This window comes from Homarus americanus, unplaced genomic scaffold (genome assembly GCF_018991925.1).
Source record: "Homarus americanus isolate GMGI-L3 unplaced genomic scaffold, GMGI_Hamer_2.0 scaffold28, whole genome shotgun sequence".
NCBI classification, from domain to species: Eukaryota; Metazoa; Arthropoda; class Malacostraca; order Decapoda; family Nephropidae; genus Homarus; species Homarus americanus.
The window spans coordinates 7,793,229-7,858,980 of record NW_024742238.1 but is presented as its reverse complement, the minus strand read 5'-3'; the positions used below and the strand labels follow the sequence as shown (position 1 = coordinate 7,858,980).

Here is a 65,752-nt window from a genome sequence, read left to right as displayed (position 1 = left end):
CTCAGTAGCCATACCGTTCAGTTACGTATTAGCACCAATCACCTCCTTTCCTTCTTTACATTATCCTCCACCTTCCTCCTTTTTCCTTTTTCTCCCTCCCTCACCCCTCACCCTCACCCCCCTCACCCCTCACCCTCACCTTGACCCAAATAGAGATGCAGAATATTTTACACCATATTTGAACCTGTATTCCATCTTTGCTGTTCGAATGGTTTCCTATTGAATATCTTGTTTTAGTTCTGTTTATTGTCGTTATTATTCTGTTTTTATTATGTTGTGGTTTTATCTTCTTTATGTATATTCTCTTATTCTGTATTTCGTCATGCCATCTGTCTTCTTTTCTCTTCTCTTTCTATCTCTCCTATCTCCTCTCTTTCTCTCTCTCTCTCTCTCTCTCTCTAGATCAACAACACCACCACAGCCCACCACTACCACCATTATAACGTGTAACGATGGTCCGGCCCAGGGCCCACCTAGGCGTCGCTTTGTTTTGGGTGTAAAGCTGTCTGCCCACAACAAACAGCCACACCCTGAGTTAACGAGCTGCATGACCCAGTGTCAGGAATAGTCCGAGAGGATGGGACAACTCGCCAACTGCGTTGGCTAACCATTACCCGGAACACGATCTCATCGATTAACATTCAGGTTCCCAGTTACTGCTGGGTAGACAGAGGCAAATGGCGTAAACTTGCCCATGCCCATAGTTTCTACCCTGCCCGGGGATCGAACACGGGTCCCCTCTTGAGGCGAACATGCTGACCAATACACCACAGGTTGCCACTACACACCACCATCACCACTACCACCTCCACTAGCACCATTATCACCACCACCACTATCACCCCTACTAGCACCACCACCACCACCACTATCACCCCTACTAGCACCACCACCACCACCACTATCACCCTACTAGCACCACCACCACCACCACCACCACCACCCTACTACCACCACCACCACCACCACTATCACCCCTACTAGCACACCACCACCACCACCCCTACTACCACCATCACCACCACCACCCTATCACCCTACTACCACCATCACCACCACCACTATCACCCCTACTACCACCACTATCACTTTCACCATCTTACCCACACTATCACCCTACTAGCACCACCACCACCACCCTACTACCACCATCACCACCACCACTATCACCCCTACTAGCACCACCACCCCACCCTACTACCATCTCACCCACCACTATCACCCCTACTACCACCACTATATCACCCCCTACTACCACCACCACCACCACCACTATCCCCTACTAGCACCACCACCACCACCACCCTACCATCACCACCACCACCACTATCACCCTACTACCACCATCACCACCACCACTACTCCACCCTACTACCACCACTATCACCCTACTACCACCATCACCACCACCACTATCACCCTAGCACCACCACCACCACCACCCTACTACCACCATCACCACCACCACTATCACCCTACTAGCACCACCACCACCACCACCCTACTGCACCATCACCACCACCACTATCACCCCTACCATCACCACCACCACTATCACCCCTACTGCCACCACTATCACCCCTACTACCACCATCACCACCACCACTATCACCCCTACTAGCACCATCACCACCACCACCCACTGACAGGTAGTAATAAACATCAATACTTAATAACAACATCCCCCACCTGCTCCGTTTATAAAGATCACTATGGTAACGTTCACTATATCGGGGGAAAGACGAAGAGATACAGAGAGAGAGAGACAGAGAAAAAGATACATGATTAATAATAATATATGTAATAATAATAATAATAATAATAATAATAATAATAGGTGTACTGTACTGTGTATGGACCACCGCCTCTCAGATTACTGCCCGTCAGAAAGTGTGTAAGTTTGTTATATAATGTATGTGTGTATAGGTCATGTGTAATAGTTTATGTAAGTATTTCTTGTCCATAATAACGTAAGTGTGTGTTGGTGTGTGTGTGTGTGTGTGTGTGCTTTGACTGACACAATTAACGTGTTTTAAACATGTCAAGGTCCTTTGTGTAGCATATAATGTAAACACTCTCTCTCTCTCTCTCTCTCTCTCTCTCTCTCTCTCTCTCTCTCTCTCTCTCTCTACTATTTAAGGGGTTGTAAGTTCACTATTACCTCGAAGTTTGTTTACAATTATTGCTGTGTCATAACTGAGGGATCGTGAATGTAATATTTCCCTGCTTTTAAGAAATATTACATTATAAAAAATACAAAGAATAGATATAGTGTTATAAGCAACATAAGAGTAATATTTCCATAGTTTTTAGTTACGAAATATTAATGATAAATACACATAATGGCTGCAAGACTTCTCAAGGGATCAGAAATATAATACTTCTAATATTTACTATAAAAAAAATAGCCCCTAGTGAATTATTACTCTATAAATTACATACAAAAATAAATAAATAATAAACCAAGGGATCATACGTATAATATTTGTGGTTATAGGTAAGAATTATTACACCAGAGATGACAGGAAGATCTTCACTAAGGGGTCATGAATATACACGTCCAGCGAGGGTTAAGTCACACTACTTAATGATGATGACAGTAATAGCTGGTGGTGATGTGTGGTTTGGTTGTGGTGAGGGTGATTGTTATTGTGAACCTTGGTGTAATGTGTTCCTCTCTCTCTCTCTCTCTCTCTCTCTCTCTCGATCTCTCTCTCTCTCTCTCTCTCTCTCTCTCTCTCTATCTCTCTCTCTCTCTCTCTCTCTCTCTCTCTCTCCTCTCTATCAAAGTGAGAGAGAGAGAGATGTGTAGATAGTAAGACGAAGAGAGACTATGTTTTGAGACAGAGAGACAGACAAAAGACAGACATTGACAACATGGAACACTGTCACGCAAAAGGATGCATAAATAATAGTTCTTATCTGACAGTAAAGAACCACACACACACACACACGCACACACACACACACACACACACACACACACACACACACACACACACACACACACAACAACTATTTATGGTGAAATACTTACATAAACTATTCCATATAACATACACACGCTTTTCATGAATAAGAAATACGCACATACACTATACAACACTACACATTATACAACACTACACACTATACAACACTAGGTACACAGTATAACACAACGCGTATACACACTTTTGTTGTATCAGATAAACATAAAAGTTTATTTTCGGACCCACGAGATTATATCCTACAAGACCCCACACGAAGATCTGGGTGTGTGATGATCCACTGTAAGGACGGGGCGCTGCCATCGTGTGGATACTGCACTCGCCTCCTGTCCCAAGGGTCACTGGTTCAATCCCAGGCACTTAGTACACCCAACTATAAAATGGTACCAAAGTTTACCGGCCATGCTGCTGCCTTGTGTATAAGGGCTTAGTATACGTGTACTGTATCCACACTGTCCCTAATGGGCAGGCGTGCCTATAGGACCCTCACCCTCACCCCCACCCCTCACCCCCCTCCCCCCACCCATCACCCCTCACCCCTCACCCCCCCACCCCTCACCCCTCACCCCTACCCCTCACCCCCACCCCCTCCCCCTACCCTCACCCCTCACCCCTCGCCCTCACCCCTACCCCTCACCCCCACCCCCTCCCCTCACCCCTCACCCCCCACCCCTCACCCCCAGCACACCTTGGTATCCTATTATTAGCTGTTGGATTTTTCTCTCTAATTATGTCTCCTTTGTTTTAGTCTATGTTATATAAGAAGGTTTTTTAAATAGGTTAATTGTAGGTGAGTATCTGTTCCCTCTTCCCCTGCCTTACCCTCCACCAACCCTGTCTCCTTACCCCTGCCCGCCGCCCACCGCCCACCCGCCCGCCCTCCCCGCCGCCCCACCCGTCCTGTCTCGCCTTACCTAAACTAGCCTTCCCCCTCCTAGTTAATGAAGACTAGGTTCGCCAGATTAATAAATAGTGAGAAATTAAACGTTGTTATTTATCGTTATTTTAGGAATTAATTTTAATCTGTGCTGTATAATAAGGTTTTAAAAGTTGGAGGTATTGGGAGAATTTGACCCCGCACTGCCGTCCCAACCCCGCCCTACCCCATCCCCTGCCTCCTTCCTCATCCCCGCCCACCCATCCCGCCTCCCTCATCCGCCCACCCCCATCCGCCTCGCCCCATCCCCTCCTCGCCCCATCCCCCTGTCCCACCCACCCATCCCCCTCGCTCCATCCCCCCACCCCATCCCCGCCCCCAACCATCCGCCCCACCCCATCCCCGCCTCGCTCCATCCCCGCCCCATCCTATCCGCCCACCATCCCGCCCCGCCCATGACGCCACACTGAAGAAACTAATGTGTGGTGTGGCCACGCTAATGTGGCCTTCCCCTCCTCCGATCCTCCTCCCCTCTCCCACACCCCTACCTCCCCTCTTTTCATCCCCTATCCCCCAGTAACCTACCTACGTGTTCCCCAGCCTCCTCACCACCGCCTCCCTACCTACGTGTCCTCCTTACCTGTTAAAACAACCCACACACACACACACAAATGTTTAATCAATGTAAACTTCTATGATAATTTGGTGAGTATCCATCCATCCATCCATCCATCCATCCATCCATCCATCCATCCATCCATCCATCCATCCATATATCCATATGTCTGGCTCTCTGTCTGTCTGTCTGTCTGTCTGTCCATGGATTAATTCCCGCAAAAATTCTTGCCACCTCACAAGTGCTTTTAGCTAGGAAATAATACACCAGAAAGAGAGAGAGAGAGAGAGAGAGAGAGAGAGAGAGAGAGAGAGAGTCATAAGTTTCACCCCCTGTTGGTAAGCTGGTCTGCTGTGTGCCATAATCCCTGTTATATATAGTAGCTTCGTGTTGGTAGGTCCTCAGTCATCCTTATAGCACTGCAGGAGAGCTGTCGGAGTCTGTGTTGACGATACGTGGGAAAAAATAGTGTTTATATATATCTATGTGTGTGTGTGTGTGTGTGTGAAATATGTTTATGTATATGTGAGAAGCAACATACACAAGCAATACCAGTCTACCATAAACATAGCCAAACACACACACACACACACACACACACACACCTCCCAATCTGACCTGACCGTACCCCCAAATTGACCTTGTTCCACATCACGCCTCTACTGATCCAGGGCAATTATCCAGCTAAATTTTGTCGTCGTCTTAAAAGTATTGACCGAACCGGGAAAAAAAAAGTCTATTTACTCGCTGGCAACTGCGTGCGTGATGTACGTTCACAAGTGCGGGAACTTAATCCTATCTTTGGAATCTTGGTGGATTTAGTGATTATCAGAGTGGATTTGTAGTTAGTGGTATATTATTGGTGTATAGAGTAGTTATCATTAGTAATTAAGGAGATTTTTATTTTTTAGAGGAGTTTCAGATTCACTTGTGTTTTGATGCATCTGAGTATTGGGATTTAAATAGTGTTTCATTTATAGTATTTACAGTATATTTGATTCATATACAGTGGAAACACATACGTACCTAAACACTCCCTTGTACATCTTGCCTGCACACACACACACACACACACACACACACACACACACACACACACACACACACACACACACACACACACACACACACACACACACACACACGCTCAACAATAACATTTTAGGTTCATTTGGGTATGACGTGTAGATGACGTCAAGGCACTTATTACGAAGACACAAACATATATACAAAATTACAAACACAAACAATAACATACATCCATACATACACATGCAAACACCCATACATAATATAGATACACATTCAAATACCTTCACATACACACACACTGTACATACATATTGACGCAATACACACATACATACACATTGATACACATTCACACATACCTACACATTAGCACACATACACACAAACACACTCATAAAAGTAGATGTATTCTCGTCACATTCGTAAAACAAAAAGTTTAATAATATTTGTTGTCTACCTCGTCACCATGACAACGTAGGCCGCCATATTACCAGTATATTAAAGATCTCTTATTTTAATAGGTCATTGACATCTAACAGCATTATAATTGGTCCAACAGGAAGGATGACGTCACTTTGTGTGGCTTACATGATTGGGTAAGACCGTGTTTATTACGTCACAACTGATTATATAATTGACGCAATTGATTTATTAATAGTAAAACGGTTTAATGTCCCCTTTAAGATTATGTCACCTCAGTTGACTGCGTTAAGTGACCGACGTTAGTTTTAGCAATGTCACAGTGATCTCCCTCCGTTGTATTGGCCAATGATGCCTACCCGAGCTACCTCATTGACGTCACAACCTTTGACTGTGCTGACTGGTCGACACTATAACAGTGACGACAGCGCGTTAGTCGACGTTGATTGGATGTCTGGGGGCTGTAAGGTAGTAACCGCTGACGTCAAGCGTGGCCAGGGCCAACAATCGACCCTGAACGAAATAGAACGTGGGAGTATATTTTTTTTATCGTGTCTAAAGAATTATAAGGTCAACCATGTCAAAACGATGACTCTTGTGTTCTGTACGACGTAGAAAATTATCCTTCTCTTTATGGTCACTTTTTGTGCTTGGTATTTATAATTTGAATATTTTCAGCTTGGAAAAAACTGAGGTTCTAATTAACGTAGAATTATGATACTTATGACTTTAGAAATATATTTTTGGCATGGTGAGTTTAAAAGTCTAGGTGAAAGGTTGCCGAGGATATGTTAAGCCATTGAGAGAGAGAGAGAGAGAGAGAGAGAGAGAGAGAGAGAGAGAGAGAGAGAGAGAGAGAGAGAGAGGAACATCTCAAAAATACTAACAAATTAAAACTCACAGCAACTGTTTATGACAATTAATCAACCATAAACTATAATTCCAATAAAATCTATAACGTGGAAGTATGCAGGAACTAATTCTCAAATACCCGTACCTTAATTACCATTACCCTACAGCCGAGTAAGGAAAGACGCATTAACTAAAACTAATTCCCAATGATAGATCTTGTCATATATCAAGTTACAAATTCTCAGATCATAAGTTAAAATTATCACTTAACAGAAGATATGAGAACGTATCCAAGTGATTTAATTAAGTTACAACATAAATAATAATTCTCAGAGGTTCATGTATTAAAAGTAGATACCCTTATTTTCCGTTCAAGTGATGACACCCGAAAGATCTTACGAGCGCTGTATCGAGCCGCCGCGAGGTAGTGAAACGCGGCGGGTGATTACCGTAGAGTTTATGAGCCGCCGCGAGGTGGTGAAACGCGGCGGGTGATTACCGTAGAGTTTATGAGCCGCCGCGAGGTAGTGAAACGTGGCGGGTGATTACCGTAGAGTTTATGAGCCGCCGCGAGGTAGTGAAACGCGGCGGGTGATTACCGTAGAGTTTATGAGCCGCCGCGAGGTAGTGAAACGCGGCGGGTGATTACCGTAGAGTTTATGAGCCGCCGCGAGGTAGTGAAACGTGGAGGGTGATTACCGTAGAGTTTATGAGCCGCCGCGAGGTAGTGAAACGCGGCGGGTGATTACCGTAGAGTTTATGAGCCGCAGCGAGGTAGTGAAACGCGGCGGGTGATTACCGTAGAGTTTATTAACCTGCGTATCTTGTATTGTCTCTCTCTCATTCCTCCGTTTATTCTTTCTTTGTTTTATTCCATTTTCTCAGTGTTTAAGTCGGGTTTTTATTATTTTTCTGTACTTTATATTCTTTGTAATTTTGTTTTGTAATGTTTTATCTGTTTTGTTGACTATATAACCGTTTGTTTTCAATATTCTCCTATTTTCTGCAATTAATTTATTTATATTTCTCTCTTATTTGTGTATTTACCTCCATTCCTCTTTTATTTCAACGCTTTAATATATTTTTAATCTTTGTTTTCTCTCAATTTCACTGTATTTTTCTGTGATTTTTCTCTATTTTATTTTCGTCTTGTCTTCGTTAGTTTTCTTTCTATTTTACTATTCGTTTCTCTTTCTTCTTTCGTTCGCTTAATTATTCCCGTGTCTTTATATACAGTGTATCGTTCTATCGCATTGGATCATATTACACAAGTGGTTAAGTCATCGTATTCAAAGGGTTAAGTCATCATACTCAAAGGGTTAAGTCATCGTACTCAACGGGTTAAGTCATCGTACTCAAGGGGTTAAGTCATCGTACTCAAGGGGTTAAGTCATCATACTCAACGGGTTAAGTCATCATACTCAACGGGTTAAGTCATCATACTCAAAGGGTTAAGTCAATGTACTAAAGTGGTTATGTCATCGTACTCAAGGGGTTAAGTCATCGTACTCAAGGGGTTAAGTCATCATACTCAAAGGGTTAAGTCACTGTACTAAAGTGGTTATGTCATCGTACTCAAAGGGTTAAGTCAATGTACTAAAGTGGTTATGTCATCGTACTCAAGGGGTTAAGTCATCGTACTCAAGGGGTTAAGTCATCATACTCAACGGGTTAAGTCGTCGTACTCAAGGGGTTAAGTCAATGTACTAAAGTGGTTATGTCATCGTACTCAAGGGGTTAAGTCATCATACTCAACGGGTTAAGTCATCATACTCAACGGGTTAAGTCATCATACTCAAAGGGTTAAGTCAATGTACTAAAGTGGTTATGTCATCGTACTCAAGGGGTTAAGTCATCGTACTCAAGGGGTTAAGTCATCATACTCAAAGGGTTAAGTCACTGTACTAAAGTGGTTATGTCATCGTACTCAAAGGGTTAAGTCAATGTACTAAAGTGGTTATGTCATCGTACTCAAGGGGTTAAGTCATCATACTCAACGGGTTAAGTCGTCGTACTCAAGGGGTTAAGTCATCATACTCAAAGGGTTAAGTCATCATACTCAAAGGGTTAAGTCACTGTACTAAAGTGGTTATGTCATCGCACTCAAGGGGTTAAATAATCATACTCAAGGGATTGATTAACCATACTCAAGCTATAACAAGACTTTAATCGATAGAGCAATTCATTATACTCAAGTTAACATTGTACTGAAGAGGATAGGAATGGCAGTCTATTCGCCGTATTGCAGTATCATGCAGCCATATTTCAGCACTTAATGACCAAAGTGATGGATGCTTGTCGTATTTGAGGGCTGTTTATTTCATTTTATCAAGCGAATATTAACGTAGGCAATAAACTAGTTCTCCGTCGCCTTTGTAGTATCTGAACCTGAGATACTTATAGAAAAAACAAAATAGCATCGACATTTGCCCCTGATGCTCACTGCGATAAACACTGACTGACTATTTTTAGACTGACTGATTGACTTACTGCCCAACTTACGTGACCCTCGTTAGTGTAAGTTAAAAACAACGACTAAAATAACATCAAATTGCTCTGAAGTTGACGTAATTACAAGCTATAAATATTTAAGGAGTTGGGGTGGGAGTGTGTGGAGGGGTCAGTTACCTGCTTCAACACTCGCCCTTCCAACTCCATTTAGTTATCGTGTTCTTCGTGTTCATGCCTCTTGTATATGAATATTTATCTCCTTATCTATTTAGGGCGATAATTGGTGTTAATTGTTCACTGTTTCAGGACTTTTCTCTCTGTATTACAAGATGAGCGGAGTCAAGATTTATTACACACACACTTTATCCTTCCACCCGCTGTCCTACTGCTGTGACAGATGAGTATTGCTGTCACACACCTGCCTAAACACCCCCCACCCCCCCAGCATGGTCAACACTTGTACTAGACGCTAGCTAGCAGCTGATGTGACAGCTGCCTGGTGTGACATCTGACTGGTGTGACCATTACCTGATATGACAGCTACCTGTGGTGACAACTACCTAGTATGACAGCTACCTAGAATGACCGCTACCTGGTATGACAGCTACCTGTGGTGACAGCTACCTAGTATGACAGCTACCTAGAATGACCGTTACATGGTATGACAGCTACCTGTGGTGACAGCTACCTAGTATGACAGCGAACTAGTATGACAGTTGCATGGTATGCTTGCTACCTTGTGTGACCGTTAACTGGTATGACAGCTACCTGGTATGACAGCTACCTAGTATGACAGTTGCCTGGTATGACAGCTACCTGGTATGCCAGTTACCTAGTGTGACCGTTACCTGGTATAACAGCTACCTGTGGTAACAGCTACCTGGTATGACAGCTACCTAGTGTGACAGTTGCCTGGTATGGCAGCTACCTGGTATGCCAGTTACCTAGTGTGACCGTTACCTGGTATAACAGCTACCTGTGGTAACAGCTACCTGGTATGACAGCTACCTGGTATGCCAGTTACCTAGTGTGACCGTTACCTGGTATAACAGCTACCTGTGGTAACAGCTACCTGGTATGACAGCTACCTAGTGTGACAGTTGCCTGGTATGGCAGCTACCTGTGGTGACAGCTACCTGATGTGACAGCTGCCTGGTATGACAGCTGCCTGTAGTGTCAGTTACCTGGTGTGACAGCTGCCTGGTATGACAGCTACCTGTTGTGACTGGCTACCTAGTATGACAGCTAACTAGGATGACAGCTACCTAGTATGACAGCTACCTAGAATGACCGTTACCTGATAACAGCTACCTGTAGTGACAGCCTGGTATGCGGCTGCCTAATTATGACAGCTGTCTGGTATGACATCACCACATAGTATGACGGTTGCGCAGTATGACAACTTCTCTGGTAACAGCTACCTGATGTAACAGCTGCCTGGTATGACAGTTACCTGGTGTGACGCTACCTGCCTGTAACAGCTACCTGGTGTATAACACCTTCGTGGTGTGACAGCTGCCTGGTATGACAGCTGCCTGTAGTGTCTGGTATGACAGCTCCCTAGTGTGACACTTGCCTGGTATGACAACTACTCTGGTAACAGCTACCTGATGTGACAGCTGCCTGGTATGACAGCTGCCTGTAGTGTCAGCTACCTGGTGTGACAGCTGCCTGGTATGACAGCTACCTGATGTAACAGCTGCCTGGTATGACAGTTACCTGGTGTGACAGCTACCTGGTGTAACACCTTCGTGGTGTAACAGCTACCTAGTGTGAAAGTTGCCTGGTATGACAACTACTCCGGTGACAGCTACCTAGTGTGACAGCTGCCTGGTATGACAGTTACCTGGTGTAAGAGCTACCTGGTGTAACACCTTCCTGGTGTAACAGCTACCTAGTGTAACAGTTGCCTGGTATGACAACTACTCTGGTGACAGCTACCTGATGTGACAGCTGTCTGGTATGACAGTTACCTAGTGTGACAGCTACCTGGTGTAACAGCTACCTGGTGTAACAGCTACCTGGTATGACACCTACCTGGTGTAACACCTTCCTGGTGTAACAGCTACCTGGTGTAACAGCTACCTGGTGTAACAGCTACCTGGTGTAACAGCTACCTGGTATGACACCTACCTGGTGTAACACCTTCCTGGTGTAACAGCTACCTGGTGCAACAGACCTCCTGGTGTAACAGCTACCTGGTGCGACACACCCACTGGTGTAACAGCTACCTGGTGTGACAGCTACCTGCGTAACAGCTACATGGTGCAACACCTCTGGTGTAACAGCTACCTGGTGTGACACCTACCTGGTGTAACAAGTACCTGGTGTAACACCTTCTGGTGTAAAAGCTACCTGGTGACAGTTTATTCAGTGTGACAGCTGCCTGGTATGACAGCTACCTGTTGTGACAACTACCTGGTGTGACAGCTGCCTGGTATGACAGCTCCCTAGTGTGACACTTGCCTGGTATGACAACTACTCTGGTAACAGCTGATGTGTAACAGCTACCTGGTGTGACACCTTCCTGGTGTAACAGCTACCTGGTGTGACAGCTACCTGGTGTAACAGCTACCTGGTGTAACACCTTCCTGGTGTAACAGCTACCTGGTGTGACAGCTACCTGGTTTAACAGCTACCTGGTGTGACAGCTACCTGGTGTAACAGCTACCTGGTGTAACAGCTACCTGGTGTAACAGCTACCTGGTGTAACACCTTCCTGGTGTAACAGCTACATGGTGTAACAACTACCTGGTGTATCACCATCCTGGTGTAAAGGCTACCTGGTGTGACGCCTACCTGGTGTAACAGTTACCGGGTGTGATAACATCAAGTCTTGTGTGGTAAAGTAAGTTATCATCAAATCTTGTTTGGTTATCATGACGTGATCACTTGTAGTCATCACGTCAGCCACTCCGGTCATCTGTTATTAAACGCTGGACGAACTCAAGGCGTGTGTATGAGAGAGAGAGAGAGAGTACTTCCATAGTCCACTAACATGAGTTCTCGCCCGTCTAATAAGTACCATCTCACCATGACTAATTGGTACAGGGTGTGTGTGTGTGTGTGTCAATCAATATTCAATATAATTAAGTGATCACCGTTTCTTATTAGATATTATTGTTCGGAATTAGTTAGACTCTCTCTCTCTCTCTCTCTCTCTCTCTCTCTCTCTCTCTCTCAAGACTATCATAATTTCAACTCAAAATAATATGTAAATGTTGTTAAAAAATGTGTATGAAAATCATTCCTCGTTTAATAAAGTCCTGTAATAGAGTATAACATATGGCTACTGTTTTGGGGGTTATAATGCTGTTTTGGGGGCTATAATGCTGTTTGGGGGCTATATCACTGCTTTGGGGAGGGCTATATCACTGTTTTGGGGGCTATATCACTGTTTTGGCGGCTATATCACTGTTTTGGGGGCTATATCACTGTTTTTCGGGATATAACACTGTTTTGGCGGCTATATCACTGTTTTGGGGGCTATAATATTGTTTTTCAGGCTATAACACTGTTTTGGCGGCTATATCACTGTTTTGGGGGCTATAATATTGTTTTTCAGGCTATAACACTGTTTTGGGGTCTATATCACTGCTTTGGGGGCTATTTCACTGTTTTGGGAGGGCTATATCGCTGTTTTGGGGCTATAATACTGTTTTGGCGGCTATATCACTGTTTTGGGAGGGCTAAAATACTATTTTGGGGGCTATATCACTGTTTTGGGGGCTATATCACTTTTTTCGGGTCTATTTCACTATTTGGGGGGCTATGTTACTGTTTTCGGCGCTCTTATACTGTTTTGCGAGCTATAATACTGTTTTTAGCGATATAACATGAACTAAAATATCCTTTCTGAGTAATATCATCTCTTTTGGCGACGGTCCATCCTATTTCACGAACCTTAACGTATTTGCGGCCTTTGAGAACATTTTCCACGTAGCTGAATTGTATGTCACAGAGGGTCACTTAATCTACAACATGTTCAGTAAAAATGGCGCCAATGTTACACTAAGACTGTAAACGGAAATATTAAAAGACTGGTTTAATTACTACTCAAAATGGTGTCCATAAAGGATTCGTATTCGTATTTCTCATAAATGAAGGTTAAATAATGTATCCCTCTCTTATTTTAATTACGACACAAAACACGATGATTAAAATGGAGGTCTAATTTACCCTGAGACTGTACTGTACCCAGATACATTGCCTTAGAGCCACAGTGAAGGCAAAACATGAACGTCAGATGATTTCACAGTTTGGGAAGATAGTTTTAAGGTCAATAAATATATTTTTTTTCTCGACGGTAACGCATCTAACTTTTTCGCTTAACTTATAACACAAAGATAACAGTCAAAATGGGAACGAAATCGCACTGTGACTGTACCGTATTAAGCCATGGCAGAGTGATTGTCAACCAAAATGGAAAAGAAAATCACCCTGAGACTGTACCAACACCAAATACACTGTGTTACTGATTTTAATTCAGTGGTAAATCTCGTGTAGTGAACTTTAAGAATTCTATCCCAGTTATTTTTCAACTGATTTGCTTGATATATTATCGTATGCGTTGTTAACAGTATGTGCTCCAGGATTTAGACGATCTCCCGGTGAAAGAATTATTATTTTCACGTTAAGCTAGCCAAGGGTGTCTTACCTCGTGGTGTAATGGGTGACGTGCGGGTTAAGGCAGCGCTGGCGGGTGACTGGTGGGTGAAACGATGGACTGTCAGGTTGCCAGGCGGCCACCAACTGTTGACTGTTTACCTGGTCGTCAAGGAAACGCGCCCCGGTCTGCCCTACTCCCCAACATCACCGCCACTCACCCATAACCCTTCCTGGCTATATATTAATTGTGATCATATCTCATAGTGATAATGGCCCTCGCTTATATAATACTGAACACGAAATATTTTCATCACTGCAAGTCTAAAAGCTCTTGATTACCTGATATGTAACTAAGGAAACGAAAAAATATTCATGTTATATACGACTATCATATATTTCTACTATAAAGACTGACTTATCGTCCATTATGAGAATTAAGAGAAAATAAATAATTTTATTAACAGTATTTTCACAGCACTTTACATGGATAACTGACTCTCGGGACGATACATCAATAAGTGTACTGCCTGTCATGCTCATGTGGTAGTGTCCCTCAGTCTTAAATTATATAAATAGTCTTAGTTTTATACATTATCTCATGACAGATAAACATTATTTATACTTATCCATTAAATTAATTTGTAGATTTATATCTTTTACTCATTGATATATGCAGTTAAAGGATATTGTCTGTCAACAAATTAACATTAAGAGGATTATTTTGTTTCATAATTTTTCTTCATACAAATTAATGTTTCGTTTGCCTAAAGTGATACACAACTCTTGTACTTGTTGCTAACGTCATTTTTTTTATAAAACTTCAGATAATAAGTGTATGATATATATATATATATATATATATATATATATATATATATATATATATATATATATATATATATATTCATGTAAATCCACAATGAAAACGTGGATAAGATAAATCTTGATAAAATCACACGGGAAAATGGAAACAACGGAGCACCTTAGCTTTCGTCTTTATTCAAGACATCTTCAGAGGCAACTGGATTACATGGACAGAGAGAGGCTTAAATATGTAACATATTATCATATTATTAAATTTATTTGTCAGTGGCCCAAGGTTAAAAATGCTTTGAAAACCTTTGATCTAGATGTATGATAGTTCTTTTGTGGGTCCCTTTTTCTGACCTGACCTGGCTAGTCACGTCACCACCCTTCTCTTAAGCTCCTCTACGTGTGTGTTGGTGTGGGGATTAGTGGATGTCATCATTTTGACCTGACCTCATGTTTTTAGGTCACCCTGTATATTTAAGCCTCTCTCTGTCCATGTAATCCAGTTGCCTCTGAAGATGTCTTGAATAAAGACGAAAGCTAAGGTACTCCGTTGTTTCCATTTTCCCGTGTGATTTTATATATATATATATATATATATATATATATATATATATATATATATATATATATATATATATATATACATATATATATATATATATATATTAGATTATTACTGCCTGTAGTTCCATATATCCAAAAAAATACTGATATGTTTTTGTTATGGAAATTATCAAGAGGAGGAGAGGTAGGTGGGTGGTGGTAACACTGGCGCTCCTCCACGGCGGCGGGTCAACCGAGTTTGTTGTGTTTTCTACGTGCAGTTATTGTCAGGCAGATTATATCATTAAACTCTCCACATACAACATAAAACTCCTAAATAAACAACATAATTATAATGGATAGATAGAGAGACAGGTGTTAAATGATACGTGGTATAATGAAGCCACGTAATTCACCAAACTACCACAGTAATTATTTAGTTTCGTCAAGGTAACTTGTTTATCTACCGTCAACTGTTGCCAGTTTTACTGTTTGAGTTATCGACAACGCTGAGTATACATAATGACGTCATGAACATCTTTTATTTGCCATTAATACTAAACAAAACAAAGTATGAAAACTGTTTTAATACATTGTGTATAAGTTATGATCCTTTAGTATTAAATTCCGTGACAAAAATAGACATTTGATTGTAGTCTATGATAACAACGGGTAATATTGATCTATATTAACTAATCAATAACTGGATGAATAAGTATTACTTTATAATACAAGATATAACAGTTAATACCAAGTTACAATGCCATAATTCACTACATAACTTAAAACAAAAGCGCAAGTAACAAGAAAAATACACAAAACACCTACTGCGAAAATTATGATTCAATTTCATTTTCTTTTTCATTTATTGTAATTAAAACTCATATTTAGCGTGTGTGCGAAGAAGTACACACGCTAAATCATTGTGACCTACACTTAAGTCATATACACAGAGAAATAAAATCACGCAAACTTAGACACACACACACACACACACACGAACATGCATATGAAAAGACACGCGCAGTTACTCTCTCTCTCTCTCTCTCTCTCTCTCTCTCTCTCTTATCGTCGCAGTAAGAAGGTCATTATTCCTGATAGTTTGGTCTAGGGCTATTTGAGGCTCAGTTCTCTTCCACTGCTTGAGCTGTTAGACTGTTCCATAGGTCTACCAGCCTCTGTGTGAAGGAGAATATATCCCTATTATTCATCCTGCATAACATCTCGGCGAGCTTGAAGTTGTGTCCCCTCGTGTTGGTGGAGCTTGACTTGACGAAAAGTTTCCTAGGTTCACATTTTCCATCTGTCTCAGGATTTTGAATGTTTCTATGAGATCCGCCCTAGTGTGTCATCTGAAGTGTTAATAGTCCTAAGGCCCCTCAGTCTAGCTAGATACTCGAGATTATGAGGTTCAGGAATTACTTAGTCACTATGTTTCGCCATTTCTAGGGATGTCAGCATAAATAACGGTGATTCTTAAGCGGTTTTTCTTATCAAATTGTTGACTAACGAATGAGACAAAGGAGCTGTGGTTCTTAGTCGTTTATATTATCTCTCTTCAGATCTCAGGTTTCTTTCTGGGTGGAATTTAAACCTCAAGAATTGGAGTAAATGGTTGTGGAGAGTGATGAAAGGTGTGTGTAGAGAATATAACAACAATTACAAACACTCCACACAACTTCCCAACATCTCTAACTAATATACACAATATACAAAGAGACTAGTAGGTTATAATCTTCCCCCTTAATAGACATACGAGAACTAACTCATTTAAGCTATGAAACGAAGGTAGATTCCTAAAGATTCCTGGCTGATAATGTGAGAGTGCATCTGTCTCACTCACGCTGATACATTAAGTTGTCTCATTAAAGTCATGAATGTTATAATTTTCAGCCTATTTTAATCTACAGTACAGAGGTGTATTCCTAAAAGCACGTGCGTTATAATCTTCTCCTTTATGAAATTGCGAAAACAGTAAATTGTCGAGAACGAGCCTAAGTTAGATTTTAGAGGAGAGGTTTGTTGATAAACTTGAAAGTTTATCTTTTTATGATAGGATAATTCTGTGTCTGTTGCTGCATTTGGACACTAACGCTTTTGGTGTAATTTAGATATTGCTCATTCTTCTGTTATGTGTCTATGTTCCTGTTCTTTGTGGTATACTCAGATTTTTTTCGTTCTTGTGTTAGTAATTATCATTACGATCTCTTATGCTGATGCTGTCGGACACAAAAAAATGTTCAATGGCTGCTGCACTAATAGACATTTTTCAAAATAGGTACACAACCACCTTACCAGCGGGTGGTTTAAAATTTAATACATGGTTGCCATCTCACAGGTCATTTCTCAACTAAATATACATCTCCAGGTGGTACTTATGCAGATTCTGACCAGGATAAAGCTAAGGCATTGAACAGCTTCTTTTCCTCGGTGTTCACAAGAGAGGGTGCAATTAACCTTCCTGCGTTTGGGGACAGACGGTTCGACACAGCACTGACCCACATTGTATTCACAGAAGAGGGTATTAGAAATAAACTGTCCAGGCTAAATGTCCATAAGAGTCCCGGCCCTGACATGGTGCATCCCAGAGTGCTAAGAGAGTTGTGCAACGAGCTTGCCGAGCCCCTGAAGATCCTGTTTTGTAAATGCCTGGATGAACAAATGGTCCTCAGTGAATGGAAAGTGGCTTATGTGAGTCCTATCTTCAAGAAGAGCGATCATCACTCCACGAACAACTATAGTCCAGTGAGCCTGACCAGCATAATATGTAAAGTACTTGAGAGTGTTATCAGAGATGCCGCAACGGAACATCTACTACGAAACAACCTTGTAAAGGATTGCCAACACGGTTTTATGCCGGGGCGCTCCTGCTTAACACAATTGCTCAAGGTATTGGATATTTGGACCCATATTCTGGAACGGGGTGGTAATATCGACAATATTGACCTAGATTTTGCCAAGGCTTTCGACAGTGTACCCCACGAAAGGCTGAAAATCAAACTGGAAGGGTACGGAATTCGGGGAAATGTCCTAGCGTGGATAGAAGACTTTCTACATGACCGCAAGCAGTGTGTGGTGATTCATGGCATGAAATCATCACTCGTACCTGTCACAAGAGGGGTACCACAGGGCAGTGTATGAGGGCTTGAGCTGCCACCATTTATGAGGGCTGCTACTGCCACCCTTCATGAGGGCCTGTGTGCCAGTAACAATTCCTTTTACTTTTATATATCACCATTGGTAGCGTGACGATAGGAGGCTCGTGGGTAGGTGTAATGATAGTATCAAGCAATAGGGAAGAAATAACGGTAAATACTGTAGGTAAATAATATACACAATTATACAAATACAAAGTTTATTTAAACATGAATATGAAATTAGAAGAAAGAATTGGTTTGTACTAACAGACGAAATCTATTACTAGGCCCTCAGGCTCAACATACTCACACCATTACTGGGTGGACATATTCAATACCCTTCCAACCCTACTGGGGTGGACATACTCAATAACACAACTATGATAGTCACTTAGCACCATAAATACTAGGGCAACTGCCACTACAACACTCAGTCGTCAGGAGTGATACTCAAGCAACAGCCATGGGGTCCAGCCACCATGGAGTACTATCCGACGAACTCTGGAGATCCCAGTGGGTTAATTCCACCACACAAATATAGCCCTACTGAGGTAGACATTCATCCACCAATGATGGGGGCTGGTAGTGGTGTGTGGCTTGGTGGTCCCGGGTCACCTCGTGGACCGAGCGTTAGGGCCAGACGAGCCAGCTATGGGGGCTATAGGTGGTCTGAAGTGTCTGACGGCCGGGTCTCACGAAGGTAACTGATCCTACTGGACCTCGGACATGTCCCCAGACATAGTGGATACAACATCCACCCTACAGACACGGCCTAGGCTGCGTTAGGGACCTGTATGGATGAAGGGACGGGCACTTACTAACCGGTGACAACAACAACACGTTTCAGGGGACGTTAAAGACGTAAATATGACTTTACTCAGAGCATATCAACTACGTTACTGTAACACTTGCACAATCAACTATTAATTGGGTCAAATCACTTAAAGAAGGGCAAATTACAACACAGCGTGGAATGGCATACCTGTATGGATGAAGGGACGGGCACTTACTAACGGTTAAAATGCCCGCGGCGCCCTCACTCAAACTAGGCCAGGGAGTCCAGCTACTCCTATTCCAATGAATTAATTTACGGTACCCTCTGACGTTGAAATTGAGACTATGAACTCCTTTTCATTCTCTACTATTATCTTCACTAACAATGCTCTGACTCAGCTATCGAAAGCAAAATTAAATTGATTACAAAGGAATGGATGGCAACAGGTCCCAGCATACAGCGTCTGCTCCCATAGACAAAGGCGGGGGAAACAGAGAAAACGGGGGACGTTTCCACTGGGGGACTCGGAAGGTTTTGTGGACGTTTGAGCGTAATATGAATCCTTAAGGTTTTCAGGTTAGCTCTTATCATGACCATTACAAAGCTTCCTCCTTCCCCAAGATTCATCATTATGCGGTAACGTTCAGAAAACACGTAAGTAGTGACATACATATTAAATCATTAATATAAAGTATAAATCCTCATACAAAACATTGCACAAATTATATCAATAAAACTAGAAAAATAATTCCCTACCGGTGGTCAGGATTAGGTACAAGAAATGGAAATCTGTTAACATACAATTAGAATGTGACACACCTTCATAAAAAATATATTGGGATACATATTACAAAATAGCACCAAAAATAATAGCACATGGGGTTAGGTACATCATGTCATAATAATACTGAATGGCGGTAAATACATCATATCATATAATAATAAATGGTGTTACATACATCATATCATATAATAATAAATGGGGTCAAGTACATCATCATAGAATAATAATGATTTGAGTTAGATACCTCATATCCAATAATAATAATAATAAATGGTGTTACATGTTACAAAATACACCCTCACATCGGTAGATAAAATGCACACTCAAAATTTCCTTACAGAACTCAAATTTCAATGTTCATAGATTATGAAAGTTTCTTTTACGCGATTGGTCAAATGCTGACAGGACACACTGAGATTTAACACAGATTTCTCAAGCTAGGACATAGACGAACGGACCCCATCAAGTCAAAGGAATGATTTGTTGCCCTTAATCTAAAGAGTTATGTCGCACTCGCGAGAGGCAGCACCCTTCAAGGGACTCCGAACGAGCGGGTATTCCCAAGAATTCAATGCTAACGAAACGGTCCTCATGAGAACACCACCAAACCAAAACTGTCTGTACTTATGGCATTTGCCATGTAGAAGTAATAGCACCATATTTATATGCCCGAATACTCCCTGAAAGTCACGAACTCTACACCTATATACCAACAACACCCAGCCTACGTAGGACTTACCAACCAGAACTTGAGAACTCACCACTGGTATCTTTACTCATACTAGTAACAGATACCCTTCAGATGATTGCATAACTGCCAATACATCTTCCAATCTCTGTCTTTACTGCAAATTGACCCTTCCTCTGCAAAATACTTTTAACCCCCCAAAAAAAAAATCCTCCATTTTTTTTTTCTTCTTCAATTACCAAAAGTTACCTACAACAGATTGTGCACTTCACTACCCATCAACAACCAAGGAGGTTCACTTACAAAGCCCACTGTTTCTTAAAGATCCAGTCTAACCACTGGTTTTCTCCTCCTTTACCCATGGCTTTAGCGAGTTTAGCCAGAAGTGCTTGGACTTTTGTTGCTAAATCAACAGCGGCTTTGGCCGTCATGGTCCCCTTATTTGCGTTAGCATCTGCCATTGTGTTACAACAAATCAATACTACAGGTATACCCCACTGTAAATACAATACACGCACAGTGCTCACTCAAGACCCAAGGACTGGTACTGATTTTCTGCAATACGACTAACACTCCATGCATCAACTATTCAAACTACTGTTCAGATTATTAATCTCCCCAAAGATACTATTATGGCATCAAAAATTCACTTAGACACTTTGCCATTCACAGACTCAGTATGGTGCAACACTGCGTGAACACTTCACGAATTTCCGTACTCACAATTCTGGGTCCATACACTTGTATAACATTTTCCATATACCGTATCACCATAAGGTCCTCACATATATAATACTGTATTCTGAAAGTATACTGGCATTAGAGTTCACATAACATACGTTACACAAAATAATGACCCGTTAGCACCTGGTTAAAATAACTTTAAAATTATAGCGTATACATAGGAATATTAATAGTAGGAACTGTAAAATGCCCCGAGATATTAAGTAAATGGAATATATATCCTACCTAACACATAACTAAAGAATATTACAAATGCAGAATTAGCATCCACTTAACCTTTGCATATAGTGCAATGCTTCTGTTAGCACTCAGAATTAAAACACTGGGCACTCCCACGATGGAACATTTCACAACTAGTGCCACGGCCCAAACATGTATTCACTGTCTGTAAGTAATACTGAGTTAACAACAGAAAAAAAATTTGGGCAGATTGTTACATATCAAAATTCTTCCACTATTAATGAACCTTATTCACACTCTACAAGTTATTGTTGCAGGTTTCCTTTTACTTTAAACAAGACTTTTTCTAACCTAACTCCAAGGTATTTCTTTGAACTTATTTCACTCTCTCTGCAAACCACCACAAAAAGCTGTACCTCGGAAAAATATGGGACAAAATCATTAGCAATCTGAAATACTCATTAGTTACAGTGGAATGGTTATTAAATACCCGTACAGAGAAATGGTTATAACTCAGTTAAACTACAGTATCACAGTCATTCCTCCCAACTCGATACTATGTTCATTACATCACCATAGCTGCCACCATTTATGAGGGCTTGAGCTGCCACCATTTATGAGGGCTTGAGCTGCCACCATTTATGAGGGCTGCTACTGCCACCCTTCATGAGGGCCTGTGTGCCAGTAACAATTCCTTTTACTTTTATATATCACCATTGGTAGCGTGACGATAGGAGGCTCGTGGGTAGGTGTAATGATAGTATCAAGCAATAGGGAAGAAATAACGGTAAATACTGTAGGTAAATAATATACACAATTATACAAATACAAAGTTTATTTAAACATGAATATGAAATTAGAAGAAAGAATTGGTTTGTACTAACAGACGAAATCTATTACTAGGCCCTCAGGCTCAACATACTCACACCATTACTGGGTGGACATATTCAATACCTTTCCAACCCTACGGGGTGGACATACTCAATAACACAACTATGATAGTCACTTAGCACCATAAATACTAGGCAACTGCCACTACAACACTCAGTCGTCAGGAGTGATACTCAAGCAACAGCCATGGGGTCCAGCCACCATGGAGTACTATCCGACGAACTCTGGAGATCCCAGTGGGTTAATTCCACCACACAAATATAGCCCTACTGAGGTAGACATTCATCCACCAATGATGGGGGCTGGTAGTGGTGTGTGGCTTGGTGGTCCAGGGTCACCTCGTGGACCGAGCGTTAGGGCCAGACGAGCCAGCTATGGGGGCTATAGGTGGTCTGAAGTGTCTGACGGCCGGGTCTCACGAAGGTAACTGATCCTACTGGACCTCGGACATGTCCCCAGACATAGTGGATACAACATCCACCCTACAGACACGGCCTAGGCTGCGTTAGGGACCTGTATGGATGAAGGGACGGGCACTTACTAACTGGTGACAACAACAACACGTTTCAGGGGACGTTAAAGACGTAAATATGACTTTACTCAGAGCATATCAACTACGTTACTGTAACACTTGCACAATCAACTATTAATTGGGTCAAATCACTTAAAGAAGGGCAAATTACAACACAGCGTGGAATGGCATACCTGTATGGATGAAGGGACGGGCACTTACTAACGGTTAAAATGCCCGCGGCGCCCTCACTCAAACTAGGCCAGGGAGTCCAGCTACTCCTATTCCAATGAATTAATTTACGGTACCCTCTGACGTTGAAATTGAGACTATGAACTCCTTTTCATTCTCTACTATTATCTTCACTAACAATGCTCTGACTCAGCTATCGAAAGCAAAATTAAATTGATTACAAAGGAATGGATGGCAACAGGTCCCAGCATACAGCGTCTGCTCCCATAGACAAAGGCGGGGGAAACAGAGAAAACGGGGGACGTTTCCACTGGGGACTCGGAAGGTTTTGTGGACGTTTGAGCGTAATATGAATCCTTAAGGTTTTCAGGTTAGCTCCGACTGTTGTTTGTTTGTTTCATAAATGACATACCTGACGTTGTACACTCCTCCATACAAATGTTTGCCGATGACGCCAAGTTATTTCGGGAAATCAAGAACCAAGTGAACTGTGAAGAGCTGCAGAAGCTGCAGAAGGACCTCTGTGGGCTCCAAGAATGGTCGAAGAAATGGCTGCTGAGATTCAATGTCACGAAGTGTAAGAGGATGCACCTGGGACGTACCAACGGTAAGGAGGCGTATCATATGTCCCAACGGGATGAAGAAAATGTACTAGTTGAGACTAAATGTGAGAAGGACGTAGGTGTGTATGTTGACAATGAGCTGAAGTTCTCGGGCCATTGCGAGAAGGAGGTAAATCAGGCAAATAAATAATTGGGTCTTATAAGAAGGTCGTTCAGATATCTAGACGGTCCGTCCCTCGTAACGATCTTCAAGAGTAAAGTGCTTCCCCATCTGTCACCCCGTCTGGTCCCCGAAATATGCTAGGGACTGTCAGCTGGTTGAAAATGTTCAAAGGAGGGCCACCAGACTGGTGCCTGCACTTCGGCACCTCAGCTACCCTGAGAGATTGGAGCGCCTGAACTTGCCTAGCTTATACTACAGACGGGCAAGGGAGGACCTAGTTGAGGTGTATAAGCATCTCAGGGGGCACTACTCCGTCGAATGTCCATACCTGAGCCCCACATAACACAGCTCAAGATTGAAGAAGCCGCAAGTCCATAAACTGTGAGGGAAAACTTTTTCGAGTGAGGGTTGTGAACTCTTGGAACAATCTCCAGAAAGTGTTGTGGACGGCACCGAGTGTGAGCTCTTCTCAAGAGAAGACTTGACCAACACTGAGCGGGTTCAGGTACATTCAGGAGCCGGTGCATGCCCAGTACTTGCCAACAGTGCGTAACAGAGACGTGACCTATCGCCCAAGCGGGTAACGAGCTGATCAGTGGTGAAGAGGATAAAAAAAAAAAGGTCCTCAAATTCCTCCCTACTGCTCTCACTCTTCGTGGAATTTTCATTATTTTCCTTTATGTCAAGGCTCTTTTATTCTATGCAATCTCTCATATAATATTATGTACTCTCTGTGTTCTTACATTAGTACAGTTAACAAGATATCCTCATTAATCTAAATTTTCGGAAGTTTAACAGAAGGCTGCCGAGATGTTAAATTGTACTCCTGTTAAAGGGTGTTGTAGTGGCAGAAAATATGAGTGTCTCTCTTCTGTGGAAATTATATACATTTTTGTGTCTCTTAATATATTTTTTCTTAGTTTTAACCATTTGAATTTCTTTAATGTAACGTGATTAACATTTATTATTGTATACAGAAAAACATTAATCATAATAAAACTGTTACCTATAATATATTCCATTTTCTCTTGATTTCCTCAAAGAAAATAAAGTTTAAGGGCCATTTTAAGTAAATTTTAATAGAGAACTTTTAAAGATTGCTTATCAACAAGATTTAAGTAACGGAGTTTAAAGATTTTGTTTGATTGAAATAAGTTAGAAAAGTATGTTGAAATAATACAGTTTAAATTAAGAAAAATAAAACTTGAACTTGATTATTCCGAAGATGAAAATAACGAACTTTAAAAAGAATAATACTTTGCTTAAATATATAAATTCATTTACTTAGTTCACAGTAAGGCCTTCACATGACTTAATTAAATACCGTAATTTGGCAGGTTGATGTGACGCCGAGGTTCTTTAGGGTAGAGCAAAGTAATTAAAGAAAAACATACATGCTCCTTAATCAACTGTCCTTGAAAAGAAAAGTAACATATATTAAACATTAGTATTGATTTAAATGTTTTTAATAATTACCTTAATAATTTTATAAACTTATAGAATAACTTTAATTGAAGTGAAAAGTAAATGTTTAGTGTCTTAAGGTATTGTCGTTTTGTTTTGAAATCAGTCGAGGAGTTGAGGCTGAGGAGGACGTTACGCTCTTATTGTGAGTCATTTATTGCTTATTAACCTTTACTTTTGCTATTTTATGTTTAATTATATCATTTTCGTGTATTTAAAAACAGGAAAAGGTAGATAAAGAAAGAGACAGCAGTTTAAATATGTTGTTATAAGGTGTTTTATGAGATAGGGACGAGTGAATCACGGGGTATTGATCAAACTTTTATATTTTGCTCTTTAAAAATATCAACATTATTTATGTAAAGTTGTGACGTGTTGTAGGTGAATATAGAGTTATTTGTTGTGAGGAAGGTTGTTGAGGGGGTGATGGAGGAGGACCAACACGTCACTGGTAATGTGAGTCACTTTATTTAGCTGGTAGTATTTATACAATGTTTTAAGCCCATTTGTGGAGATAATTGATGGTAAATATTCGATCATTGGTTGTCCACAGGTTTTAGTGTGAGTAAATTGTTTCTTGTGTGTGTTTGACCCAAATCTGGGTTTATTTAACTTGTTGCCACTAAACGAATCTTTGGGATTTTATAGTTACAATCAGTAGTTTGGACACTCTTAAGACCCTTTTCTTCAATGGCATTTCTGGTGCAAGTTGCACATAAGTGGAGTGACAGTATTGCTGGCAGGGAAGTGAGGGGCTTCCCCGCTTGGAGTACCAGGGGGGTCCAGACCCAACCTTTTCATCAGAAAAATCTAATACATTTCTCTTAAGCAGTATTGGACTCAGGCCTTTTGTATAGTAAAAAGTAATTTCTATTGACCTCAGAATATCTCCTAATATCCAGGGCACATGACCTCAAAATGCCCATAAAAAAAAAAAAAATTATATATATATATATATATATATATATATATATATATATATATATATATATATATATATATATATATATATATATATATATATATATATATATATATATATATATATATGTGTGTGTGTGTGTGCAAGTAAATCACTGTAGGTGCATGATTCAGGTATGATAACCAAAAAACAAGTTTTAAGCGCTTTTGTACTCACCCCTGAAGATGTGAATTACACGAAAACATCATATACATATATATATATATATATATATATATATATATATATATATATATATATATATATATATATATATATATATATATATATATATATATATATATATATTATACCAAAGGAACCAACCTAACCTAACCTACAAGGAGGAGGAGGAAGGGAGGAGACAAGTGATTCTAAGTGAGGAGTACAGCCTCAGATAAACATGGCGGGAACCTGCGGACAGCCAATGGATGAATTTTAACCTAATTGGCTGTTAGTGTATCTGGTAATTGTTGTTTGTTGGTGGTACATTGACCAAGTCGTTTGTTTTGATATCAAAGTGTCACCTCAGACTAAGACGTGGGCTTATAGTGTATGGAGATTACAGCTCCTCCCTGACTTACAACGGGGTTCGGGACCCAAATCCAGGTCGTAAGTCGAAAATGCTTAAATATTACATAGAAAATCTAAAATGGGTTTCTCTCTTTTCTTCTCAGCACCACAAAACTCTCACTTTTAAGCTTGCCAGCCATTTTAAAGTGAATTACAAACAAAAATTTTGTCAGTACACAGCGCAATCACTGACGTTGGGACTCGAAAATACGTAATTTGACAAAATTTTGGTACGACTGAGGCAGGTCGTAACTGCGGGTGGTTGTAAGTTGGGGAGGAGCTGTATTTATTTATTCCAAAATTATCACCATATTTTTGTTCTTACCATTTCCACTTGCTGTTCGGGCGGTTGGTCTATGCAATGTTAGTACAGGAGGAAACCTGTGATGTTTGATAGTGAGGTTCACACTGGATAACACCCTTCTCACGTGTGTCCGGGCCAAGTAGGACTCAATCCCTTGACAGATTGGTGAGAGATACTGTACGTGCTTTACCACAGTACTGTACCACCAACATATCTTGCCACTGTAAGCCGGATTGTTTTTTGTTTCGTTTTTATTCAGTGTGACATTAAAGTAAAATTGGTATTTTACCAATAGTGTGCACGCCAATCCACTCAGGAGCAACCTTCACAGAGAGACACCATCTTCAACTACACAATTCTATTCCCAGAGCTTGGGCATGCTCACAACTCTTCCGCTCATTGGCTCACACGTACGGTATCAAAGTGACATCCAAACTTCCACTGATTGGCTGAATAATAAATAAACATTGGACTTCCTCGCAAACCTTTACTATATTTAAGTGAGATAGAAAAGTACTAAAAATAACTCAAAAACTAAAAATATCTGACGGAAATGCTATGGAATAAAGTGATCTTTTTGTTTTTTTGCTCTATCTCACTGTATGTATAAGACTCAATACAGTATAGAGTTCTGTGCATGGCAACTTCAAAATATTAGTCCTAACTACTTTTATTTCAATAAGGGCTTTTGATTGCATATACTGTACAGTACAGTACAGTATCAGAATTCAAAATATTGTACAGTAGCTATATACAGTAAGTGAAAATGCCCAAGTTCTGCAGATGTATACTGTAAAAAACTTATCCATGGTAACCCTTTTTGAACTTGACCTTAGATGACCCAGATATTAGGCCTCATAAATATGATGTTTAAGATTGTATTAGTGTACAGTGTTTGATAAAGATTATGGTGGGTGTTGCCACTTTATTTGCTTGTTATGGTATTTTTAAATGATTTTTAATTTAATTTCAAATTTACAATTTCACTAATTATCCAGTTACAGTACTAGCCTTTTGGTCTGTTCTTTGTTGTGCACTTATTTGTTCTGTGTTAATACTGTACAGGGGAAACTTAAGTACCTAGAGAAAACCTGCAATGTTTGACAGTATCACACTGGATAACATCTTTCTCCCATCTGTCTCGGGTAGAGAATTGAACCTACAACACAATAGTAGAGGCACACAAATGACCACTACGGTACCACTCTCATACAGATCTGATGAATGAGGGAGGAAACAACTTATTTGAATTGATTTTATTTTAAAAAGGCTTTGAAAATCTCAGTAGTGTCATAGTATTATTAATAAGCTCATTACAGTAGGCTATACAGTGCTATACACCATGTGCTTACCTATTTATTTTGGCAGAGTTTTGGGTATGATAGAATTGATTGATTTATCACACCATTGTTTTCCATTATAAACTTTGTTGACAAGACCACAGTAATTTGGTATGTTATGTAAATTGTTTTCTTGTTTTACATATACTGTTCCAGTCATGCAATCTATGCACTAAAAGAAAATTTGGTAAAAATTCTACAAAAAATAAAAATAAATTCAATTGGTCACACTGTTCTCACACAATACGTACCATTTATTTCATAGGCTACTATTCCATTAATGTGTGTATACTATATGTAGAAGATGCATTAAGAACTAGAAAAAAATCATCCAATAAATATTAAGTGCTTAAATTTAATTAAAATAATGATGTTTTTACATATACAGTAATGTACTGTACTGTACATAATATACATTATGGTCCTTCCAGATGGAAGCCTGGTTAGAGACGTAACTGAACCTGACCCTCATGCCGGCCACAAGTCATGGCTTCTCCTGGCCGTGCGTCCACAAGAGCACGTTCCCATCTCCTGGACGATCTTGACTTACAGCCAGTTCGGGAGGTGAGGGAACGTGTGTTGAATGATGTTCCTCGTGAAGCAATTATTCCGTCCCCAAGAGTGAAGTTTAATTTTGTTGATGTATCATTCCCTAAACCACGTGAGAATTCAGAAAAGTCTGAATCTGTTGTTGTAAATAGAGAAAAGATGGCCTTAGATCCCAAGAGAAGAAATAATACTGAATGCAGGGAAAACAGAGGAGGTTTGACAAGAGAGCGAGAACGGTATGATAAAGAAAATCAGTGTTCAAATGCTGAATATTCACGTCGGGGAGGTGTGGAGGATGACCGACGGGAGTTTCTGGCCCAGCTCCTCAAGAGAGGCATCCCATTTTGGGAGGAGGTGCCAGAGGAAGAGAGAAAAACTAAATTTATTGGTGAGTACTTTTAGTAAATTTTTGTACTATTGTGGTAATACAAGTCATTGATTCACATGAGCTTTTGACTCTCAGCAAAAGTTGAAATTTTAAAAAGAAACTTATACTCTTATAAACCTTCACACACTGCAGGTTCTTCTTTTTCTCTAAGTGGCTTACCAGATGGGTTCTGCTTTTATGATGTTTTTCCAGTCTACTTTAAGGTTGCAAGATATATCTGTAGTCCTGCTTTGACCTTATAACTTACCTGACCTTTAACACCTTGTTGTCAGTCATACAAGGCTGCCACTGTTTTTTTTTTTCAGTATCCATCTCTTTCCTATCCTGTAATTTCCTTCTCTATATCTTTCAAAGTCTTCTTGTCTCTCTTCTGCTATCCTCTTGGTATACCCTACCAGGTGAAGCTTTGAGCTATGTTATGGTTACTTTTCAACTGATAATTTTAGGTTGATATATGTAACTGTTTTTTGCTCGGTTAAATGCACACACAATCATACATATAGAACGTGCAAAAGGTAAAATAAATAATCACCACAAGATCAAAAGCATAAAGGAAATAAACATTTCTTTGTGTGCTGCAAAAAATAATACAAATTATTTTTTGCTGTTTTGCGCTTCTCTTATTGCTCTTTATATGCCTATAATTATAGTACTGTACTGTAACTTTTTATGCTTTTTTATTGATTTTTATATGCCTACAATTAAGTTTTGAATATCAAACATAGCAAGCATGCCTCGGTTCCGCCCATCTTAAAGAAAGGTGACCATTCTAATCCTTCTAACTATTGCCCCATTGCCTTAACTTCATCCCTCCCTAAGATTTTCGAAACTATCTTAAACTCGTATTTTCTACGTCACCATGAACGCTCCTCTTTTGTCAGATCACCAGTATTGCTTTTGCCAGGCGAGATCTACTTGTGATCTGTTCTCCATGCACCTATCTTTGATCATCCTGCCTTAGGGATTATGGGGAAACTTTCATCGTGGCCCTCGACAACTCCAAAGCATTTGACAGAATATGGCACAAGTCTTTGCTTTTTTAAATTCTCTCTTATTGTTTCTTTCCCCCAGTTTGTTCTTTAATTTCTAGCTTCCTTGAGAACCGATCTATGGCAGATGTTGTCGAGGGATCGATCTCTCGGTCTTTCTCTATCAATACTGTAGTGGTGTCCCACAGGGTTCTGTTCTTTAGCCTACTCTCCTCCTCCTTTTTATCAATGATTTACTTCACACAACTACTAATTCTATCCATTCTTAAACTGATTATTCTTCTCTTCATTCTTCACATTTTCCCCTTCCCCCTAATTCTCAAACTAGATCTGTTTCTAGGGCTGATATCATTTTATCTATCAATACGGATCTGTGCAACATCTCCAAATGGGGAGATAGAAACTTGGTCAAATTCAATACTCAGTATTTACCAATTACACTTTCCACAGTAAAAGACCTCCCACCAATCACATTTCAGGATGCATTCATTTTTGCTAAATTCTAAAATAGATATGCAAGGCCTCACCATTTACTCTAATATGTCATGGAAGTCACACATCCACAACATTGCTAAAGCTGCCTCCCAAAAGCTGGGAATGCTGTACAGATGCCGTAGCTACTTCACTCCTGAGCAGTTGCTTCAACTATATAAGGGATTCATTTGTCCTAACTTGGAGTACTGCTCTCATATCTGGGGGTGGCTCTTCTGTCCAACTGTTAGATAGGGTGGAATCAAAGGCATTTGGTCTTATTAACTCTCCTCCTTTAGTTGACAATCTTTCTTCCCTTTCTCTTCACTGCAATGTTGCTTCACTCTCTCTTTTACAGGTATTTTAACGGGCAATGTTCGGTGGATTTGGCATCCTGCGTACCACCGGCAAGGCTGTAGGCTCGTAACACTCGTCTTGCCCGCGGTGCCCACCTTTTCTCTGTGGATGTCAGTCACACTAGAATAACCTGTTATAGTATATGCTTCTTTCCTCACACAGCCAAACTGTGGAATGCTCCTGCCTTTTTCTGTTTCCATTCTCATACAATCTGTCTCACTTCAAAAAGCTGGTTTTCCAGCATCTTCGTGGTGTAGATAATATAGTCTTTCTCTCTTCTATTTTTAGTTTCTTTTTACTCTTATTACCCCCAGGTCCCATTGTGGGTCAATGACCTGGGCCCTGGTGGGCTATTCCCCATAAAAAAAAGCAAAAAGGTAAAAAAAAAGGTTCATAAATATTTTATTCTTCATACTCAAATCCTTGAAGAACACCAACCTCAAAGACTGAAAAATCATTATGCTTATCCTTCATATTACAACAGTATCTCCAGTGCTATTGAGCCATGAGATAACATAAGTTAAATCATAAAAACTTCGGGGAATAAGCAGAATGCCACTCTAGTCTACCTGATCAGCTGTGCTAGCATAGCTCCCAACGTTTTTTTTTTGTGGTGGGGGTTGAACACTGTGTTTATGCAAATGGCAGTTGTGTTAAACTTTCATTTTGCTTTTTCTTAATGGGTTTCCTTTCATTTTTTCTAAATGGTTTTACTTAATTTTTTCATCATGATGGTATAAAAAATTTTGCTTGAAGTACAGTATTCCCTTCAAACTCGCTGGGGTTAGGTAAAATGGATCCTGTGAGAAAGCAAAATCCACGGGTATTTCATGCCAGTCCCAGGAGTGTGCAAAATGCATATATAAATAGCTATATGCACATGTATAACAACATTATGTATGCATAAGACAATATAATAAATAGGAAATAACATAATAAATAAACAAACATGAAATAATACTGTATGGACATTAGGTCCAAACAGTGATAGTTAGTTGTGGTAGTGACAATGCAAAGACAATACCTCTGAAACGTCAGCTGATCTGGTGCACAGGATGTAAACAATCCCTGGACTGGACAGTCTCGACTAATCACACAATATGAAATAAAATGATTGATTAGTGCCCATTATTCTCCTGTGATAATGTATAATTCTGCTCATTTACAATATACTTGTGAACATGCCTGGTACTGATAAGTATTTGTAATGTGTATACCTGTGGTGTAATGGTCAGCATTCTCGCCTCGCAAGCGAGCGGTCCCAGGTTCAATCCCCGTGCTGGATGAAACTATGGGCAAGTTTCTTATACACCATTTGCCTCTGTCTACCCAGCAGTAATTGGGGACCTGGATGTTAATCTCTAGTGCAATTGGCTAGTTATCCGGTCTTCTCGGACTGTTCCTTGACACTGGGTCATGCAACTTGTTAACTCAGGGTGTGGTGGTTGTGTTGGTGACAGCTTCTACACCTTAAACATTCACGCCTAGGTGGCCCTTGGGCCGGCCATCCTCGTCACACAAGGGGCAACCACTATTATTATTATAGGTATAATTATATCATTTTGTATTAAATTAGGTCAATTTTATTAATAATACCAACAAATGTTTGAAAATGGGTTCACAAAGTGATAGTGAGCTGTGGTAGTGAGAAACATGATACAGTACCATATAGCCAGTGATTTGACTTTGCCAGTACAGTAAGCTATTAACTCTGCAAAAATTCTTTTACCCAAATATACTTTGCTAATTATAGGGTGCACCTTATGACCTGGGAAATATGGTGCTCTGTACTGTCTTGTAATGTTGACTCCTCTTGATCCCTGGCACACAGCCTCAGATTAATTAATTTATTTTCTATGGCAGTCCAAGAGTTTCCAAGGGATACAAGTTTTAAAACTGCGAGCTTTAAGGGAATACTGTAGCACAGTTGTTATAAAATATAAGAAAGGTGGGTGGAATAGCTTGTAAATACTGGGAAAGATAGAGGGAGTTGTGAGTTTGCTTCAGCCTTTTGGCTTACCATGTAGGCATTACGTACTTAGTCTGTGATAATATTCCTTACATTTTTTTTTATTTTTTAGTACCTACCTGGAATTTATATTTGTTATAGTAACACAAAATTTTAATTTGTATAATTTGGGGTTCATTTGAGGACTGTGTATGATCTTAGGTAGATCTAAATGTTGAAAAGAACCATCCCTTCCAGCAGTGTTGAGTAATATGGGCACATAAGATGCAGTGTGTTTTGGGGGTAAGATTTTTTGGGGAAAGGTGCGTCTTATAGGCTGGCAAATACGGTAAGTGACCTTATCATTGTCGATAGAATGATCAGCATTTTATGAAGGCACTTAACAGAAAGTTAGATTACAAGAGAATTGAAAATAATGTCTTGAAAAATACCAAACTCATTGAGAAGTGGAGTAATTTTGATTCTTGAAGCACAAGATGTTTGTATTTTTCTTATGTTCATTAGTAGAAAACTTTTATTCTTCTTTCAGGAGGAACAAATCCTTTTGGGCATTGGCCTCATTCAGTCAAGCCAAACACCTCCAGCATCACCCTGCGGAATTCAAACTCAAATCAAAAGAAAAGTAAGTTCGTCATTTATGGTACAGTATGTAACTTGTTCATGGGGAAAAGTTTGTAGAAATAACATTAGAATTAGGAACCTGACAAGAGAGACTGCAAGTGACCAAGCAGCATGGATAGCTGCCATTAAGTAACTGCGGCTAAACACAAACGTGGAAAATAGCCATAAAACGATGACGATGATGATCTTGCTAGTTAAGAATTTACTTTATAGTAGTACATGAATCTTAACTTTAACCTCTGGATTTTGATTCACTGCATTGTTTGGTCTTATAATAATGTTTCTTTACATATTTACAGGTAAAGTAGTGACAGCTGTTTGGGAAGACGTACAGCACGGGTCCAAAAACTCTTATCCTCTCCGTCCAGGTGAAGACTTGATAGGTAGCCCTCTAGATAGTGCCAGAGATCTTGAGGAAAATCTTCATTCCTATGAGGATAGGTTTAAGGAAGTCCCCGACAGTTTTAGACAGGACGGTGAAATGAAGGTTCAAAGTTTACCGTCCAAACCTCGTCAAAAAAGCCAACATTCCAGCCATTATGATCAGACTCAGGTCAAAGAAAAGGTTGTCCAGCATGGTCATTTACAGCCAAGCACCCCATTTCTTCAACATCACTCACAGGAACCACTTTCCAATGAGCCTGCTACCTCATCTGTGCCAAGCAAAGATGGAAACACACACACACCTCATCAAAACTCAAGCCATAATCACTCCCCAGAGAGACGCTCCGCTCAACATAGTGACCCAACTTTACAAGACTTGCGCTGTAAACATTATCAACAATCCCCTTCAGTTGAACAAAATTCTCATGTATCACCACAAGAGAACTTGGGTCATGAACAAAATGAAGAGTTTAACCATATTGATGACAAAACTATAAGCCCTAATAGAATTTCAAGACCTGTGATGAAGAGGAAACATGGAGGACGAATTGAATGTAATGACGGTGAGTTTTTTCTTTTGTTCTGATCTTGATAAATGTCTTGTTTGTCCAGACAAGTCACCAGCTGCAATAGAAAGTCAGAAAGCAAAGAAACAAGATGATTGTAGTTGTTTGTGTGTTTCTTTTTTCAGAACCACCAAAAGGATGCCATCTAGAGGTATTTTTCTATAGCCATAAACCTGTTATATAGTGTACACATCTTCAGCCATTACTTGTGATTTCAGCCATGGCGTTCATAAGTTGGAGGCCGGGAGACAAACGTATCCGAGAGAAGAGCAGAGATGGAGAAGAAGAGAAACATGAGAAGGAATCCACCAAAGAACCTCGCAACAAGAGAGATCTGTCTGCACCATCACGCTCCTCTAACGAACCTCCAAACAGGCGACACAAGTTAACAGGTAGTGAAGGTAAGTATGAAGTAAATGCTCTTTCCTGTATGATAATCCACTCGGTGTTGGGTTGCAGTGGCTTAGTGGTTATAATACTCAGCTTCTGACCCAACAGTCATGGGTTCAAATTCTGTGGTCAGCCACTGAGGGTTGCCCCCAGTTAACCTAGCTGTAGAGTGTATACAGTTATTTAAAGCTAGAGAAGTGAAAAAGCAATAGAGTGTAGTGAAATCTTAGTTTTCAGTTTACTGCCACTAATGGGTTATCTAGCAAAGGGGACCGAGTCTTACTTGTTCACTCTGTTTTAATAGCAGTGGGATAAAGGAGATGGATAGTGATTACATAGACATGTATAATAAATCCTCAGCTTAAGTAGGTGTTAAGTTCTTGAAAAACTTCATGAGTATTAAATACATGCATGATGAAATTACCTTTTTTTGTGAAATTGGTGGTTGTATTTCTCTAAAACATGTGACCCACACTTTTGTAGTGTATGTACTGGATATGTACAGTGAATATAATTGGATACTGTCACTCACTCTCTCACCACATCACAACACTTGAGCATGATATACCTGTACTGGGATTCACAGAGTAGCTTAGAGGTTCAATTTTTTTTATGTATTTATCTAGTACAGGTATTTTATTATTTATTACAGTTCTCTGGCCTTATTAGACAGTAGTTATTTTAATACAGTACTGTAACATTATTTTATATAAGACACTTATAATAGTACTGTTTTTTCTGTTTTTACAGCTCAGTAAACTAGTATACGGAACATATATTTGTAGAGGTTTTGGGTGTATTTACCCATCAACTGGTCAGTGTAATGGTGGATCATGCTGCTGTTTTCCCCTGATAATCACAGTTTGGTCAGGCTGATGTATCCAATTTTCAGCCTGTGCATATGCTGGAGTAATGAGTTTACTGTAATAAATGTTGTACTGTATTACTAGTGCCAGCTCTTGTAGAGCAGAAGTCTTACATTTCCAATATTTTTTAAAACTATAACAGGCTACATAGAATCCTCAAAGGTAGAACACACAACAGTCTAAGATTTATGGAACATCCAGATGTGAATTGGAGTTAATGAATCTTTATGCCAAATGTTTATCAGAATCAACTAATCTATTTCCAGAAACTGCACAAGAAAAGCTTTCCAAGACTCCTGAGCAAGTTGAAGTACAAAGGTATATGAAAGTCAAGCGGTCAGAACGCCTCAAAAGTCGTAAGGAAGAAAAGATGCAGCGTGAACAAGAAAGGATTAAGAGGGAAGAGAGACTGAAGGTACATTTTGTATGTGGTCAGAAACACTGTACAGTAGGGTCTGGATATATCGCGAGATAGGGTCCTACGATGTTCGTTATATACTAAATCGCAATATATAATTACATGTAATCAATGGGGAACATTGGGTTAGGTTCTGGAGGCCAAAAAAGGTGACTAAACTTGACTTAACGAGTTCATTTTCTTACTAACTAAAGCACCAATGAACACTAGACTGGGGGACAACAAGCTATTCCAATATCAATATCAAGGAACACCAGACTCGGCAGCTGACGCACCATCCTGGGAACACCAGACTCGGCAGCAGTCGCCACACTGCCACCCTCACTTGACAATCCCACACTTACATAAACGAACACCAAAAATATTAGTTACAGTATTAAATCATTTCCATTAAGCTGTCCATTCTCTTCACTTCACTTTTCATGTCACTAGCAACCCATTTACACTCATGTTAGAAGTTTTAATCTGCAGCAGTAAGCTGCTTTCTCATCATTCACTTAGAGAGACTGAGTGGGCGAGCGTGAAATCGTGAGTGAGCAGCCACGATGGCGCCTCTGGTGAGCAAATAACGCATTTATTTGCCATGGCAGTACATTTGAAATATTTCCTGCCTGATTTCCCTCACGAAAAAAAAAAAATTATTGCTATGTATATGGGGGGGGTGGGGCATTTTTACTTGTGTACAAAGAAATGTATATTCCCTCTATGTGTTTGCCCTTAGGACAATTATTTCTTTTACCTGTATTGTATATATATGTGTGTGTGTGTAGACACACACACACACACACACACACACAAATAAATAATAATGGGAAAATACTCTCACAAATAATCATAAACAATTTTACAGCCTGTATTTTTAAATGTGACAGTCTTCCCTCAAGTCCGTGCTTTAATAAATAAAGCACGGACTTGAGGGAAGACTGTCACATTTTTAATAAATTTTTCTGATTATTTGTGAGAGTATTTTCCCATTATTATTTATTTGTAGACACACACACACACACACACTTATATTTACAATACAGGTAAAGGAAATTGCTGTCTCTAGAACGAATGGCTCCCTGTCCCAGCCACAAAAATGCTGGCAACTTTAAATTTACCCACAGATATTTTTGGGTACATCCAGGGTGTCATCCACGAATAATAGAGGACCACGAAATCAAAATCCGCAAATTGGGGGGGGGGAGCTGTACTAAAATTTTTCTTTTCTTATTTTGGTTATGATGCACATTAAGTAGTTTATATTTGTTTACACAATAATGTAGTAAAAGTTGAAGTTTTTCCTCAGAGCCTTTTTGTAATATTTGTTATTTGTTGTGTTGTTTTAGGAGCTGGCCATCAAAACCAAGCAGTTGGCTCCAGGGAAGAAGACAGGAAGTAGTGCATTATCGACAGATGTTGTGAAAAACACTGGCCAGGTACAGCCCAGCCTTACTGTCCTGTCACAAATGTCAGGTTTTCAGTTGTCTTAGTCTGTCAAAAGTTATTATTTCACCTGTTGTTCTTAAATGAATGAGAAAAAAATATATATTCTATCAATACTTTGGGGGGGGGGGGCAAATGGTTGTGGTAGTCGGTGTATGTGCTAAGTCAGACGAGGTAGCCTAGTACACAGTGTAGGTGCAGGGACAGCTCCGAACAGGTAACAAATTCTGCATTTTGGTTTATTTGAATAATTGAAGCACATACTGAATACTGACATCGGGGAAAATTAAAAATATGAGGAGAAAAAAAGCATACTGGTTTTTAATTTTCCATAAGAGGGAAGAAGATATATATATTGCAGGAAAAAAAAAGAAATATCAAGAAACATGAAAGATGACTTAGTGATATAGGCAGTTGTGATTTTACTTTAAATAAAAAATTCTCCTCCCACTTTTATTATTATTATTATATTATTCCCTCTTTTCAGGTCCAGAGTAAGGCCAGAAGTCCTCCCAACTGGGGTTGTTCTGATGAGTGTGAGCATGAGGTTTACCCAGAGACCTACTTGACTCAAAGGGGGGCTCAGGTGGGTAATGGTTCTCCTCATAAAACTGACAATTATTTACCAGAAAATGAAGTGAATATGGGAGTGAGTAAAGAGGATGGCAAAAAGAAACATAAACATAAAGTAACTGAGAAAGATGAAGAAGTAAAAGAAAAATCTCCTAAAAGAAAAAAAAATAAGGAAAAGAAGAGAACAAGTAAGCGCAGGTCTTTTAGTGATAGTGACAGCATCAGTGACATTGTTAGTCGTACTGTAGAGGAATGTGAGCGACAGGTTAAATCCTCAAATGTGTCTTTAGAAAGCCTCTCCTCGTTATCGTCAGGATCTGTTAGTTCCTCTGATAGTGAGTCACATTCAGCCACTTCAAGTTTTGATCTGGTACCAAAACAGAGAGTCATCACACTTGGCCAAATGGCTCAGCGTCTTACTAACAGGATTACAGAAGAGGAAGAAAATCTTAGGCACCGTCTGGGTGAGAGAGGAAGACTGGTTGGAGACACAGCACCACCAGTGACAACAAAAATTAACAGGAGTAGAGGAGAAGCTTCAAATCCAGTAGCAGGAAGTGGTGTTACAAGTGATGGAGTTGGTGGGGGCAGTGTACCAAGAGTACCTCTGTCTTATTCCCAAATAGAAACTCTATCTGTTGAAGAAATTATTGCCAAAATGACTGCCATGCTCCCAAATGCATCACGAACTCAAGAAAGATCTATTGCAGCGTCTGGTACTAGTCAAGGTGGCTCTCCAAGTCAGATGAAACAACAGTTAATAAAAAGTAATGTTGACCTGCCTGAGGGAAATAAGAAAGAAAGAAAACCACAAAGTCAGAATCAGTTTGGTGGGGTAAAGCATCAGGCAGCTTTATATGAAGAACCTCCTAAATTAATTCTTCCTGATACTCCAAAGTTGCAACTGTCTGGTGGTGGTAGTATTAAAATTGGAAATGATCTGCTGTTCAGTTATCCCTCAACAGAGAATTTATCATCCCTCCCGGGACGCAACGTTGACCAAAATGGTACTGACCGACGTGGACAAATTAGAGAAGAGAAAAAATTCACAAACAGGGTGCCAACACAACCCTCCAGATATGTTTATCAGAATACTCCTTTTTCCTCTCACTCTGGGACACTGAGTTCCCAAAGGTATGCTAACCTCCCTGGTATGAGAGATCCACATGCACTTGCACAGAAAAACAAGATGGAAAAGGCAGCCCTTCTTATCCAGGCTACTTATAGAGGATACCGTGTGAGAAAGATCACAGGCACGTTACTGGGAAAACATCATTTTCGATCAATGAAAAAAAATTATAAAGTTCGGCACACTAATGGAAACATCAAAATTAATACTCCCCACAAACACACTAAATTTCATAAGCACCATAACGATGGTAAATCTTTGAGTGATTTTGAACAGGATGATATGTCAAATGATGGACAGAATATAGGCATTGATTGGAGGAAGATCAGAACAGAACTTGAAAACAAGACCTTCAAGCCCAAAACAGATTCACAGTATATTTTCCAAAGATCAGATTTGCCTGAGTGGATTAAGCCTTATATTGTGTTAAGTGAAACGGGGAACCTAGGGAATTTCATCGACAGCCGAGTGCAGGAACTTAAAGTTCAAAATTGGATAATTGCTAATGAGAAAAATAGAGACGTTCCACCTGGTGTTGTACTGAGCAGTGACAGTGATAAAGAAAACATTTTATCTGGGAGTAAAGTGTACCATGATGGGAGTAAAGTGTACCATGGTGGGAGTAAAGTGTACCATGATGATACTTTAACTGAAGGGCCATTATCTGAATTAGAGGATGTTAGTGTACATGAAAAAGAAACTCAGACCAGTATCACAAAGAACACAAGAACCATAACAAAGAAACACACCAACAAGGAAGACAATATAACTGTACGTAGTCACGGTGTTGTAAAGGAAGGCAATTATGAATTTGTGGACTTACGGAAGAAATTCACTGGAAAGAAAGTCTTAGCAATACAAAACTCGGATGTTACAGGTACAGAGTCTAGCATAGAAAGGGATAACAGTATGAAATCCACAACATTAAGAACAGATCACAAAGGTGAGGAGGAAGATTTATCAATTAGCGAGTGGTCACAAAAGGAAGGAGATGGTGGGCATGAAACACTGGAAGAGGGTCCACTAGAGGATATTGATGGAGAGAATTTCGTCCATAAATCGGGGAGTCAAACTCATCATACAGATAACAGTTCACACCAACCAACCTCTGATGATGATCTCGTGGTTGAATCGTCGGGTGTTTTACAGTCCTCGAGCTTAAATGACTCTGTGGATGTTGAGGAAGTATCAGCCCCCCATAAATTACTCGGTAGAGGCCCCCACTTTGGACCAACTAGTCTTAGGCTTCGACTGAATGCAGAGCTTATGTACCAAGACACACTGGGTGAAGCTCTAAACCAGTTGCATAACGTAGAACAGCTTAATGTGCTGACCAGAAGTCGGCAGGAAGCAGTGACTTTTTCTCAGTCTTTAGCTCTCCAACAGCAAAAAGAAGAAGCAGAGGCTCAGAGGAAAATAAAGGAAGAAAATAAAAGAGAGGAGGTTGAAAATAAGAAAAAAGAGGATGAGAGAAGATTGAAAGAACAAGAAACAAGGCTGAAAGAAGAATTCAAGAAACATCAAGAAGCATTATGGAATGTTGAAAGAATGGAGAAGGAAGCCAGGGACCGTTTTGCTCAGTTAGAGAAAGAAGTTCGGGATAGGGCTGAGCAAGTCCTTTCAAAGGCCACTCAAAGAATCCCGGAACAAAATAATACTCAGCCAGACGTGATCGCAGCAGCGGCCGTTGCTGCCGTCGGTGCAACAATAACTCAGTGGGAAAGACTCAGGCCCGTGCGTGTATCAGCTAATGCTGGTTCAGAAGTTCAAAGTTCTGTATTTCTTCATGATGAGCCCCTGGGGGTACCTTCTTCAGGATCTCATCATTATACTACATCTTTTACTGAATCCTCAAGTGCTAGATCTCGATCAAGAGGTTCTCATAGTCAGAAGTCTTTAGACAGTAAGAGTGATCCATCCATTAGCAAGAAATACTCATCTAGTTCAGAAAAATTTGATGTACAGAGTGAAAGTAATTCTAGGAGTTCGGTTATGGAAGAATTACCCTCTTCAGTTCATTCTGCCACCAAGAGCTCAATTGAGAGTCAGTGCATTTCAGAAACAGAATCTGGAAGTATTTCTGTATCAGAGAATATTATAACAGGAGATGCTAGCAACTCATCAACACAACATGAAAGTAAAACAAGTATTCAATCTACTGTAAAGGAAGTTCTGTCAACAAAAACATCGTCAGACATCACAAATGATTACACTGAAGAAAGTGGAACATTATCATCTGTGCCTGAAGCTCAAAGCAGCACAAGATCATCAAAAAGCAAAGATCGGTTACAGGTGAAAAATGGCAAGAAGATGAAATCTGTAACTAGTAGGAGTATGTCTGAATCTGTTTCACTGTCAGAGAATATTGTGGAGTCAAGAGGCACATCAAGAGCAGTAACTGAAGACTGCATAGTTTCAACAAATGTCAACGCCTCAAGTGGGACCATAGACACTGAAGCAATGTCTGCATCTGAAGTTAGGGAGTCTGTTCTAAACCAGTCTTCATCAGCTAGTACAGTGACCAGTGAAGAGACCGTTCCTTCAGCATATAGTACATCTGTTCCTCAAGAACAAAATTCATCTCAGGCTAAAGAGTCGATATATTCTGAGAAAAGTAATACAACTCAAGCTTCAGTTACCACTGTAAATACATCTTCCAAGTCTCCTAAATCATCCAAAGGTAAGGAGGAAGAGGAAATATCTGATGGCTATTCCGAGTCTTTTGAAGTTGAGTCCGGGAGTGATGGTTCAAGTGCATCAGCTGCCTCCCAGTTCCCAGTAAAGACTCAGAGAGACTACAGTAGAGACTTGTCCGTCATTGTCTCTTCAAGTAATATTTTAAATCAGTTGGGGTACAGAAGTACTTCTCAGGTTGGTGGTGGACTGACTGCAGGAGTTCCGGATGGTGGAAGTGAAAGTGCACTTGGCATGACGCTGAACCTGGTGGAGTCCCTACAGAAGGAGGAAGAAGTACGACATCAACATCAGAAAGCTCTTCTCAAGTTACAGGTAAGAATTGAGTTATGGTATTTATATTAAAAATGTATAATAACCAGGAAAAATTTATCAGATAATCACAGAAATATTCACACTAGCTTCTCATTGGGCTAGAATCCTGTACATAAACTGGTTATCTTGTCCTTACATGGGAATAATCATCACATTTATCCCCACTTAGTGATGTCCTCCCTGATTATTATTTATACTTTAAACTATTCGGTTAAGTACTTAAGAGTTGTATCGTAATCCTTTTCTGTTGCTATATGGTTAAGAAATCATGGAAGAAAATTTTCCACTTATCTCTGCACATCAAATAAATCATTTCTTAAAATTCAAATGAGGTAGTACAGGCAGAACTTTTCTGAGCATATTTAATATACTTTACATCACAAGTACAGGTACCAGACCAACTATCTGGCTTCCAAAGAAATTGGAAGTTCCCAAAAACCATTTTTTTTTTTTTTTTTTTTTTTTAGTGACTACTTTTGAAATTTGCTGGGTTTGTGGTTCAATGGCTGGTCGTTATGTTTTGATATTGGTGGCGACACACTGGTAAGTGCCACCTGCACGTCACACGCCTCAGTTTGAAACAGCTAGTGTGTGTGTGCGTGCACGTGTTGGCCACTCTTGACTTTTAGTGATTATTTGTCCCAATTTGCTTCCATTATCATATACCATCATGTCCAAAAGGTTCACAGGAAATCCACTTGATCGTGGAAAGTCCAAAATAAAACATATTTGCTCAGTATCTATATCAAAGAAAGTGGAGTTAGTTAAGAGACTGGATAATGGTGCTTCAGTGCGACACTTGAGTGAGGAGTATGGCGTCGGTACATCAACCATATACGGTCTTAAGAAACAGAGAGAACAAAAACCTAAATTCTCTGCTGACAGTAATGTGCCTGAATTAATGGACAGCCAAAAAACTCTACACCGATCGAAGATTGTCGATGTAGACAGTGTGTTGCTTGAGTCGACCAAGAAGCTGCACAGACAGATTGAGATAAATTTGCCAAGTTGATTTCAGATGAAGGATTGTCAGCTGAGTAGGTTTACAATGCACATGAAACCTCTTTATATTGGCATTACATGCCATGGAAAATCTATGTTACACCAGATGAGTTAGGACCAGCAGGGTTCAGGGAATGACTTACAATTCTTGGGTGCTCCAACACAGCTAGCACCCACAAGTGCAAATTGCTCACTAATAAAGAAGTCAGAATCCTTGGGCATTTAACGGAATTTGTGTTTCTTGTGATTTACAAGGCTAATGAATGAACTTGGATCATTACACACCTTTTCACCGAGTGGTTTGAAAAGAACTTTACACCAGAAACCAGAGCTCATTGTAAGTCTGTAGGACTACCTGATGACTCCAAAATTCTTTTGGTACTTGATAATTGTTCAGTACAGTACACCCTGCTGCTGAAATGCTAATCAAGGACAATGTGTGTGCTGTTTATTTGTCCCCTAACTGTACTTCATTAATTCAACCCTTAGACCAAGGCATACAAGTGCAGATCCTGTACAGTATAAGAACGGAATTTTTTGTGGAACAAAGGTAAAGGGGCATAACAATTTCATAAAGAATTTAATGTTAAAGATGCCTTGACATTTTGATAAATGGCTGGCATAACATGCAGCCATCTACCTTATTCCTTCATGGTGGTGGTGATGCTGAACCAGATTTTTTTGGTTTTGTGTGTCTGGAGATGCAAAAAGTGAAGGATGTCATGTGAAGCAGCCAAGTTGCTGGATAAAGAGGCTGTACAGGAGTGTTTAAACATTGATGAAAATGCTCCAGTTATGCTCCAACTCACTGATGATGGCAATGTATAGTATTGAAAGAACAAGAGAAAATTTCTAAAGTTAAGTGCATGAATCTGACTGAGGAACTGATTTGGGGAATAAAGCAGAAGAGGTTCATTAGTGAGCAGCATATAATGTAAAGTGTTAAGGTACAAGAAAGGTCAAAATATGTTAGACAGTTAAATCTGCAGGACATGTTTTAAAAAATTCACCAGAAATTTTTGAGCGAACAACAACTTTCAACCTCTACAGCCTGTGTGTGTACTCTACATGTGCTTGTCACCAAGATGACTAATTATAACTACTTTGGTAAGTATTTTCATGGTTTATTATAAGTTTCCCCTTATTTTGCTGAATATGAAACACAGCATTAATGTAATCCAATAACAATGAATCACTATAATGTATGTTTGTTTGTTATGATGGGTAATTCTCTTCACACACTCCATCAACATATTTACAGGTAGTTTGTGACAGTATACAGTACTTAATGCCTAGCCACTCAGTACACAAGACTGACATATTGATAGTATAAAGAGCAGCTATGTAAATAACCATTATAAGTAATGCTGGAACTCCCCATGTCAGCTGTAGCCTCAGATGGCTACACATTTGCAATTGTTACATATAATGAAACTATAAATGTTGTAGGAAAATCACTTAATACTCTAATGTGACTTAAAAATAAAGAAGATGTATTAAAAAACTATAAAACAAAATGTAATTAAATACATGGATGTACTGTACTGTATATAGGTGTGTGGGAGGTGAGTAGAGGCAGTGGGTGGTGATAGTGCATCTGGCGCCGTACTCTAGCTAGTTAGGGGATGCTATGAGGTGGAACTTAGGAGCTACTGTATATTTTGTACATAGAATATGTTGCTATTTTATTTAATGATCATTTGTATGATTTTTTATGACAGTTAAGTTTTCTTCATATTTGGTGTATGTAAAATAAAGAATAATGCAAATTGAAACTTTTTCTCATTAATCCCTATGTTAAATTTGCTTTTGGCAACGACTGCCTGTACAGTACGTACTGTATATGCTGGGCCTAGGACCCAAAATCCGCCAAATCGCAAAATCTGGCTCACCTATGGTCCCAAGCTTGCCGGCTAGTTGGTCTGGTACCTGTAGGTTAGTGTTTGTCCTGGTTACCTGTGGCAGAGTTGGGTCTCCAACTGAACATTTAACTTGTTCATTTTTCTGTATTAATTGTCTCATCAATACCAATTAATTAACTTTTTTATGATCCTAGGAACAATCGCTGATTGAAGAAGCTAAATGGAAGCTGGCAGCACTACAGTCAGAGGGTGGGATAGGCATGCGTAAACGCCAGCGTGCTGTTCTCCTGCAGTTACGTGAACAGAGGACACATCTGAAGCGCCTTATTGAGACACAAAACATTGCAGTACAGCAAAGAAGGTTAATGCTTCTCCAGCATCATCATTTGCTTGCCACTACCACCAACATGTCAACAGTTGGTAGTAGAGGCTACCTAACTGTATCCAGGGGTCATTCTCCTAGCCCTAACTCTCCACGGCTGACTCCTAGGTTGATGGAAATGGGTGCATCTTCATCTAGTGATGCTCAAGAAGATATATCACTTAGTCTCTTATTAAAGGGGAGAGATACTGGATCGAGCAGTCCTTCGGATGGTGGAGGTCGGGAAAAGCGAAGGTCCCATTCTGAAGAAAGAAAGAGGATTGCTTCCGTCAGAATGCAAGAAAAACGACGTGCTGCTGAAACCGAGGCCTTGCAACAGCAACTGTTGCTTGAGGATAGAGAAATTTTAAGGTTAAAGAGCAAGTCTCCATATGAAATACTTGACAAGGATTTAGGGAAGTCCAAGAGGAAGGGAGACCTCATTACCAAGAGGTCACGAGACAGGAGAGATAAGAGTCCGACTGCAGTTTCGCCACTTTCAGTACTCTTACAAAATAACAGAATGTCAGCGGAAAGCTCCGTCCCAGAAGAAAGTCTTGATGCCTACACACATGACAGTCAGAGTTCAGTGCCAGAAGAAGGGGGAAGTGAATCTATATCTCAGAGTGACATAGCTTCCTCTGTTTCTGAACATGAAGGATCAACTGCTAGAAGTTGCAAGACTGTGACTTCAGTACCTGTAGAAATTACTGGTTCCAAAAGATCATCATCCCCAGAGGAGATATTGAGTGAGAAACAGTTGAGCATTGTCCAGAGTGCTACAGCCAAAACAGTTGCAAGTGACACTGAAGAACCAAATTCAACAATAATGCAGGAAGTCCATACAGACAAAAACTCTAGAGTGACTGACAAAAGTAGCTCCATCCAAACAGTTCCCTCAGATGAAAATTCCTCAGGATCAGTAGAAAAACAAAGTAGTATTAAGACAACATCAAGTGAGAAAAGTTTGAAAGGAACAGAGAAATTTTATACAATTCAGTCAGATGAGGTTGAAAAAAGTTCAAGATCCTCTGATGCTCAGAATGATATAAAAACTGGTTCCACAGGATCAGAAGTACCAACACGGTCAAGATCTGATTCTTCTGTCTCGGAGGAGCTTGGTGTAGACCCAAAAATTAGAACAGCTTCTGGTTCCTCCAGGTCTGGCGGTGAACATCCAGTGGGAAATGAAGCCAGATATAGTAATGCAAGGCTAGGTGAAGCAAGATCATCCAATCAAAAGATATCTTCAAACAAAGCCTTGCCACTTCCACTCAGGGTGCCATTATCACCACGTTCTCCTCACAGGCAGCATAGAAGATATTCTAGTGAGTCAGACGACTCCTTCACATTGTCACAAACAGAAACTGCTTCTGATATTTCTGATGGAGAGGGTAAACTCCTAGCTCTTAGAGAGCAATTAGCCTCAAGGCGAGCTGAAGCTGACCGACTTAAAAAAGAAAAAAGAAGGTTGCGGCGGGAACGTCTGGCTTCCCAGGAACGTTCGCTCAGGCAACAAATCTCTACCTACGATGCCTATATTCATCAAGCAAGAATGGACCTGGAAAAGGAATCCAAAGAACTTCAGCAGGCATCAATGGTAAGACCTGTCATCAAGAAACCTCAAGTTGCTGAAACTAAAAAATCAAGGCTTTCAGAATCAGTGGTGACAAGTCCAGAGAAATCAGATGTTTCTGATCACTCTTTGGTCTCTGAAAGTTCTAAATCTGATCATTCGTGTTCATCTAAGTCTCATGAGATTAAAACAGATGAGTCGCTTTCACCCAAATCACAGGAGATAGAATTAGCACTGGAGTCACATCTTGCTCAGACAGGAAGTTTGTTTAACAATGAATTGGAGATTGTTCCATTAGTTACAAGTAAGGAAGTAAAAACAGACAAAGACGATTGCCCGTACACTCGACAGACATTTGGAGGAGATGCTAACATACCTCAAGAGGAGGCTGAGCCTTCAGAGACATCGTCAGTCTCAGAGAAGTACAGCTTTGACAAAGAAACAATATCTGAACATTCTGAAGAAGGTACCTCTCCAAAGAAATCCTCATCACAGGATTCCACATCACATGTCTCGGAGGAGTACAGCTTTGACGAAGAAACAATATCCGAACATTCTGAAGAAGGTTCCTCTCCGAAGAAGTCCTCGTCGCGGAATTCCAGTCTTGACACAGATAACACTCCATCTCAGGCCTCAAGCACTGAGACAATTGTTCATAGTCCAAAGAAAATTGATTCATCACAAAAAGATGGGGATGCCACTACTTCAGCTGAAGTAAGCCCATCACTGCCAAAGAAAGATATTACTGAAGATAAGAACACTGATGCTAATGATGAAACAGGAGTGCCTCAGGACTTTAATCTATTGGTGACTCCTAGAGAAGGGGAAAGAAAGTTGGAAATATTTATTCCAACACCAGATGCCGAGTCTCCTGAAGCAGATGAGTCTACTGACCAAAACAGAGATACAAGTGTAGATGAGAGCATTGGTGAGGAAATCGCTGAAGATATCTTTGAGGACATTGTTAGTGAGAACAACAGTCATGAGTCGGGAGAAATAGTCATCACATCTCGTCCTCCCTCGGTTGAGAATAAGTCGGATGATGATACCAGTCACTCCTTATCCCTCTCAGAAGATAAGGAGGATTTTTTAAGGCCTGAGTTATCTGTTAATAAATCCAACAATTTATCAAATCTTTCACAAAAAACAGAATTAGAAAATAAAGAAAAGGACACAAAGCTGCATTCCTTAGATAAACAGAGACTTGTGGATGACATCTCAAATAATTTGCTGGCCTCCATGATGAAGGATACTACCCTACTCTTTTCAAACATAATAAAAGACAAGGATAGTGTTGATAAGAAGTCCAAGTTGGTTATTAATGGTACCACACCATCATTAACTCAACAGTCGGTGTCCTCTCGGCTTCATGTGGACAATGAGCGAGATGGGACCAATAAAACTGCTCATCATGAAGTCTCCGATTCCCCCAGATCATTTGACGGGTCGGGGTCCATCAGAGAGGTCGATTCTAAGGTGTCGTCAGGAGAGCTCACTAATACTTCCAAATCCAGTAGCAACAGCAAGTCTCAGATCTTAAAACGAGTCAATGAACTAATTGCTGAAGGGGGTTCATCGCCTCGCTCACCTTCACTAACCTCACCAAGACCAACAGATCTCCAGCTAGCCCCTCAGTTAACCTTTGACCTGAGTCCTGGTGTTCTCTCACCCGTTTCTCCTGCCCCAGGTTAGTTCTTATTATCTTCATGGTGGAAAAATTTATCTTTTCGTTTATTGTAATATTTTAGTATGTTATAAAATACTGTATTAAAGCTACACATTATTATTCTAGTCTCTTAGGCTGGTTAGGGATAATTTTTTATTGGTAATATAGCTACTTAAGGATTTCTGTATGTAAACAAACATGATATTATTTTTGTATATGTCTTATCCGCATATATACAGCACGGTATACGGTACCATTAGTATTTGCCATAGATATCAGATTTTTCTTCTCACAGATTAAAATTTTTTCTTTGTTATACAGTACTGTATAGTCATTAGTTGTGGTGGACTGTTGAATTCCCTCCTATTTCAATATGATATAGTGATATTCCCATTAGCTGGAACAATTGGTGCAGAGCACTTCCGGGAATGAGAGATTTCAGGGTAACGAGACGACTCTTTCAAAGCCGGAAAATATCCCTCGTCCCCGAAATTTTCTGCTTAACGGAAAAATTTCATCAGAGGTTCCAGAAATTGTCCATTACGTCATCTCTCGAGTCCGGAAAAATATCCCTCATCCTCGGAATTTTCCGGGTAATGGAAAAATTGTCTCAGAATTTTCGGAAAATGCGCCTGATTTTCATCTCTCAATCCCGGAAAAAAAAGTCCCCCCCTCCGGGGAATTTTCCGGGTATCGGGAAAATGTTCTCAAAATTTTCCGGAAAATGTGCCCCTCGGAAAATCGTTCCCAGAGCCGTAAATTTCCGGAAAGTTCCGGCTTTGGGAACAATTTTCCGAGAAAATTTCAATTCCGGCTATCGGAGAGTTCAGGATTTGAGGGATTCCGGCTAACGGAGATATTACTGTACTATTTGAAAAATGTATTTTAATTGTTTGCTAGAGTGTATATAATTACCTAAGACTTTATTGTAGAGAATAGCTTATACAATATGTTCAGAGAGAGAGATGCATAATCTGATATGGAGAGAAGATAGAATTTAAAGTTTTGAAAGAGAAAAATTAAGTTAGAAGTAAACGAAAGATAGTTAAAAATGAAGGAGAGATACAGAGAAGTGGAGGGAAAGATAGATATATGCCTTCAGAGTGAAGTTATGGAGTTGAAATTATAGAGTGATGGAATTAAATGTTTAAAGAGAGATAGAGAAAGAATAGTTAAGGGATATAAGACTAAATGTGTTGCAACTCCACAGCTTCACCACTGAGATCACACAAAGACACTGGGCCAGAGCACATCCCAGAGACAGTCTCTGCCAGAACGGATGCTGCGGCTCTCGGTGCTGCTTCTCCTTCGGAAGTAACAAAGGAAGATAGTGAGGACCAGGCCGTGTCACCCAGTCATGATATCGCCAAGGCTGATGACTACAGCCTTGATATGGTGAGGAATCTTAAATTAAATAAAACTGCATTAATTCTTGTCTTTATTTTGAATTGATGTATGAACCTTGCAACTTGTGGTTCGTGTAAGAAATAGATTTTCTTGTGTAATTTGCTTTTGCATTGTGTAAGTCATGCAATTATGTCCAGTATCTATTTTTATAATATCAAGTATCTTATGGTCATGCTTTTTGTCGGTATGCCTGTAATGAGTTAACAGTACTATTTATGTTTGACACAGTACAGTACAGTATAGGCTGGTGCATGTTTATGGTGCCGTAGTAATGAGATTGTACCGAGGTCTGGATATACACTGTAGATTGATTCAGTACTATAAGTCATTACTGTATCCCCAAAGCCCTAATGGAAATAAAGACATTAGTATTACTAAGAATATTGAAACTTGAATTTTTGGATATTCCAAGTTAATGACATTAGTTTGGAGTACAGTACATCATTCTTCTCTTGGGACACAGTCCTAGCTGTAGGTATCATAATAATAAAAAGAGAATCTAGTTAATTGTTTGAGGTGATTCAGTTATTCTTATAAGGGGTATTGGGGTGTGGTAGTGCCTTACAAACCTGACCTCTCCTGAATGTAATCAGTCAGTGGCCTATATCAGTGTATCATCATAAGTAATGGCTGTTCCTGGCCTCTGTGTGTTTCATACTTTAATATCTTAGCTTATTGTAGCTTTGTGCTTGAGATATATATATTAATTTATTTAGCTGTTAATTACCAATCCAGTAAGTGTAGATGTTATGCTAGTGTAGAAGCATTGGAAAACAAAACTGGAGAGTTAGTTGTAACTTAACACTTCTTCCTCTAATGCACCAAAGGAGATGGAGGGAGAAAATTTTGCTATTGATCCGGTGAGAAATAAAACTTCTTTTACTATGTGTGTGTGGTGTTTATGTGTTGCTATATGATATTACCTGTTTCTTGAGTACATACTATTTAGCTATGTAGTGTAATATTGAAGCTTGTAATAAGGTAAAGTTATACTGTTTTATTGGTTCATGAAATATTTGGGCTTTACATCACTAATTTGCATATCACATTAATTTGCACAGTGCAATGTATTATTTGCTGTTCATAAATACAAGCAAGATTCTGTACTTAAGTTTAGTACCTAAGAGGTTGAGAATTGTTAGAATCTTGGGGTTTTGATCTTGGTGAATTGAACACCAAAAGAGTTTATTTGGGGAGTGACTCTCATAAGACTTTATTATTCCCTTGATGATGACTAATATCCACTTTACCTCATGGCTCAACTGGTGTGAGCGTGTACGTTTGTTGACAGAAACTCATGTTAAAAGGTACAGATACCCAAGCAGCAATACTGTACCTTATGAGTGATTAATGAGCAAAAACTCTAGTACAGTAATTTGGGGCTATAGACTCAACTATGATAGAGGAGAGTAGGTTGTGCTTGACTTCAGCCATATGCATTATAATGAGAAAGGGTTTGAAAGTTTTAAAAAGATTGGGGAGTTAATAGACCTTGCAATAAGGGGAGGTTAAGACCTTTTGAAGGATCCAGTCAATGTAAGAAGCTGTTAAAGGTTTTGTTATTTATTCTTTCATTGCCTTTTATTGCAAAATTTCTTAATACCATTGTAATGAAATTGTCTACATTGGCATAGCTGGCACTCACAAACAAGTTGTTGAACCTGGCTTCCTCTGACATGGACTTGGATGCTAAATTGGACCAGCTGGGAGGTGACGACACAGAGTTCTCCGTGGAGGGGATCGAGGGAGACTGGTTTGATGATGACTTCTGGACATCTGCAGACAACAAGAAAAAGCAGCAACAGTTGAAGGCTGAGGAAGAGAGGATTGCTGCGGAGGTTAGTTTTGTTAAGTTTTATAAGTGTTGTAAAATGTGGATTGTATCCTTTACCACACACACTTCTTTTATTTGCATCAAAAGTTTGTTTCTTTGACCAGAGCTTTTGAAATTGATCGGTAGTTGGTACTGTAGCAAAACTTGTCTCTGGTAGTGGGTGATCCTATCTCCCAGACCCCAAGCTATTCTTAATAAGCACCTGATTACTATGATGTAGCTCACAATGCACAACATGGAGAGCCCCATTTTAGTCTTTGCATATGGCTTGGTAATTTTGTATTAACCGTTTAACACATCATATAATTTGCTTATAATTAAATTCATTTTTTTTGGGGGGGGGGAGTTACATCCCATGTGAAATCACTATTTTATGTGTTGTCTTGGTTTGTAGTGAATAAAAAGCTCTAATTTCAGTTGCTGTAGAACTAACCAATTATAACTTATTTTTCAGATTGCTCGGTTAGAGGAACTACAGAAACTGCAAGAACAGTTCCCCGGCTTAGTGATTCGTGAAGTGCCCAATAAGCCCCCACCTCCCTACACTCCACCTCTCTCATCATCATCATCCTCATCATCATCGTCATCATCACCATCATCATCAATTTCTTCCTCTCCAGCCAGACCTCCAGCTTACAGCAGCCCTCCAGGTGGCAGTGTTACTCCCAGCCTGCAATCTCAAAACTCTTCAATTACTTCAAGGTACATTATTCTCTTTTATTTATATATTTATATATGTTCTGCATATAAACTTTGCATACATCACACATTCTGACACTCATTGTTCAGCTTCAAAGGCTGGTGTTTTACCCATCATTACCTCAATAACTGTAGTAGAGTGATTCGCTGATCAACCTCTCAGTGCACAAACAATGAGTAATGAGTACATTACTTATCTTAGTTTGGCTGTGATGAATTTTTGAAGTCAGTGGGTTTGGGGTTGATGAGAGGTCAGGCCAGGCCGTGCCATGAGTCGGATGATGACATGTGAGGATGAGGGAGGGAGCCACGGCAACCATTGATGTGGAATCATGATCAGCAATATGGAAGAAGTACTTATTTACCATATATCCTTATTTTCTGTATGAACAAAATTTATTGTGGTAAATAGCCTTATTCTATTCACTTATGGGATTAGTTCCAAGTGCAGATTGAGCAAGAAAATCACTTATTCACACACATATATTGTTGTTTTTCCATTGTTTATACTATTACACTATTTACATTGTACCACAGAATACTTGGTACTGTAGTTCTTTAGGGTGGCCGAAATGTGACTGCGCCATCAGTGTTATGGGTGGGACGACTGTCGAGTGTAAACATCCCTTACTTGACCCAGCGAGATATGAAATTTTTCGCATGCACTCATTCAAAACGCTCAGAATTCCAGAATGTATGTCGCACTCTTCCTCTTATCATTCGAGAATGTACAGTACAGGGTATGTCGTAGTTATCAGGTTAAATCCCATATTGGGCCATGTCAATTATAGTTTTTATTATCAGACCTTCTTCTCTACTTCATTTGTCCTCCTCTGTATATATATATATACAGGCAGTAGTACAAGCCTGTTTCATGCGTTGATATAAAGCAGCATGAATTTGTGAATGCTAGATTTTTTATATACCAACTCTGGGTGTGCATAGGTGTGACAGCCAAGTGGATGCTGCACTCATTATCGTGTCACTCTCATTTCCCCCAGCTATAAAAGGAAACTTAACTGGGGAAATAAAGGTGGTGAAATACAGTGTCTACCACATTGCCTTCTTTTGTACTGAAGACTTAGTAATAGTGTGTTGTATCCACATAGCTCCTAACAGCTAATATACCGTAGTCTATGGGACCCACTTTCACTGTACAGCTGCTCCTCTACTTACCAATAACTTATATTCCTGAGGCTTGTTTGTAAGTCCAACTTTACTCTTGTAGATACCGAACCAAACATAGGGTAAGAGATGAAAAAATAAAGGATGTACAGTACAGCTATACCCTACAGTAGTACAGTGATATCCCCATTAGCCGGAACAATTGGTGCAGAGCACTTCCAGGTAATGAGACTATGTACTCTCTCAAACCCCCCAAAAATTCTCCACATCCCCAGAATTTTTCCAGGTACTGTTTTGGGAAAAGTTTCTCTGATTTTCCCAGGGAAAGAGTTTCCATAATTGGTACGCATTATTTCATCCTTGGAATTTGCTCCCAGACCCAGGAAATTTTTTTTAGAGGGTTTCCAGAAATTTTCTCAGAATTTTCTAGTAAATGTGCCTGATTTTCATCCTCCAAATTTGTTCTCAAACCCCTCCCCTTAAAAAAAAATTAAAAGTTTCCAGAATTTGTTCTCAGAATTTTCCAGAAAGTGTGCCTGATTTTCAATCTCGGAAAATCATTCCCAAACCCGAAATTTATATAATTTTGTTTAGCAAATTTCAATTCCAGCTGTTGGAGAGTTCTGGCTAAAGGAGATATTACTTATACAACCTGAGGCGAGATGTTGAAAATGTTTTAAAATAATCGAAACATTAAAAAAATTCTCAGAGCTTTATACACCCTTCCAGTAGCCACTCACACAATATCGAAGTTATTTATAGAGATTTGGCAATTAATGGACAATTCAATGCCCCCCCCCCCCCACTCTCACGTGTGTGCTCAAGGTCATTCTGACTTGTATCAACAACCTCTTGTAAATTATTCATAGAAAATAAACTAGAAAAGATAACTTACTTCTGTTTTCTCTGGTGCTATCTGGCATCTTTCTAATATGCTACTGTGATGTAGAGAGAGGGAGGAGGTGCTGGTCTAGCTGGAGAAGTCTTAGCGGTCAGACGTACGATTCATTGGTGGCCACAGCGCTCGCTCCAGCGCACTTATTCAAAATAGTTTTTTTAATAACATTTTCATATATTTTTCCAGTACAGTATTTGTGAACCAATTTCAGAAAATAAGGTCTCATTTGAAAGGGCAAAGAAATACGAAGCTGCCTTCATCATAAACTTAAGTGAAAATTTGTAGAATCTGGTGAAATAATTCACTACTTCTGGTACCACTTCCTGCCATCCACTGACAGTAAAACCATAATGACCACTAACTTGACTGTTGGAGGCCTTATTGTCTATAGGACACACCTTTGTGACCTGACATGACCAAACTTTCCTCACACAACCACTTATTCACAATCACACATGAAGTCAGTGACTACGTATAGTGTGATCAGGAAGAATAATGGAATCATCAGTAGCTAAACCAATTGAAATTTTCTGTACCACTAAGGTCAATTACTGATGCATACATATGACAGGCAGTACTGTATAGAGAAAAGTCACCAGAAATATAAGGAGAACAACACGACACATGGGTTAGAGGTGCCTTTATAATAGGTTGATAGAACACACAAGAAACAAACTTCCTCATTAATATTTTGTGATGTTCTTGGATCCTTGACACATGACAAGGCTCTTAAGAATTTCAATATTTGGGGAAACTTATACAAATGTCATCGTCCCAAACTTGAACTTATTATATTTCAACTCAGTCTAACCTAATTTTCAAATGGTGAATCTGTAATGGGTTTATGATATTGTATTTGTTCTCCATCTTTAATTTACTTTCTCTTGTGTCTATGATCAACTTCCCTCTTTCATTTCTAACTTTTATTTCCAATTGTACTTTTGATTTCCTACCAAATTCTTCTTCCTTTAAAGCAGCTTCTTTTTCTCTCCATTTTTTTATTTTTTTTCTTCTTCTAGATTCTTTCATCATTCTCATAACTTTCCTTCTTTTCTGTGATAAACATTGTGTAATATAACTTGTTTTAACTCTTCATAACTCTCCAGATACATGAAGCCAACACAATCTCCATCCATTAATTCCAGCCTTGCAACACCTGACGTTTCTCTAATGTTTAGTTTCACACCCAAATGATCACTCCCAGACCACCACAACTATCTATATTGGTCATGTTCTCTCCCAGGGGCCATCCTTCCTTCCTTGCATCTCCACTAACAGCACCCACATGTTTTTTCTGCTGTCTTCCATCCTTATCTCATGTCAAAACCATATAACATTATAAAAAGTATAGAAGTAAATGTATTTTCAGTGTTCCACATCGTTTGAGTAAAGCGGATCAGCAGAAATTAGCAACAGAAGTGTACCATGCAGTGCCAAGTACCCAAGATGAGGTGATGCCCGTAATCACTGATTATCTCAATTGTCTATATGAGACCTGGGAAAGTGGTCTTAATCCTCTTGATGTTGAGCCACCTCCCACACCTGTGCATTCACCAACCACCAGGTAAAGATGACTTTAATTAGAATTTGTTGTGTGTGATGGTATTACAATTATAACATTCCATATGGAGAAAATATTAAGCTTTTCTATCAAAACTTGTGGGGGTATTGTAAACTACTAACACTTGTAGATTAAGTTATTTTGGTTAATATATCATTGTTCAACTGAATTAAAAATATCTTAACCATTATAGCAAATGTCCAAACATTATAAACTTTAGTGTATGAGAGACTTTGCATGTTATTTATTTAATGATATTAATTTAAAAGGCAGCTTAGTACTGACTACCTGGTATGGCCAGGGAAAAACACCTGCAAGAGCTTAAAAGAAAAAATTGGTCAGTGTCATAGTATATGACATATTGAAATACAGAGGTCAATTCCATCTTAAAAAAATTTATACCAAATCCACAAGGTATTCTAAAGACACCTTCAGATGCTCATAAAGTTGATGTAAGCAACCCATTGATGACCATGATTTTGACAGTGTGAATTATTGTGAAAGTAATGTAATGGTAAATGAAAATTGTGACAGAAGAGCAGTGATTATTTCATATAGGATATTTTCCAGACTTTAGAGCCAAAGATTGTGTTTGCTTTTGAAGGTAAAGTCTTTTAGAAATTTGTCTACATATGGATACAAAAGTATGGTGTTTATCATAAACTCTTCTTATGAAACACCCCCCCTCCCCTAGTGGGAACTGCCATGTAGTGGTGGGGAGGCTTGAGGTCCTGTTGATTAGATGAGCCACACCAATGCCCCCCTTCCTCCTCAAGGAGGAAAGGACTTCCCATACTGGAACGGTCATCAGGGAGGAATGAGATTAAATGATTCTCTTGAGCTGCTAGCCTTCAGAGCTGGTTAGTGTCATCTTTCCTCCGGCCCATTCCTGGAGGTTGAGCGATGTTGTACACTGCGCCCTCTGGCTAGCAATACACCTCTTTGTTCCCTTATTCTAGTAAGACGGAAGACTTGACTTGGGCCCGGTCAAGTCAATCAGCCGGTCAATATGGCTGGCCTCTGGGCCAGTCATTTGACTGGGATCAAGCAGGTGCCACAAAGTCTACACCTCATTTGGTCCTGCGGATGTCATCGAATTTAGTGGAAGCCTGTTTATACCTCCCCACTTCCCCTGGAGCTATTGTGTGGCCTCCCCTTGTTGGGCTCTGTGGTGGGTGGGGAGGTGAAAGAATAGGTAACATTTTTATGGCCTGACTCCAACCCTAGTGAACCCAGGTTCGTCAATGGACCAATCTCCTGGAAAGCTTTTTTAGTGGCCACTCTAGAGCTTTTGTGTCCAGTAGTGACCGACATTCTCTCCAGCATTGGGGACGTCCTTCTCAGCAGACTGCTGTCATGAGAGAGACCCTACCTGGTGTCTTTGAACCTGACTCATACGATAAATATTTAGTCTTATCATCACAAGAGATTAGTCTAAAAGACCAGAATATTTTTCAGTCTTACTGAGATATTGTACAAGTACAGCAAGTCCCCATTGAACAAAAGGGTGAGGTTTCACAAAAATGCTTTCGTTAGGTGGATTACGTTCATCAAACCCATTTTTCCCATATAAATTAATGTAATAAGGGGGGATGTGTTCCTGTACTAAGCTCTGTGACAAAATAATTGCAACACATCAAAATACTGAAGATAAAAGCAGTAAGACATTTAAAATATAAAGGTGTATAAACAGAGTTGTCATTTGTTGTTTGTGAGAATATTCTTTCACTCTAGTAATGATACAATACTTCTTATTGTGTTATCGTAGGAAAATGTATGGTTTATATAATTTGTTTATCACTGAGCCCGGCACCGTTTTCAAATTAAACTAGTACATACAAGATATGTATTTCTCCCATACGTACGCCTGGTAAGGGGAGTGAGTGACCGACCACTAGTCAGCACATTGTCTGCAGTTGTATCTCTCCTCCTTCACTGCCATATTTCACTTGATTTACTGTTATTATTAGTGTTTACTGATATAATAGTGATTAATCATGGCATTGTAGCCAGGTTAAACTTGTCACTGTAACCACCAGGCTACTGGGCCAAGCTGTGAGGTGTTATGGTATTTTTCAACTCGTATTTTTGGGTAAATGTATGAAACTTTCTTCTTTTATTTTTACTCGGTTATATGCACTCACCATCCTACGTACATATTGTGAAAATAGGTAAAAGAAATAATTGTTGTAAGGGCAAATACATAAATGGAATATACAGCATACCCTTAAAATTCGCGGGGTTAGGTTCTTAAAATGGCCGCAAATAACATTTGCTGATCGGGGGTTGCATTTTTACTCGTGTGCAAAGATATATACGTGCCTATCCGAAGATGTTTTTATTGTAAAAACCTTGAACATGTGTCCACAAACAGTTGCAGACTTAAACAAAGTCCACCTGCTGTATGTGCTTCATGTGGGCTTGATGCTCATAAGGATGAAGAGTGTACAACCCCTCACATTGTGCATTAATTGTGGAGAGGGACATACATCAATATTTAAGTCCTGCAAAACCTTCCTCTTTCAAAGAAAGTACTGACCCTACGGGCTAAGGAGCACATTTTCTTTAAAGAGGCGAAAGAGAGCCACTTTTGACACTGGCTCTACATTTTGCAACCTCCAATAATCAGAAGCAGAATACAAATAATAGTGCATCCACAATAAAACCTACATCATTCAGACTGAAAACATCAAGCCTAAAGATATCTAATCCCTCTAGTTATGTTAATCTCAAGCGATCCACATCATTAGTTAATGTACTATCCGCACCTTAGATAATTGAAGCTCAGAAGCCCACTCCTTCGGCCTCTTGCTCTCAAAAAGCAGAATGTCTGGGTAACAAAAGAAATCATAGTGAAGAATCTCCAAAGGCTCAGCCCACAGGATCATCAAGGGGATCCTTGAGAGCTAATATGGTGTAGGCTCCTGTCAACACTCCCTCCTCAGAGTCACTGACTGATTTACTGTTGGTGGACTCTACAAAGGTTACTGCCAAAAAATACCAACAACAGCAGGAACCAGTCAACCACAGGACCTTGATCCTGTGGGTCTAAAGATATTTGATAGTCTGGGCAGATGATCCTGGATACCAACAGGTCCTCTAAATCTGGGCACATCAAGCCTGTGGCATCATCATCGTCCACTGGGCTGTTGAAGACCGCTGGAAGTCAACATAAATAATTTTCACTCTGATGCAATGGAACATCTGAGTGATAAAGGCTAATTGGGAGCCTCTTGCCCTTTTGCTATCTCACCTCTTGCCAGTTTGTGTGTGTTTGCATGAGACGATGGTTGGTGAAGGCCACCATCCTCCTCCTCGTGGTTATCAGTCCATATATTCTGACCCAATAGGAGATGGTGGTCATCATGGAAGCAGCACCATCTTTGTCTCCACCTCCATGAATATTCCATTCATCACTATGCAACTGCATTCCCCCCTACAGGCAGTGGCTGTTTGCCTCCCTCTAAGAAGGGTGTACATTGTATTCTCACTATACCTCCCTCCTGGTAAAGGAGGGAGCTTCCTCCTCCATTCATAATTTGGGAGAATCTGAATAGAAGTTGTAGATTGTGGGGAGACAATGTGACCAATCCACGAGGAGCCATGTTGGAGTCTGTAGTACAGGATCCAGATCTTCATATCATGAACATCAGTGTCCCAACCTATTTCCCTGTGCAGACAAGAACCCACTCTGTCATAGACCTCCTTGTGTTCTGTAGCAGCAAGCATTTTGTGGGAAATCTGGGATGATCTATGTAGGAGTGATCACTTTCCAGTCATCCTTCGCACACCAGATGTGATCGGTCATAACCATCTTCCTCGCTGGTGTCTGGACAGGGCTGACTGGGGCCATTTCAAACTCCTACCTGAGGTAGAAAAAGAGGTGGACGAATTCCAGATGACGGAAGAAGTGGTGGAATACTTTACCTCAGTGCTCCTTAGTGTTGGTGAAAAAACCATCCCCAAGACTTCTGAGTTTTATAAAAGGCAGCCAATCCCATGGAGATGTAAAGCAGTGTTCTTCAAACTTTTTTCATCGTGACCCGGTACAATTTTGTGCAGTACCTTCATGACCCTATTGCCAGTTGTAAGAGCACCCCCCCCCCACCCCCCTCTCTTATGGATATAAACACATATAAAGGTCACTCTACCAATACATGCCTGCATACATACGTGCATATTTATAATACATATATGTACATTCGGGGAAAGTAATTTTGCTACATCTTCAAGTTACTTATCTGGTAAAGCTATGAATGCTAACTTATAATGATGATAATTTGCATTACATCAATTGCATAGACAAATTATGTAATATAGTATATGTAAATTCTATTTCTTTATTATATCATAGTGATGTCAATACCATAGTATTACTTGAATGCCAGTAATTGAAATTACTACAATTATACATAATATGCACATATATTTACCTACCTACTTACCTACATACATACATATACAGTATATGGATTAAAAACACATACATGTGATGTAATTTTAAACCAGTGCTTTCATAGATTTTGACAGGAAATAATTGCAACCCACATAAAAGTGCTAAGTAAAATGCAACAAATAAGATGGAGTAAGACCGTTTATTTACCTGTTTAGTGTGACTGGTGGGCCTGCCTGTTGCTTGTGATCTTGCAGGAGGATAATGCCACACACATATCAGCTGCAGTATTGTGTTGGTTTCTCTCTTTTGTTTTTAGCTTTGTCAGGGTGGAAAGACCTGCTTCACACATGTAAGTTGTTGTAACAGCAAGACACTTTCCTTACTTAAGAGCGGATATTCTTTGGTAACACTGATCCAGAATGATGACACAGATGATGACTCTTTTTCTTGATCAGGTGTTAGGTTCAACTCTACAATAGATTCTGGCCTCTCAAAATCAAATGGGTCTTTTGCCCAGTGTTTTTCTCTCAAAAATTTGAACTTTCCTTCAAGAAAATACTGATCGAAGCTGGCACACAAAGCAAGGAGGTGTAGCTGTATATTACCTTTCATTTTCTTAAAACTTTCTTCAGTGATGCAGTTTTCCTCAATATATTGCAATAGTGTTGGGAACATGTAGTAGATTGGCGATCAACTCCAAGTCTGGCTTGCCATAGCACTATTGATTTCTTAAATGCTTTTATTTCCTCACTGTGTCGGAATACATCATTTTTCTTTCTTTGCAATTTCAGATTGAATTCATTTAGCTTTGAAAAAATGTCTGCTAGGTATGACAGTTTTAATATCCATGCATTATTCAAAATACGTTTGCCAAATCAGATTTTTCTTCTAAGAGGAAAAGATGAATCTCCATCCTTAGCTCATAAACCCTTGTTAGAATTCTGCCACAGGAAAGTCACCGAACCTCTGTATGATACAACAAGTGTAAATGATCAGCTTCCATTACTAAGCACAGCAATTCAAACAGCCGACTGTTCAGTGAACTTCCTCTGATCATATTAACAACATTCACCACATCTTTCAGAACATCCTTTAGATTATCAGGGATACCTATGGCAGTCAGCGCTCCACGGTGAATGAAACAATGATTCCAAGTTATATCATTACCTGCTGCCTCTGATATTTATTTATTTATTATTATGGGACCTGTAATTTGAAGAACACTGGTTTAAAGAGTGCAGAGTGGCCATAGCGGCCAAAAAGAGAGCTCTGCTATCTGCCTAGTCCTTAAAGAAATCAGCACACTTAAGGGTGGGATTTTTACTGTTTTTAATGATTCCAGAGCAGCACTGTCTTCTCTGAAATCTTTTAATCCCATCCATCCTCTTGTTTTAGATATTTTTAACTGGCTAATGGTCCCCTGTCTGCAGGACCATAATGTGTCTGTGTCTATACGAGGTAATTATAGAGCGACAAGGTGGCTAAGTCTGCTGCCTCTCGTCTTGCCCCTTTATGCTCCCTCCCTCACAGAGATTACTTCCTTGTGGTCAGGTCAGCTACAATGGGACAAGTTATCCATTCCCAACAAGTTGCAAAAGATTACAAAAGAGATTTATTCGTAGGAATATCCTTGGATGCTCCGCTGCTATGAGACTGCCCTTCCCCATCTACGTGTTGGACACACTCACCTCACCCACAGTTACCTTATGGCCAGATGATCACAGCTCTATTGTGATGACTGCCTGGTGCCGCTGACTGTGAGATTCTTGCTGGTAGTGTGTCCCAGTCATGGGGACTTAAAAAATCGTTTTTTTTTGGGGGGCCCAGTGCCGGTAGGCGGATGGATCTCTCTCCATCTCAAAGGTGCTCAGGCTTAGCGAGAGAAGTTCAGCACCTGCTGGTGGCCTTTTAAAAATTTTAATTATGATAAAAGTACTGACCCGGCTGTACGGTGTAGGTAATTTGAAATAAATACGGTATTTTGTATTATTTTTTATTTTTATTTTTTAAACTTAATAGGATTTTATTTTATTTATATTAAAGTTTAAATTATAAGTTTAATTTTCGGCATCAAATGGCCACAGGCTGCGACACTAGATATTTTACCCAATCAATCAATCAATCTTATGAAACACTTTTCTTGCACTTATTCTCCTGCCTGCGTTTAGGTTAATATGCTTTGAAAAATAGATGAGGAATTTGGGGGACTTGACATCTCATTGTTATTTGACTATAAGGGTTTTTTTTTGTTTTTTACTTGTGATCCTGTTTTCACAAAAGGAAAGAGGACTAAAGATAATACATTGAGACCAATTCTAGAGAATCAAAGACATTAGTTCTCATACACCAAGAATTAAAGGTAAATTATCAGTATGGAGTTAGAAGGAAGTTGTTTCTGGAAGCTCTTGTCTTTTTTTATTTGTGTACATTCGAAATGGCTCACAATGAGTTCAAACTTTTTTATAGTAGTCAAACATAAACCAATTTACTGGTCAAGTGTGTGAACAATCTCTTACTTTATTTGCAGTTCAGAAGATGAGACTGTTGAGGAGGATGAAGCCAGTGCTAAAACATTCCGCTTCTTGTTGTTTTCTCTGGCACGTGAACTTGTTTCCCAAGCACATCAAGTTGAACAAGCACCTCCACCTCCACCTTGGATAAAACAAGCTTTTCCCCCTACTCGGATGCACTATGTAGTACGGAGCAAATCAAAAACTTTCATGTTGTCTCACATTCAGGAGCAAATAAAAGTTTTGTTTTGTTGGAAACCGTCATCAGAGAAGGAGTCATTATTAGTTCGTTGGGCACGGAAACATCGAGATCTTGTAGACCAGGTAAAGTACTTCTCCTGATTTCCTTTATTTGAATTGATCATGAAATTTGAATATTCTGGCTACTATTTTATTACCTAGTGGTATGTAAGAATGAGATCATCATCATCAAGTATAAGTGCTGGCAGGGTGGCAGGAAAAGACAACACTGGTTAAAGAAAAGGGAAATTATAAGAGATAGATGTATGTGCCCAAAAAATTTGTCTCGGAAAATATTATTGATAACTCAAGTTGGCCACAGTGAAAATGTGGTCATAGAAAAGTAAATAGAATAAGAATGAACACTCCTTAGTATCTTCTTTGATATTATTTCCTAGAATAATCAAGAGTTACATATCCTAAACCAGACAATATATGAGAAAAATTTTTGAAAATCAAATGTAAAGTTCCAAGGTCAATTATATTAATTCATTACGGTAATGTACTGATCGCCTGACCTTCAAGGGACATATATTAATAATTATTTTTCTCTCCCAAGGTGTTAGTAAAAGAACTACAAGCAGAAGAATCTAGCTGGACACATTATGATGAAGATGAAGCTGCTGTCAAAACTCAAGTGGCCAATGAAATCCTGGATAGTCTAATTGCTGAAACCGTCACTGTAGTTATGAGCATATTAGCTAAAAAAGTAACTTATTTATCAGCCTAGAGAGTTTTACCATGTAATTAATGATACTGATTTTAAATATTTGTAAAATAGAATTACGGTGTTTTCTCAAGATTGCATAGCTATGCTGTTTTTAAATAATTAGATAATGCATGTAAGATGTAATATATTGTACAGCATGCAACGTAAGCATCTGTCTGTAAAATTGAACAATGTATCAATAATTGTAATGTGTTCTTTATGTATATTGCAATGACTGGTCATAGACTAATATTTTCACCTTTGCCTGACAAGAAAACTTTTCCTGAAGAAGAGGATATTTTTGTATATCTCTATATGACAATATTATTTTCATAGGAATTACCAAGTCCAGCCACTGACGTCTGTGATATTTCAGGAGTGTCAAAAGTGTTGTGTGATATTATATGCCTAAGGTTTCACCCCTTTTTTTTGCTCACATTATTTTGTATCATTGTGTGAAATAAATTTGTTGTTATGAGTATGATGGTTTTATGACACCATTATGATTTGTCCTTCCTAGCTGACCATCAGTCAATCTTGCTGATGTTGCCTGCAGTGTCAACTTAATTATACTGTATAATTAATTTTGTACCTGTCATAGAAATGGTGGGTAGGAGGGCATGCTGTTACCCATCTGTATAGGGTAGTCATCAATTGCATAAAATGTCATTTTTTCAACTTAGTTTAAGAGAACTGACCTACAACATTATGTGATTATGAACAGGGTTTACAGTGGATAAAAATAAGGTGAATAATCTAATGATTCTAAATACACAAATTCGGCCTTCACTAATTTGTATATTTTTTTGGTGTGGTTGAAATATCCGAAAATTTTGAAGTGCAAATATATTTTGGGACACACTTTTGGCTATGACTTTAAAGCTTAAGTTGAAGCATTTAATTGTGTGTGAATAACTGTAGATTGCTGAGAAGGTTGGTGTGGTGACAAGATACATGTAATACTGTATGTGCAAACTGAGTGTCAAGTATTTAGAGACATGGAGTTTGAGGTGTTGATTTAACCAATACTCTACATGTACAGTTTATTACAGATGTTACACCAGAACTTAGTTTATGGGGTATTATAGCAACCCTGTCTTTCTAGCTAAAAGGGCACTTGGAAGTTCAACAGATAGGGTGATTCACCACTTGCTGGTAGTCCTGAAATTATATATGAACCTATTTCCATATTAGTTAATGTTTGCTGTTGCATGACTTCTTGAATGGCTTCAGTCTTCCAGTGATGGATTTTACAGCTTGAGGAGAAAAAGTTGATTGGCATCCAAGTTATTTACAAAAAGTCTTTTTAGAGAAAATAAATAGTTTT

General features: G+C 39.6%; 1 protein-coding gene across 2 annotated transcripts; it reads left to right on the top strand.

The window, feature by feature from the left end:
- Positions 1–25,394: 25,394 nt before the first annotated feature.
- Positions 25,395–64,904, top strand: LOC121876678. 2 transcript variants are annotated; one of them, XM_042382029.1, is made up of 16 exons: positions 25,395–25,439; positions 28,904–29,409; positions 33,725–33,817; positions 34,116–34,763; positions 34,985–35,167; positions 36,289–36,437; positions 37,772–37,861; positions 38,356–42,579; positions 45,638–49,067; positions 50,257–50,441; positions 51,281–51,313; positions 52,088–52,291; positions 52,742–52,989; positions 56,379–56,573; positions 63,494–63,800; positions 64,276–64,904. In XM_042382029.1, the coding sequence occupies exons 2-16, from the start codon at positions 28,959–28,961 to the stop codon at positions 64,444–64,446; spliced, it is 10,611 nt and encodes a 3,536-aa protein (XP_042237963.1). In that variant the 5' UTR covers positions 25,395–25,439; positions 28,904–28,958; the 3' UTR covers positions 64,447–64,904. The 2 variants fall into 2 exon arrangements, with proteins under 2 accessions (XP_042237963.1, XP_042237964.1); XM_042382030.1 differs by lacking the exon at positions 51,281–51,313.
- Positions 64,905–65,752: the final 848 nt, after the last annotated feature.

Coding starts and splice junctions, on each gene's coding strand:
- LOC121876678 (XM_042382029.1), top strand. CDS start 28,959: ATGGCTTCTCCTGGCCGTGCGTCCACAAGAGCACGTTCCCATCTCCTG. Junction 34,764..34,984: donor ACGAATTGAATGTAATGACG/GTGAGTTTTTTC, acceptor TTGTGATTTCAG/CCATGGCGTTCATAAGTTGG. Junction 56,574..63,493: donor GTGCATTCACCAACCACCAG/GTAAAGATGACT, acceptor CTTTATTTGCAG/TTCAGAAGATGAGACTGTTG.